We start from the raw sequence: 60948 nt of genomic DNA, 5'->3' as shown, positions 1-60948 counted from the left end.
TCCAACTGGATATCCATCTAAATAATACAGTGGCCATCACCTAATTCTACAGGAAGAAGAAAATTATGTCCCTGGTTCATTTTAGTTTTGTGTTTTTTCTTTCTTTTTTAATATATGTATCTATATAACAAGTAGATCTAAATAGTCAAAGTTTTAGATTGGCCTCAGACAAACCTTTGCACGCATGAGGAGAGATTTCTGCTTTATACTATTTCAAGCCAACTTTAGATGCAATCATTTTTTAGATGACACTGAGTGTGAGCCTCAAAAACCTATCACCATGGACTCTGGCAAATATATGTCCGTACAAAACAGAATGCAACTGATTAAACAATAACACTTGTAACTTATTTTAATGGACCAAAAAGATACAAATACTATTTCAAAAGTTAAGATGTTGAAGGTTTTTTTCTTTAAAAAAAATAAATCAGGAATTGATAATCACTGGCAAAAGTTTGTTGAAAATATTTTACTTCACATAAACGAGCAAAACTTATCAGCCTGTCTAGGGTGAGAGTTAGGTCTGCTGACGAAGCAATTCCAACACAAAACACCTGATCCAGAAGCACAGCTGCAACCATTAAAACAGGGAACAAGCGGCTTTTGCAAGCTTTTCAGTCTCATCTCACCCCAATCTCAAGTAACAAGAATAAACTGCCTTCTCTTAGAACTGGGGAAGAACATAACATAAGATAAACAACACAGAAATAATTCCTGGGTAAAACTATCAGTGTCAAGAGAATGGGAAGAGGGATGCACTAGTTAAGGGGTTGTCTCAAAGCCAGCACTATCAGAAGTATTAAACCAAGAGACAAAGAAATGCAAACAATGTTAATTCTGTACTTCAGTTATATAATAATTTTTGAGAAACACTTTTTGTGGCTGAACACAGAGGGTAAGGACTCTTTCTCAAACACTAACACTCAAATCACAGTTCTTTCCCAAGCTTCACATCTTTCTCTTTGGTGAAACAATGTACGTTTAACATTTTCTGTATTTATTTTTCTTATTACATTAAACCACATACACATAAAACCAGTAATCTCCTTCAGAAGTCCTCCACAACACAGCAGGTCTAAAAATTCTATTGCAAGAAATAAACACATGTATCAAATAGAAGAAAACAGATTTAGGCCTTACCCTAAGTTCCTGGCCTTCTCCAGCGATGTAGGCAGCCATTTGAAGGCACAATGAAAGCGCTTGGGGATCAAGTCTGAGCTGAGAAGATAAAGACCTTTTTCATACAGTCCTGACACTACTTCTGGTGCATGCTGCTTCCAGAAGCAAAGCCAAACCATAAGCACAACTCAGCTTCTAGCAGTTACCTGGTGTACTTGTCTCCAGCACCCAAATTATACTACCCCTCCCTCCCCCCTGTTCAGAGCAGGCTCCATCCCCTTCCACAGGTGAGGCACATAAATCCTCAGGGGCAGCCTGCTGGGTCACATCCACCAGGCCAGGAAGGGAGGCCTTAGTCACACCGGGCTTTATTCTTAAGCATATCACAAGAAAATTTCAAATGCCAGAGGCAAATATGCAGTCTTGTTGGGCAAATGGCGGGGGGGGGGCCGGGGGGGCACACGACGACGACCAGATGGGGACACGGCTGAAGGAGACTGACACGGCTGAGGAAGGCTCCCTGCACTCTCCCACCACTCCTCTGCCTCCCCCAGCCCTACAGCCAACCCCCAACCCGGCAAAAGCCGCCTTCTCTTCTAATTTCATTTCGGTGACCGTCGAGAATGAGCCGGGCACTGTGGGGCTTCACAGGGCCCGCCCTGAGCAGAGGACAAGGGGAGCACGGCCGGGGCAGGCCCCAGGAAGGCCCCGGGCACAGCAGCGCTGCTACTGAGGGGTGAAGGAGCCTGAGGCCTCAGAGGGGATACAAAGTTTGTTAGCATTTTTATTTTAAAGGCTGGATAAAGGTACATTTTATTCAAATGTGCTCTTGTTAATTCTTTTGTTGCTTTTTGCTACACGACCAACAAAGCTCAGAATAACTCCAGGGTGGGGCTGCTGTCAGGCCCCTCATGAGGGTGTCTGCTGGCACTGGCCCGGCACTCATTGTAGCTTATAGAAATAAAAAACGTATAAAATATTTTCTTAAACTTATACCACTCCAATCCCCCATGTTAAATTTTATGCATACACACAGCCACAACGCATGAAACAGCTGAGTTCAATTTTGATAACCAGTTTCCAGCATCTCCTTCTAAACAGGGATTAAAACAACAGCATTAACTAAGCCTCCTTTTTTATTATTTAATTATTATTTTTAATAATTTTTACTATAAAAAAAAAAAAGCTCCATACAGCCTTTAGGGCTGTAACCTCTGTTCAGGTAAACATAGGACTGCAGACTTGCAGATTTTGCAGCCTGCCAAGGAAGGAGGAAAGCATGTATAAACAACAGTGGAAGGAGCTATTAAAAAAAAAAAAAATGAAGTTTTTAAGTAGATTAAGCATCATTTTAGCTAACAGACAACCACAAGTCCTATACAGGCTGTTATAAGAAAAATAAGACTCTTCAACTCAACACAAAGCCATAAGCAAGATATCGTCAACTGGATGATGGCAGAACATAACGGTGTAAAAAAAATGGACTGGTAGGTCCATCTGTATTTCTCAAAATAGGGCCTCCCAAAATTTTTAGAAGGGAGAACTGAGAACTATTCTCCACAAAGGCACAAGGACTGCACCATTATAATTAACATTCTCCTGTCTAGTGTGCAGGTTACTTTAACAGTAAGATTTATTTTTGTAGACTTAAGACAAATCTTGGAAACAGATTAATGCATTCCCACTTTAAAATACCAAAATAAAATATCGTAGTCCCAGCCAACTGCAGTAACACTTTAAGCAGGAGATTTTAGCGATGAAATGGCATCTGACATGGGATGGTTCTGACTAGAAACAAACCCAATTATCTTAGTCAGATATCCCCCTTCATTTTTGCTACAGAAAGGTTATCTGGCTCTGCCATGACAGAAATGTAGCATTTTGGGTTGTGCACAGAAAAGAGAATGATCCATTTAGTCAATGAAATTCTAAAGTGAACACAATTTCAAGTTCAATACTCATTTTCCTCTGGCACCAGAATGAGAGAGCTAAGCATGTAACAGCTGCATTGCTCTGCCTGAAGTGTTCCACTGCAAGGGAAATATTTATCATGTACATTTCTTTCTTGCCAGAACATACAAAAAGAAAAAAGAAAAAGCATACCATCTCACAAGACATATATGCCCATCTAAGTCTATGGGGAGGAAAAAAATAGGTAAAACGTTACTTCGCAGAAAATAATGGCTCATGAAATTACATTAAAAGTATAAGTTGCTCTCAAAAGCCAATACACATCGTAAGCATCTCTTTTATTTGTCGTAATATAAAGAAGCATACATCATTCAGTTCTTTTAAGTACAACTCAAATTGTACACTAACAAAAAAGATCAATCCAGACATCCATGAACATGTCACAACAGGATTCATTACATTTTGCTCTGCTGGTATTGCACTTGGAATAGTTTTGAAGTAAGGCACAGTAAAAACAAAGTCATTTAGTGCTTCTACAGCAGATGTCTTTTTTTAAACACATGCTACATGACGTAAAAGTACTTCTAGCTTATGTATATACACACAGGGAAAAAGAAAGAAGCATGCACTAGAGGATTTAGATTTCAACATATCTTGTTGTTTCATAATATACAAATAAAGTAGTTTAAAGATGTAAACAAATTGCATGCACATAAACTAGAGCAAAATCTTTAATACAGTATCTGAAAGCTATTATGCTTAAATAAAAAAATATAACTTATTAGTACTCCGGTTTATGTGCCATTTTTGTCCTGTAGAGATTAAAAATTTGGGGTGGGGTCAGGGAGTTATGGTTGGGAAGAGAGCATTTTTCTGGTTTTGTTTTTATATTGTTTTTATTTTTTTGCTTTACACATTGGCAGCTGTACACTGGTAGGAAAGACAAATATGGCTTTTGCAAAACAACATATAATGAAAACATGAGAAAGCACAATTGCATTTGGGGTCCAGTATCCTGGTATTTTCCAGTCCAGAACAACAACAAAAAAAATCAATTGGATCTATGCTTTGAATTGGGAATGCTACACATTCCAAAAGCCCTCTCTAAAGACATTTAAACTCTACAAAAACCAGACACTTTGCCAAGTGTAAACTCTTAAAAACTAAACACAGAAGAATCTGAATGACTCGAGCTTCGCTTTCCACTTCAAATGCTACTAAACAGGCAATAGGTTTCTCCCATGGCTGTGATAGCTGAAGTGCTATTAGATTGTCTTCAGAATTAACTACATGCCAAGAGGGGGGTTGCCTATTTTCAAACAAGTACATTAGAGATTAAGTAAATTAACTGCATAATTTTTCTTTTCACTTTTTTCTTTGGCATACAATACACCATTTTTCTAATTAAATACAGGACATGTACCACTCTACATTCCAACATATCATGCTGAAAAGGCACATTTGCTGCTGCGTGGGTGGCAAGGGAAGACTCCTTATTTTGTAAAGGGCACAGTGTTCAGTGCGACATTCTTTCCCCATCCCCCAGAGAGTGTTTGGTTAGACCAGGTATAGTTCTACACAGTGGCCTCCCAGGAGCTGTCCGTTTTTCTCAGCCACTGCTTTCTTAGCTAGATCCAGGCTTGGAAAAGTCACCAATGCCTCTCCGCTGGGCTGGCCGCTAAAGTTGTAAAGCACGAGGATGGAATCTGCGTGGAGCTGCAAGGGTACAAGAAGACAAAAAGAAATAAACTATTAAGACCGAAGATGACACCTAGAAATGCAGTTTTTAAATGCTGTGCATCAGGTTCACTCCGATCCTGTGTTTGTGGAAAGAGATTCTGGAAGCAAGAACAGAAAAGATGGACCAAAGATCAACAGAATCAGCAACTCTTATTCTGCTGGAACAGAACGATGTAGACATAATTCCATGCAGAGATTTTGCTAGGCAAGTAACTGAGCTTAGAGGTTGACCAGAAAGAACTTAGTTGTTAATGAAGGGTAAATTGAGCAAGAAAGACCAGGCATTCAGTGAATAATTCTTGTACTATGGGGACTACAGGCAAGTGACAAAGGCTATGAATGCATGCGGATACTCGCATGTAAAGTTTAAAAAAATGGATAGAGATGTATTAGAGTTCTGTGTTGGGTGGATTAGCTGAACTTAAACACAGATATACAGAGCAAGAAAGATTGCTCAGTGAAAGTCGAAGCACTGCACCAGGTCTTACTGAATCAAAGAAGTGTTTATTATAATTTAAAGGGGAATAAGAAAGACAAGATAGAAAATGAGATTATTTAGTCATTGGAGTTGATTTACTGTGAAGTGCATTTGCCCTCCTAAATTCTTAAAAGACAGTTTCAAAATAGTGAGTTTAAAGCTGATGTGTCTGTATTCCCTATGGAGCCCCAGCCATTTCTTACAACACACTGGAAGTCCTTCCAGGCTAAGTTTAGAAGTCCCATTTGTATGTTGGGTAGAAATGAATCTGCATGAAATTTCAAAATCAAAAGGTTGAAGGATCAAAAAAGCTCAGCATACAAGATCAGTCTGTCACAGAGATCAGTGCCAGACAAAACATAAAATCTGTGCTGGAAAACCAACCATTTTATGAGTAGCAGCCTGATTCAAGTTAAGTTCGTGTGACATATGTCCTCATGAGTTTGAGGAGTTAAAATATTTAGGATTTTTTTTTTAAATAGAATTTGTGCATGCCTAGTATACCACAATACTAGACTTCTCAGTTATTATCAGTAGTAGTTTCTGATCAGTTTTGCATTCAAATATACAAAAATAAAGCAATACATGCCAGAGCTTCACCCACCCAAACACTTAGCATGCAGTACAGGTATTCTTAAGATATAAGCAACAGTACACTTTAGAAACTAAAAGAATGTATAGAGACATTTAGCACTGGCTTCACACAGAATTAAAGTTAATCAAGAAATAACATGCAGAAAGAAATTCAAAGACAAATAATATGTCACGTCTGAAGCCCAGTTCAGGTTTAGAAATAAATTTAGTTTATTTCAGAAAAATGTTATGCTCAAAGAGAAAGTTGTATGCAGTTTGGTTTGGGCCACAATCTGAGCTAAAAGACAGCCTGCTCTAAAATAGCTCTTTAATGTTAATCTTTATATCAGTCACTTAGCATCAGTCATGAATGTAAGTTCAATATTGAAGTTCAAAGTTGAAAACACACACGAAGCACAGTCAGCCTGCTAAGCACATATGACCGCTCTAAAAAGTAGTTTAAAAAGCAGCATTAGTATAACACTAGTGCTAGGACCCAGAAATTAATTTTATTTTAGTAAATTAGAGTTGTATAGAAAGTTAACAGAGAAGACTACATATTCCACAAGCAACGTAAGCATTAAACAAAAAAACCCCTCATGTTCTTTAAGACCTATGTAACAGCTTTACATTCTGATTTACATGGAGAGAAATGTGATTTCTTTATGTACCTATATTAAAAAAAATAGATTCAAATCTGTACAAATCCTTTTTTTTTTCCTGAATGGTTTGCTATCAGAAGAGTGGTATCTATAATGCTACTTTGGACTGCATAGAATTGAGCTACTCCATGAATTATTTTCTAGCCAAAGCCTGTTTCCAACTAATACATTGTAGAACCCTGTAGCTGACCTGGATTTCCAGATAATCTGAGTAAAATAAGAGACAAACAGATTGTCCAACGCCATATAAACACAAAAATGCCCAGAGTAATGCCAGGTATTATTCTGTGCATCACCAGGCCATGCAGCCTCTACACTATATTCTCCTTAGCAGATCTAATAGTGACATGAGAACCCAACTAATTTGAAAACAACTGAGTAGACGGTGATTTTGTGAAAGTAGTCTATGCTATCTATGAAGATACTGCTATTAACATGTATTATTTATCTTTATTTATTTATTTTTTGAAAAAAGTTTCAGTACAAAAAAAGGTAAAAAACACAGTAATTAATCACTAGCATTTTGAGTGGAATACAATAGTATCTGGAAGTGATGAACTCCACCTAGGTCACAATGATATGCCTTTAAGAAGTATATGGTAGTGCTAAAAATGCTTGGGGAACTTTACCATCAGAAATTTTAGTTAGTTGTATTAGAAAGCCACTATACCAAAGAAACCTCTCCTAAAAAAGAAAGTATGTAGTTCACATTTTATTAGTGAGATCAAGAAACAGAAAAAATTAACCTCTAGACAGCTATACAGTATAGAAAAAAAAGCCAGAAGTCTGTTGTTTGTTTTGTGCACACATTTTGTAGCCATAGCAAGCAAAATACATCTTCTACTGACATGTTAAAAGTAAAATGCTGAACTGAAAGCTTCACAAGAAAATAAACACTAATCAGCTCTTCTGGAAGTCTAGCACACCATCTGAGCAAAACCAGGCAATTGCACTACCTCCACCACCACTATCCCAACAACTACAGATCACAATTAACCTATTTACTTAGGTTAGTTGATTTTTTAATAGGACAAAAGCAGAAAGATTTAAGCAAGGATCCCAATGCAAGCTAAGAAGGGGGGAAAAAAAAAACACAAGAAAGCTCTGCATCAACAAGCCCTTCTTTCCCTTCCCATTTACCACTGGAGGTCCAGTTTCTGCCAGTCGCATCTTACCTTCTTTGGAAGTTACAAAGAGTTACAAACAGACCCACTCTTTCGGTGCTTGTAACACACTCCTTGCTTGATCGCTCAGCTGAATAAGGCCATTGTAGTCATCGGGTGCATACTACAGTACAAGTGTGATACATGATAAATCAACAAGAGAAGGAATAGTTCTGGTACAGCAAGCCACACAGACTATCATTTGCAACCATAATTAAGAGCATCAGCTACAACAACTGGCAGGAGACAGTGAATTTGACAGACACCATTTTTAAGCAAGATGAAAAAAAATACATCAACTGAATTACTGGTTGTAGAAATAGATTTACAGTAAAGGCACGTGGGGAATATTCTGAACTGTATATTTGAGCAGCTCCTAATTAAGGAGGGAAACAGTTTAGACCATGAAGTATTCCTTTTTTTCTTGTACTTATGAGACTTAAGTATCAGCTAACAAAACTCTTAAGTTTGCATAATCATGCTTCCAGTAATGACTCATTGGGACAGCTGACCATCTTCCAGCATGCATACTGAAGTGGGGGATTAGAAGAAGTGTACAGATCTCATTCAGATTTTTTTTTTGCAGTCATGGAAATAAACTGCATCTTCTCTAGCATAGAGTGATTTGCATTTCAGCTGCATACAATACTTGCACTATATAGACTTTACCAATATAGTTAAAGAAAAACAATGTCCCAGCATGAATGCACTTAAAAGATTTTTTTTAAAAGCATTTATACTAATATAGTTTATTTCCATACCGAAAAGAAAAAGGAATAAACTATACAGTATAACTGCATCATGACAGGTTTGTAGAAGAATATTTCAAATAAAAACAGTGACTGCACAGTACAGTTGCACCAATAAAACAAAACAAAACCCCCCTCACTTGTGGGTCAGATCTAACAAAAATTTGAGATCCTGTCTGAACAGTAATTATGTATACTATTGGAGGGCCTGGTACAAATATGAAAGCTATACTCAGAAATAGATCGTGAGGAATACAAAACATTGTTTTGTATCTATATCTCATCTCTCCAAAATGACATATCCCAGAAAAGGGCTGAGCATGTTCACACATGCTACAAACACTACTGCAGCAGTTCCTATAATCCAGAAGACAAAATGTCTGGTATGACTAAAGCTATAGAATATCCTTTCAGTTCTCCCATCTCCCCAAAATGGCTGTTTTGCATTAACATTTTAGAGGATTGCCAGAAGCATACAATGTACACATACTATGCTGACTTCTTTGATATTCCTATAGTACAAAAAGTCTCCTGCCAGCTTGGGGAAGAAATTATATTATATTTGGGTGTACAGGACACATTGTATCCATCCAAAGTGAAGTTGAAAAGGAGAAAAAAAAGAAAAACCACAACAAAACCACCATCACAGTATACACACCTTTCACAGAGAACAACCAAGAGCCCAGAGAACATAAAAGAAAAGAACCTCCCAGAATTTTTACTACTGGATTCTAGCCACCTTAGCCACCTTCACATCTAGACCCATGCCATTAAGTAAAAGACAAATATAAGAAGTATTTTCTAGATAGCCTCTGCCAGGGCAACCAGACCGTGCAAATATTAGATTTATCAGTTCCCAGACCTGCCCTTGAAACAAGTCTACGAAACGTAAGTTTACTCATTGGAAGGAATGTCTCAAGATAGTACATACTTTAGATTATCAATAGATGTACAGTATATAAAGATCTATAGTCTCTAGTGAGGGAGAGTGTTCAAACACATAAGCAATGAGGAAAACATGAAAGTGGGAAAATTACCCTGCACAGAAATGTCAAAGTTGTCGGACCTTAGGCCTAGGCCTAAAAAAGAAACAGAAAAAGGAATAATAATAATAAAAACTAGAACTAAGTTCCAATCACAAGAAAAAAAAAAGGTAAGAGACAAAATGTAATTAAAACAGAAGTTGCAGGATAGTAAATTCTTCAAACTTACGGATTACGAAGAGTAGTACTGCATACCGAGATAGGAAATAAAAGTGGGGGAATTCTTATTCCCTGTGAATGAAATAGGAACTACCCTACCATGCCTGAGGAAGTACACCATCATGAATACTTCCAGTTGCCTGCTTTTTAGAAATCCATATAAACAAAACCAAATCAAATGACCCAGGATAAACAGTGTAAAGTCAAGGGTGATTCTACAATCCCATTGCCCAGAATGGAGATCCTGTTCTGCTCGTGGGCCCAATTCTATTTCCATTTAGATATGAAAAACGCCACCTAGTGATTTAACCCCCCATATGACTAGTTACAAGTTCACTGAGCTAGATTCTGGCTGTTTCTGGTATAAATGTTACTGAGACCTGAGACAACACACAGCTTCATACTCTACTTCAGAATTCCACCCTTAACAGACAAGTAACTGGTAAGAAGTTACCATCCACTGCAATAGTTCCCCCTTTAATTTAATTCAAATAAAATTAAAAGTAGACCTCACTGTTCCTACCTCCACTACCCTCATCATCACCTTATTCCCGTCTTCCTTGCTTCTCTGAGCTGAAACACAGCCTCTTTCCTCAGACCTGCTGCTTTCTCACCTCCCCTCCTTCTGAGCTCACAGCTCTTGGAGGGCTGGACAAAGAGGTCCCTTTGAGCCTAAAAGATTCTGTGATTCAGAAGCTTCCACTCATACATCTGTTTACTGTCTTTGTCAGTGACAAAGACAGTGGAATTGAGTGCACCCTCAGCAAGTTTGTCAGTGACACCGAGCTGTGTGGTGCCATTGACACAGCAGAGGGAAGGGGTGCCACCCTGACATCTGGACAGGCCTCAGAGGTGGGCCTGTGTGAAACCTCATGAAGCTCAACAAGGCCAAGTCCTACACCTGGGTTGGGGCAATCCCAAGCATAAATACAGGGTGGGCAGAAAACGGATTGAGAGCAGCCCTGAGGAGAAGGACCTGGGGGTGTTGGCTGATGAGAAGCTCAACATGAGCCAGCAAGGTACACCTGCAGCGCAGAAAACCACCCGTACTCTGGGCTATACCAACAGCAGTGTGGGCAGCAGGGTGAGGGAGGGGATTGTCCCCCTCTGCTCTGTCTGCTCTTGTGAGTCCTCACCTGGAACCCTGCTATGAGCTCTGGGGCCCCCAGCACCAGAAGGACAGGGACCTATTGGAATGAATCCAGAGGAAGCCACAGAGATGATCAAGGGGCTGGGGCACCTCTCCTATGAGGACAGGCTGAGGGAGTTGGCTTTGTTCAGCCTGGAGAAGAGAAGGCCCTGGGGAGACCTTATAGAGACCCTAAAGGGGACCTGCAGGAAAGCTGGGGGGGCAGTGATAGGACAAGGAAAATGGCTTTAAGCTAGAAGAGGGTAGATTTAGATCAGATATTAGAAAAATTCTTTACTCTGAGCGTGGTGAGGCACTGGCACAGGCTGCCTAAAGAAGCTGTGGATGACCCATCCCTGGAGGTGTTCAGGGCCAGGCTGGATGGGGCTTGGAGCAGCCTGGACTGGTGGGAGGTGTCCCTGCCCATGGCACGGGGTTGGAACTGGATGGGCTTTAAGGTCCCTTCCAACTCAAACTGTTCTGTGATTCTGTCAAATGCAGTGTTAAATCTAGTGGTCTACTGGAATGATGCAATAGCAAATCTAGGTTGTTAAGCCATTACTTTATCTATGAAATACATGTCTACCAAAGTTTTTCTTCATCATACCCTAATAAACTGAATATTCTCACATGTTCACGGAAGACAAACAGGAGTGACCTATTTCCTAGAATTAGGTAAGGAAAACACAGAAACAAATTGAGACAAATCAATTTTCTTCCCCCCCCCCCCATTTTTTTTGCTTAGTCTAGTAAGGAAGAATACACAGAATACCACTGTTAAACAAAGAGCTCCATTACAAAGGTCAACTTCAGATGCTAAGGACACTCACACTCAACACTGAGTTACAAGACTGTGCCCTGGTGCTATACTGACCCCTTCCAGTGTTTTTTTTAGAGATGTGAGCTAAGATAAAGAAAGATGAAAACTACATATGGAAACCAGATGTGGGAAACTAACCTAGAAGGAAACAAAACAAAACCTTTGTAAGCGGTTACCAAATAAGGTCCTGGGGTCAATAATTAGTTCTACAGCAAGATGCAAGATGGCAGAAGGAATATGCATACATAACAACCAAAAAAAGTGCAGCAGACTAGGAGAGAGAGATGCTGCTGAATAGTGAAGACTGGTGTTTCCCCATTTCCTACATTTTTCCCTTGTCAGTTCCCCTGTGGCAGTAGGGACTTTGATAGCTTAAGACATACAGTTACAAGACCATTGTTGACAGACATACAGTGTCATGACTAAAGCAAAATAATTTTTCCTGAAGGACGTGGTGCTTCTTCATAGAGCCAGTGGTTTACTTTACAAGTGTATTTAAGTCTTTACTTGCAGGGTGGTAAGGCACTAGAACAGGTTGACAAAAAGGTTGTGAATGCCCCATTCCTGGAGGCGTTCAAGACCAGGTTGGATGGGGTCCTGGGCAACCTGATCTAGTGGGAGACATCCCTAGCCATGGCAGGAAGGTTGGAAATAGATGATCTTTGAGGTCCCTCCCAACCTGAGCCATTCTCTGATTCTATATCTACCCTTCTAGGTATTAACATTTGAAATCGCAGAGACTTTACAACTCATGTATATTAAATAACACCATTATTTTAATATTAAATAGCATATATTACAACAGACTAAAATAATACTAAATGACAGATGTGTATTAAAAAACACTGACTCCTCTTTTCCTAGGAAGAGATGACGAACCAGTATCTCCAGTATGGTAGCACCTCCCAGAAAGACTATCTGCTATACTTTCTGTACTGCAAAGCTTTTTCAGATAAGAACCAAAGATATATTGGCTAACAAAGACATAGAATATTACCCTTTCTCCTTGCATACACTTTTTTTTTTTTTATTCCAGCCATTTTATTGCTCTTAAGGCTTTGGAAAAAAAATAAATCTAGATACAGTAAGTCTGGAACATAAAGAATCCAATCTGATGACTAGGTGTTTGCAACCTTTGGCAAAAGAGTTGGCAGATGTAGCAAGAAATACCAGGCAGAAAAACTATAACTGCTAATTTACTAGTCCTGTTCTCACAAATGTTTTCTTCATACAGACAGTATTTCCAGATGGAAGACAATTTTAGGAACAAAGTAAAACAAATAACACTCTATATTCCAGCTGCATTGGAGTGAGCATAACACATCTGTGTTGTCAGCTGACTTAAAGAATTCCCACTTACTATTATTTTATCACATCCTCTTTCTTTTCCCTTCCCTAGACAGAAGGTGCTACAACAAGAATTGGCACAGGGACGAAGGGGTATCCCTCTCAGACTGTGAAGTGTCAGATTTCAAAAGGAACCCACTGGAAAGAGAACACCTCTTTGTTCAAGCATGCATTTCATAGGGGGAAAAAAAAAAAAAAAAAACTAATCCTTAAAGAAGTCCATAACAATGAAGCCTGCTATCCTAATACAAGGGAGAAAGGTTAATGCTCTTGGAACTTAGCCATCTATCCTTTCCCCTACACCTCCTTATTCCTGTTTTAAGCACAACTCCCCACCCCAGCAAGCCTTGAATTTGGGGTCTCCGAAGACTTGGAGGATAAATATACTGCAAAATATTTTTTTTTAGTTGAAGATAAAAGGCACTTAGGTCCACTACAGGTCTAAAGAATATTGACTTTAAGCCTGTTCTACACAAAAACACTTTCACAAAGGAGTACCTACGTTTCCAGCCTAGCCTGTTTTTCAGCAAATTCAGAAGGCTTTAAATAACGTTCAGATGGTGATCAGCTTTGTTCTGATACATAACTTCACATAAAACCATCACCCAACACTTAGTTCCTTCCTTAGGTGCTTGATTTCTCTCGCTGCACTTACTGATGTGCAGAGTGATGGCCAAAAATAACACTGACAAGTCTGTTGCTTGTTATTACTATTCTGCCCCACGCTTTCCTCAAGCTTTTCCCAATAGGGTCTGAAAGACAGATTATTTTTTCTCAACTTTAAAAGAGTCTTTACACAATTAAAGTCTTTGAACCATAAAGGAAGTTTCTGGTAAACATCCATAAATCCCTTATTTCAAAATAATGACCAAAGACCTGCAAACCTGCTGAGAAGCTGGTGTTTTAGGACTTGTCAGGGCAACAGCTACTGTCATGTCCTATTTCAATTCTAAGGGTTGCGTGGGGTTTTTTTGTCCCCCACTCCGCCCTTGAGTATCCTTTAGCTATGCAATCAGTCAAATAATTGACCCAGTTACATTACAATATAACTAAAAAGCAGTTTAACATGGAAAAATTACTAAATGAGAAAGTATTAATATTAGCAATTTTGAATGTTACAGTGCACTACAACATTATGAAAGGTGATGGGGAAAATAACCATCTCCAAGATTTACTATTAAAACTCTGCACGGGTTTTTCAAGATTGTTTAATGCTACATACATTAAACACATACAAACTGGAAGGAATTTTTAACAATAAAAATAAGAAAGCATAACTTCAAGAAGAAAACAAGCTGCTGGATCACTAAACAAGAGCCTAGTGCTGATGAAAATAAATGAAAATTAAAATAAGAGATAAAATGCTGATCTGCAGATTCTTACATAATTTATTATTAGAAGCATGTACTGATATTGAGACCAGCTTGTTGAAGCCCATAATAAGCAAAGTCTATCTCTTAAGAGGCAGGTCTGGTATGAAAGGTGTTTTCACTTAAATAACAAATGTGAATACATGCAATATATGGAGCCCATGAAGACTGAAGGAAGAAAACAGAAGAGCATAAAGCAGGAACTAAAACTTAAAACTTGCTCCTTTCAGACAAGGACATACAAAGACAAAAAAAAAATCACCCTTCAATCTCAGCTTTTCCGATCTGTTTCCCAAGCCCATTGAATACGAACATCAATTAGTTATGCAGAGATTAAAACCATGCCCAAAACCACTAACGATTATTAAGGGCTCACTTTATAAATGACCAGAAGCATCGTGCAATGTATCCTTTGGCAGCAGCAGAAAATGAAAAAATAATATGAGGAGAGAGGGAAGGGGGGGGGGAAAAAGAAAAAAAGATTAGTTATTCCTCCGGAGACATAATATTGTCCCAGTACAGTAAGTCACCACCTCTGTTTTCCCCTAAAGGAATGAGGGAGTATAAAACTAGTATTACCACATGCGGGATTCCAAGAACAATTCAAAATAATTCCTTGGCTCCTTTATAAGATATTGAACCCGATCTCATTTGGACAACATCTTCTAAAGAAATCAAAGAGGTGACCAATTTAATAACAATAACTAATGATGTCAAGAGGTTGCAGCAGCAGAATATGAATAGCTTTCACACTGTGGCAAAATTTCCATTAATTTGAAACATTTCATTGCATAACACAAAGGCTAGAAACTACTCTTTAAATTCAGAAAGTAAGTAAAAGCTCAAATTCAACACCAGACCCAGAGTCCCGCTTCACTAAATTGAAGATCTAGTGGACGACAGGGCTGCTAGATGTTGGAAGTCACTGACCTGCTCCGTGCATAGACAGGCTCCTGTCATTTTTCAACAGCACACTTACACTTAACAGCCGAATTTCAGTTTAGGAAGCAAGCTATCCCCACACTTAAGGTTTTAATACAACCACCATCCATACATCCATCCACCAAAAAAAAGTCAGTTGAAAAAAGGTAAACTATGAATGGTTAAGAAACAGATTATTACTGCTGCAACGTTTGGGGGAAAAAAATATTGCTTCTTTGCATTAAAAAAAAAAATCCACATCTCAGCCTTCAGCAATACCACTATTAACCAACTTAAAGAAGTTTGAAGGACAAACTCATGTAAAAATTGCCTTCTTTTCATGCATACCACTTGAAGAATGGTTTGAGACCCACCAAGAAATTCTAAATAAGGGCTTCTGAGTAGTACTAGAAGGACAGATTTGGTATTCATGTAAATGCTGCTATCCAAAGAGGTTAAATACTCACCAGAACACACCATACTCAATTATCTTTCCTTTTAGCAAATATGTGATAGCAAAACATGGATATAGATACAATATCCTCTGAGATGAAAGGAAGAAGACATGGAAAGACCCATTCCATGAATTCAAATATGTGCTGCTGAAAAAAAGTTTGCACATGGTGCTTTTATTTCTTTAAATGTTCCTCTAGAAGATAAGTTTCTATGTGTTTGCCCACTGATAGAGTATCAAATCAGTATATACTGACCAAAGTTATCTATAAGCACTTAACATACTTGCTATCAGTATCCCACGGATTGGAGAATACATTTTTTTCTTTAGGTTACAGCGTAATGCAGTTGTAATGCAAAATGTTCCTGCCTGTAACCAAAATAAGTAGTCCATGCAAGAGTGTCTGACACCAGCATCTCTCTCCCCTTTTGTAACGTAGGTGTGGCGAGTTGCACTGCAGCCTATTGTACTAGAACTTTGCTCTCAGCAGTCTTTAACACGTCTTACATCCGAGCATTAGATCACTGCTTTCAAATTTAGACATGTTTATTATATAAGTAATAAGGCAAATGTTAATTCTATACTGCAGTCTGCTGTGAATATAAAGACTGCAGTGAAAATAAAGAACATTGAGATTGCATACTTGTTTATCATTTTCCAAGAGCACAGGCTTGTTCAGTTTGATCCCTGCTGATCATTACGCGAAAATTCAAATAAAACATCAGGGAGAGAGACTGCATACTAACCTGGTATCCCTGGAAGAAACTGAGAATCTCCTTCATTCCTGTGTTATATGGCAAGCCCTGCATACGGACTAACGCTCCAGGCTGGGGCAGAATTGGAGTGTGGGTGGCAGTGGCAGCAGCAGCTACAGCTCCTGGAGGAGCTGCGATATACCCCACTGTGGTAGGGGATACTGGAGGACTGAAAGAGAAAAAGGGGCAAAATTGTTATGAAAACCAGTAACTGACTTTAGTAGCTGGAACGGGCAAAGATGAAACTGAAAAATTTGAGAATAAGAAAAAAAGGCACGCACACACACACACAAAACACACACAAGAAAACAGCCCTGATATGGACTGCTCTGCTGACTTCCCTTATTTCTCTTCAGCATTTGACAATTTTTGGAGAAGAGATATAGAGGAAAATAGCTAGCATTTGAGTCGAAGAGGTTAAGAGTGGTACTTGTTATTTCATTGTGGAGGAGAAAACTAGAAGCTACAGATGACTTGTTCTAAGATCATTAATAAAACCATACAGACAGGAGGCAGGAGGAAATCATAGTAAGAGAAGCAGGCAAGGGCCCAAATCTGGTGCTTTTAGGCCACAAAAGAAGTTGGTAAAGTAATATCACCAGTCGAGACCTGTCTAGCAATTTACTATGTAGTCAGGTTAGTGTCACAAGCCTAGGAAATATCAATGAACAAACTCTTTCTCCACAGACTTGAGCACCAGACTTCAGTGAGCCATGTTGATAATATCAGTGGGAAGGGAAAAGGTGGAGAAACCTGCTTTGCTTATACATGTTTAAGAGTTCTTTGGTCTCACTGATACAAGAAATCTAACAGACTTACCAGAGGTACTAAGTGTAGTATTAGTATAGGAACAGTACTGTAAGTACAAGATTGAGCCCAGACGAGGACAGAGGCATGTATTTACACAGCTTCTCATTTGGCCAAGAAATAGAATTGCCTTGATGATATCACCCCAATGCCAAAGATGCTTTTAAACAATAGACCAACATTATCACGAGATGCAACCAAATCCTATGGAAAAGCTGAACTTCATTATAAGGCAACAGAAAAGTAGTCAAAATGGCTCCTATCCCTGCTTATTAACATCAACAAATTCCTAAGATTGTCTACACCTTAAGTACAAATTTAAGAGCAAATGCACAGCTGCTTACTCCACTGAGATGAAATGGCAAGAGAAGCAGTTAAGTCTAGAGGGTACCTGGGATAGTAAGCTGTATAATTCATATAAAGCTGAGCTGCCTGAGCTGGGTAGTAGGTAACAGTTGGAGGAGCAGCAGCCGATGCCTGGGGAGTCCTGGCGGCTGGCAAGAGGGCTTGTGGCTGGTAGAGTGCTGCTTCTGCTGGGATCACTGTTGCTGTTTGGAAAGCAGCATAAGCTGGTGGAGAAAGACCTAAAAAACAAACAAGGACACAAGAACAACAACATAAAAACAATCAGAATGGAGATCTCTGCAGTAGGAAAGGAACTGTTCATCCCAATGTGACTGACTGCTCTCTAGCCCCTCTCCAGGAGACCCCTGCGCGTTACCATGAACAACAACTGGTGCATTTGAAATGAGCAGTTCCTAAGAGTTCACAACTCCTAGAGCTGAGCAGCCGTGTCCATATGTACATGGAAAGCAGGGAACTTCAGAGTTATTCAAAGAAAGCATAAAGCCATACGCATAGAGAAAGCAGGCGTGCACACCAACACACCCCTTTTTTCTTTCTAACAGAAGTTGTACTCTGTGGGACAAAAGAACCATAACGTTAGGTACATATGGGCATTTACAACTGCTGACCACAAGTTTTCATTGTAAGCCTCCTGCAGCTTCAAAAAGTATTCTTAGGATATAGCAAAAGTTTTTAAAAAGCACAACAGGGAAAAAACACTAAATCACTAGTCTGATGCATTCTGACACACAAACACCTGACTTGCATAAGAACACGAAGCTTAGTGTGTAGTCAAATGGTTTTTAAATAGTATATTTGGCTGCTTTTTACCATTTTGCAAATACACATTGCTATCTGCTTTGTGATTTGGTAGTGAGACTAATTAGAATGGTACAGTGAAGTTCCATTATAGTTCCGCAATAAAGTTCACTGCAATTTAATAAAAAGAAAAATAGAAAAACTAAAAATCCTTCCAACTATCATATCATTCCAGTGGGCGTTTTCCTTAAACCCAAAGAGTACCTTCTCAATGCTTTAAGGCAAGATAGCAGGAGCACTCATTGGCAGCTAGAATATAAAATTTCTCCCCCTTTTAAAAATGCCTCTAATTCCAAGTAGGTTTCGCTACAAGTGAGTCTACTGCAGAGCTCAGCAGAACAGTACACCCATAAAAAGCAGTGTGCAACAATTTCACTGGCAAGGCCTTGCTGCCCTCTATTCACCACCGAAAATACAATAAAAATGGCTCCAATCAGTCCCATTATTGCCCAAAGGGAACAATTCCAATCTCAGCAAATATACAGATGAATGATTATTGATCATGGCAAAACCCAAGTCAAAAGGTGAAAGGCCACAAAGCTTCAGCACCTACCACATATCAGCCTTTAGCAGCAGAGAGCAGAAGAATTGCAGACTTACATGGTAACTTACATGGCGGTGGGGATAAGCCACTACGATTTAAAGTGCCACCCATTAAAACAAAGTTCATCTCCTCTCCTGAACACTGGAATACTTCCACATAACGGTCCTTCATCATTTTTTTGTGACATTTTTGAGCCACCATAAAGGCTTTGTCAGCAGATTTCATTTGGATAAAAGCATCACCTGATGGTCGTCCCTATGGAAAAGAAAAATCTTAAATCAAAAGTGTTATTAGAACAACCAGAGCACAAGAAATGCAGAAAGTATTAAGATTTTGTTCTTAGAGAAGAAAACTATTGTTCTTCCTCATAAGTCAACAATTATTTTTAGAAGCAGAAAGGCAAGACTCACGTAGCGAGCTCCCATTTAACTTAATACTACTTCCTTTTTTCAGAAGGAAATGTAGAATAATTTGGTATGGAAACAGAATTTGGAGGCCTCTAATCAAACCAAAGCAGAGCTAGCTAACACATTCAGGTTACATCAGGCCACTCGTGGTCTTCTCCATTTGAATTTTGAGCATCTCCAGAGGGTAGAGATGTCGTAGATCTCCCTCATTTTTTTCCTTTAAGGATAATACCTCAATGTTTCTGTGACCAATAGTTTATTTTTAGCTCAGGATGACAAGAACAAAAGAAATCCTCATGATTGCATCATTAAAATATATCCAAAATGTAACTTTAATTATCAGCTTCCTTTAAACCCTGAGAAGTCTCTAATCAAGTTAGAAAAAATGATTTTTCCACAAATGGGCTTATAGAACACAACTGTGATTGAGCACAAACCCTGAAAAGGGCAGATAGGCCATCTTACATGAGCCATTTCTATCTTGTGTATTTCCAGAATTTGACTGAAACACAAGGGAATATTTAAGGCAGCCTCAAGGACAAAGCTATTATTAAAAGAAAACATGCCACGAGCTTCATCCTCCTCCATTTTAGGCACACACATGATATAGAAAGAAAAGCAAGCGTTTATGGGGAAGGTAGGGAGAACTGTTGGGGAAGAAAGGAAAAAGACAAGCAGAAGACAGTATTTTGTCAAGGTTACGGAAGACCTAAAGCATAGCAAATAAGTTACCATGACTTCTAATTTTGTTCAATAACTGGAAAGTTAGCTCTCCTGTGCAAAGTGCTGTTACCTGTTGGTTAAGGACCATGTGAACTCCATGGGGCTTGATATCAGCTGTGGCATCTCCCATAAATTCCAGGATGTCGTCAATGCCAGCAGTGTAAGGAAGGCCTCTGAGCCGGACACAGTCACGTATGCTACCTGTGGCAATTGTATATGGCGGGGGTATGACAGGAATGATGGGAGTTGGGAGGGTGGGAATAAGAGGCGTTGACATGTATCGATTGAGTACCTGTAGGCAATAAAAAAGACACTGATAGATTTACACATCATCTGGTTGAGCAAAAATCAGTTCTCACAATACTATTTCATACGTTTAAATAAATCAATTTCCAACATCAGAGAAAACGCCTTCTTGAACCAAATTACTGTGGACAGTTTCCTGTTGGGCATTTGGAAGTTTCAAACTCTGAAGGAAAAATGTCTGATAAATTTAATTCGCTAGACATTAATAACAGACCTTTCTAAACTTATTATAATGGAGTTAAAAGCAGATTACAGTTCATTTTAGCACATCCCAAAAAGGAACATCTGAAAACAACGTTCACACTAATACACCAGTCTTGTCACTTACACTTCTTACTTAAATTAGGGTAAATTAAAAACATCTAGTTTAAAAGAACTGAGATCTGAAATAAGTAATAAGTAAAAACACTAACTAATTCTTTCATAGACCTGATAGGTTAAAAAACAAACACCTTCATTTAATCAAAACAACCATGCTGAAGTACAGGGCTTCTGAAAAAAAAACTGAAAGCTACAGGAGACCTTGGTCTCAACATTTTATTTTCTCTTGACTCATCCCCTTGTGACAAAGGGAACATAACTTGCTGTTGGGGTTTATTGCTGAAAGACATATTTAGCAGTGACTATCAGAAATAAACACATTCCACTGAAAGAGGCACCAATGCAAAGATAATAAAGCTTTAGTATTGTCAATAACGATCGAGCCTATCAAGTTTGTCTCGATAGAAGCTTTTTTGCAAGAATCTATTCTTGTAGCACATTTCAGGCCAGAAATCTCCCCTCATTGTGTATAGAACATTGCAATCATTTTGTGTTAATTTAAGTAGATGAAAGCTGTCTTTACATCTTGTAATTACACAAAAAAAGTTGCCTTTAATTCCCTAAGAATCATCTCTTGCTCAAGCAGTAAAAAACTAGGGTGTCACCTTAGAAAACTGACCTAGAGGAAGAAGTAATGACATATTGAAGGAGCATGGGTTTTATCCAGGTCTCCCTAACAAAAACAAGAACAAAGATCTGGTCACTGTGAACACAGTGGCTTTGTTCCTTTGAGGACTTTGCCTCATTTTCTCAGCAAAGCGGAATTGAGGAGAAAATAAGTTTCACCATGGCATTTTGCTTAGTCTTCATAATATTCATTATCAGATTCTTGACTGTTGTAATCTCCATGCAACAGTACCACAGGTAAATGGCAGGTCTGCAAGTGTGGATATTTTTTCCCGTGCCCCATCACTTTTATGGAAAAAGCTTCTCATTCCACATAGTGATGAACAGTAACTGTATGCAAGCTTTATAGACAATGCAAAAGCCAGATGAAATCTCATAATGGTTCCCCCCACTTTGGCATTAACAGTATAGAAATATTCCGTCAGGAAGAAAAATTTAGTATGTGATGTTTTACAAGGGTTCAAGTTGCGGGTGCCAAAACAAAACGGTGGTTTACCAGTTTAAGAAGATAATCATGATTAAGAACTGGTGAAGAAAAGGAGAAAAAAGTGAAATACGTTATTTTAGGAAGAGAGAAATATCTCACTTCCCTTCACCAAAAATCAGATACATCCTGGTAATTCTTAGTGTTCAACAAAAGAACTGTAGGAAAAGCTCTTTTGATGTAGCCAGATTTGAATTTCATGTTAAATTCTGTGCATGGGAAACAGACTTTAAAGACAATACTGCAGACTTGGAATCAGTATTACTACAATACTATTAATCTAGTACATTTTTAGAATTATTTTCAAGATTTCAGTCAATCTTTAAGTGGAAGAAAATTATCCAATGGTTTTTACTTCATGATCTGGGGGATGTTAAAAAAAAGTGGTAGTGAATGCAAAAAAAAACAAAACAATGTTGTACCCTTTCCCATGCCAATCAGTAAGCACATGTTGCCCTGTCTAGAGCTTGACATCTTTAATATAGACAACTTCCATGGTTGTCTACAATGTGTGTGTGTGATAATTTAAATAAATATTTAACTGTTAAGTTTTGAGTTTCACAGCCAATAGTTACAACCTGCTGGACTTCTGCTGCTGTGCTCCGGAAGAGTTCTATGTAACGTTTTCCAAGGATTTCTTTGTGCTTTTTAAGTGCATTCTGTGCATATTCTTCACAGGAAAACAACACAAATGCATCTCCCGTGGGCCTGCCATCTGGGTACTTGACAAAGAGAAGTCCCTCTTTCCCTCCTGTGACCGGGCACTCTGGCCCCAGGAACCCCAAGACATCCTCCTGAGTAGCAGTGAATGGAAGACCTCTCATCCGGATGATAACTTGATTCTCTTTAGATAAAAACTGGGCAACTTCATTGGAGGTACCTGGTAGGAAGATATTAACATACGGTCAGCCAATTCCATAGGACAGGGGAACAGAAAAGCATTAAGGAGCAACACAGGAGGTAAGTAGCTAGCAACAAACACACACAAGACCTGAGACAATATTAACTCGCAGTAATTTATTTTGAAGTGAGACCCCCTTACCCTTAAAGTCTTACATATTTTAACGAAATTGGAACAAAGAAGAGATTAGTGAGGTACACAGATATTTCTGCTGCAAAGGTTCCCCTTCCTCACAAACACCAAGCCCAGCCTACAAACATCACAGCTCAAATGCAACCACATGAAACCAAAACTTCACAGGGTCAAGGATTCTTAGAAAGCAAAACAGGAAAAGCTGCTTCATTAATTGTGTCCTCAGCCAAGAGAGGTATCAGAACTAGAACGTGCCTATGAACTTGAATAATTATACTGAACTCCAGCATCACTTACCTCCTGCAATTTTTAAGAATTCTTCCCCAGTTGCTTTGTAAACCTTAAAGAAAAAAATCCATACAAGAAAATTACAACATTCAATTATTTCATGTATGAGTGTGTATTTTTCTTATTTAGAGCAACATAGGAGCATGCATAGTTCTCATTTAAAACCGTACTCTTTGCTCTCCAAAGATTTGCTTCAAATCATTACTTTTTACCTCAATGTATCTGCTACCCATGTGATGCTTATGTCTTTCCAGTGCCAAATCTCTCTGTTCAGAATTGACAAACCGAACTAATGCTTCACCATTTCTTCTTCCTTGAGCATTCAGACAAAGGGCCACACCACCTCTGGAATGTAAAGCCGATAAAATAAAAAGTGAGATGTTGGATCTCATGCTGTTTGTCACTTTCCCAACTTCCATGCAGGTGTATTTCTGTAACCCCTTCCTATGGTCTCAGATTCAGGTTTGAATTTCCTCATACACCTACAAGAATAAATCAATCATATGTACTCTGCATTGAATACCTGGAATATATATTGACAGGTATGTTACATTAGAATCACTCCACATGCACACACCCACACAAAACAATCATATGAAAATTTCTTCCAAAGAGCACTTGGAAGTTTCTGAATCTGGCCTGCTTAGGAGTAATACTAGGACACTGATACGTTAGCACAAAACTAAAGCTTCTGTTATGCCTTGGAGTCTTCCTTGACTGATGCAGTAGGAGTTTCTCCCTGTAGTTACTAGCAATAAATGAATGTATCCTGGTTTTCAAACGACGTCTCCTTTCTTTTTCACATACTTCAAAAACATTTATTTGGCTTTTAAGTCTCACAAGTAGGCAACAAGATTACTCTAGAAAATTTTCATATAAAAAAAACTTAGGTTTCTGAAACCCTTACAGGCCTTGGTGTACTCATTTGTAAATCAAAAAATCATCTTCTACCCTCTCTGACACAGAAATTTCACAGAGAAATCAATTTTTAGCTGAGGTTTTAAGAATCAAAAGAGCTGATATCATCCTAAAATGCAATGTTAGCAAGCTAGAAATAACATACAATAGAAACACAGGAACATCTTTTTCCTCAACTGGCAGGTTTGAATTGGGAGGTGGGGTGGGGGTGCGTAATAGAGGTCTTTTTGTACAGTTGTCATTGTACTTATGATAGAGCATTATCTAAATAGTAAGATATTTTGCATGCACATCTTTCTAAAAGTAACATGGGACAGATAACAGTCTAAAAGCTTGAATCATCTTTTAACATGGTAATATCTGACTGATTGGTTCTAACATGAATTTATTTATTTTTTAAATAAGCTAAGGCTATCACATCTCCGGCCTTAGTTTACCCAGCAACTGTGATTTGCACAGCTAAGAGCCTGAGAGCCTTTGTTCTCAATTCTTTCTTGCACAGTTAAGCTGGTAAACCTATTCAGTTATCATGAACGTGGGGTGGGAAGGTGCTGGAGGTGGGAAAGATATAAGAAAGCACTTTTGTGCATGCATGCGAGAGAGAATGCACACGCTAAATATTAAACACACTTGATGTTAAAAACCAAGTGATAAAGGCAAGACAAATTCTTATTCTCTTACTTAGCAATATTGAGTCCTTTGAAAAATCGGGCAATATCTTGGTCTGAAGACTGCCATGGCAAACCTCTGGCACGTATTACCGTCTCATTGTCCACTGTTTCAGATTTACTACTGCACAGAAAGAAAAAAAGAAGCAAAATTAAGCTTTAATCTAGGTTTTCCATTATCTTTCCAAGTTTCCATTTATAACTCATTTAACTTGAAAAACCAGAGCACATTTGTAGTTGAGACTCTTCTAATTCTGCTACTCATTTCAGTAAAGAAAAGATAGATAACTGGGGTAATTCCTTTATATACACAATGCCTAAGATGCAGTGTATTGTCATCACATAGCAGTTCCTTAAGAAAAATAAGAAGGTTGTTTCAAAGTGAAGTAATAAGGAACTTCCAAATTTTATCTAATCTAATGTAGATGATTACAAGGAAGTCTTAAATATGAATATACATTACTTATGCTTAAGATGTGTAATTCTCCAGTTCCTGAAACGTATTTGAAAAGAAAGAACTATTCTGTTTCTTGTCTCCCAAAATCCAAAGTCAATTTAGATTAGAAGAAAAAAAAAAAAAAAACATGGAAAAGCTGAGCTTATCTCTGTAAAATATGAGAAATCTACTTCATATAAGGAATAGTTTCCATCTGTCTAAAAACCAAGTTCTCAGCAAGAAATCTGTGTAAAATCAAAGTGTCTCCTAAATTGTAATGCAGATCAAGATAGGGTAGAGACAAGCCCATTTTAATGAGCACACTAAAAAGACGAAACACCTGCAGTTGGGTAAGGAACATGTCTGCTAATCAACAGCTTCCATTTTGTCACTTGAACAAGACAGAAACCTAGGAATCTGTTTAAAAAGATGTCCAAGTACACTTTGTCTAGACAGCAAATAATTAACATCAAGGCTTTGACAGAAGCATAAGGGATCCACTTCTGTAATACAAAAATACCCTTTAAGCAGGATCTCGAAACAATTTTTTTTAATAAAAAATTAATTTGCTTCAACCACAGCCTTGTAAGACAGTCTGCAATACAGACTATTAGACAACTCTTCAAAAGCACCATGTAATGTAGTTCAGCTCCATATAGGGTGTGCCAGCCACTACCCCTGTTGACTTAGGGAAAGTTCACAAATATTTCTTCACCATTGGGTAAGATAAGTCAGCCTCACTGCCATTCAAAACAATAGCTAGTGAACAAAGAGCATTTTACTTGCAGTGACTTTTAAGACAGACTAACGTACAGCATTCAATATACCAGCTATGGTCTGTCTGCGCTAGACTACCGAATATGCTGTAATTGTTCTCAGGAATCAACCTAGTTTCACAAAGATGGGAGGAAGTATTTGCAATCTTTCCTTGCCGTAGACAAGGCTCAGCTTTGGTTGTAATGAACTGTAACAACAGCACTTACCATGGACCTGTTTCGTATTTGTATTTCACAGTTTCAGGCTCAGTAAATACATGATCTGCAACAAAACAGAACATTGAAATATAACCAGGGTCAGAGATTACTTAAGAATGACAGTACCACTGTCAATTCATACAGTAAGGATAATTTCAACATTCTGTATAAACAGGTCACTTACTACAACTTTCAGAGAGCATGCTGAAAATGATAGCCACCATTGTTTTCACTTGCCACACACCGAAGTCCTCCTCCGTTTCATCTGTCCCTAAGCCTAGATCTAAATAGGTGATTATAGAAAATAACAGACTTGCACAATCATTTGTAAACAAGCCATAAGGCTTCCCTGTTATTAACATGGAATTGGTAATCAAATTGCACTGGTCTTAGCAGGGACACATGACCATTAGGCATTTGTAACTCTGCTCATAAACTGGTTAATATTCACTTTAACAGTCAACATTCTGAAAACTATTGATAGCTTACATCATTTCAGCTTTAACAGTTCAAAAAAACAGAATAAGTTCGTTCCTATCACTTCAAACATAACTGAACTTTAACCACATTCTTCTGGGCCACAGCAATACTCCTAGAATTTAGATGTAGAGGTAGGTTTTGTTTAGATCAGAGAACAATTGTCTGCAAACAGTGGAAGCTTGCAGGCTACTTGGTCCTGAAGAAGCTCACTGATAGCCAAGCCTTCCCTTTAAGGATCAAATATAAATAAAAATGCTGTTTGGTTTTTTTTGTCGCTTGTTTTGTAATGGATTTATTACATATGGTTTAGGTCTCATTATTAGAGTCAAAACTGAAAAATATTACAAGCAGACCCCCCCCCCTCCCCACACAGTCACTTCAGCAAACATTTGTTCGATTTCACCTAGGAGATTTTTTAAATTCACATCATAGTTCAGTAGAATAAAACCCCTAACAATCACAGGGGTAAAACCTGAATAAACATAATTGCTTCGGTGGCAAAAGCTGCAGCAAAAGGATACATTCTGCCATGGTCTTGATAGTCTGATCCTTCACGGCGGCTGAACTAGGGTAGCATGTGTGAAATTCTTTGCGCAGATCATAAAAGGAATAGAAGCAGTCTGACAGCAGGAAGTTCTACAAGGAAGGCAAAAAGGTTTTGTATACATTTCTTTAAAATTCTGATTAATGTTTTTGGACTGAATGAGGCTATCTCAAGAAATACATAGTTGCATGTCATCATCATCTGTCTACCATAGACCAGTTTTGCTCCTTTTTAACAGCTCAAATTCCATAGTCTTCCTAAGTTACTGCTTTCATAGTATTATAGGGTTGCTCTATTTTGTTTGTTTCAGTCCATTTTTTCAAGTGGGAAGGACAAAGAGTTACCCACAATCCATATTGCAGGATGGCATGTGGCATGATTTAAAAACAAAACAAAATAAAAAATAGTACTATCACATTTGAATGCTAAACACCATTGTTTCCTTTCTTGCTTCACCCCTACATAAGTATGTGCTTTTATGAAAACTCACAGTGCTAAGTTTTAACACAACCCAAATGCCAGATGAATATTTGAAGAAACTCAGCATGACTACTACCCTTATATAGAGAAGAAAAAAAAAATACAGTTGATCAGTCAACTCCTTAAATGTCAGCAGCTCCCATTCCTGCAGGGTTCCTCCAGACCCTGCCAAGCAGGCTAGCTCGGGAGCCACCACCCTGCACAAAGGCAAGATTCTTCTCCCTGTGCAAGACAGGCTTGAAAGGAAATTGCTGCTTCATATGGGAGTAGCAAATAAGCTGTAGTACTGCTTCCTGTTGAATAAATGCAGATGGAAAACAACTGCCATTCTCCAGGGCAAGTCACTGCATGTTTACTCTCTACAGGACATTGACACGTGGCTCCTACCAATTTTAGGTTTTGGCACAAACCCATAGCTCTGCACAGACCCAATGATTTAAGTTAAGCCTAAACAAAGCAGCACTTCTCTACCACCTCTGCTGAGGTTAGACCTTTTCCCTATGACACTGAATTCAAACAACTTGTATTGTTCTCTATCCTGCCTTTCCTTATTTTCCTCATTATGCTTATCTGGGGGTCCTCAAGTACTGTAGCTGACTTCCAAGAGCAATCGCCAGGGACTATTTCTGATGATGCCTTCCCTTTCACACCCCTGAGAAACACAGAGGTATTCTTGGAGCACTACAGTTGCCAAGGTTGAATTGTGTTGCTCATCTCAAACTCAGGTAAACCATTTTCCTTCTGCATCAGTTCTGATCTCATACCTTCTTAGATGTTTCTGGGTGGAGGACTTGTCGAATGAGTAACTGGCCATCACTGCAGAGCGTGTAAGAACTCCTTCCAAGTACTTTCAAATCACTGGATACCAGCTGAATAAACTGGAGAAGAAAAAAACATTTTACTGACTAATACACATACGCCATAAAATGAACATTTACCATTACTAAAATCTTATTTTTTTTTTTTTAAGAGAAAAAAATTGACACTTCATAACAGATGTGGGCTTCTGATAAAAGGCAGGCATAGAAACAGTATGCTTTTGCAGAATAAAATAAGATGACTAGCAGTATGGCAAAAAGAACTAGGACAGAATGGCAGAATTATGAGTTCATATGAAAGGCAATGGTATTGTAATAGTAAGGTTCAAAATCTGAAGTAATTACTAAAAAATGCTGTGAAATATTTTAAATAAAAAACACACAACATTTCAAGATAAACCACAGTACTGATTGTGCAATAGGCTTTCTTCACCTATGCCACGTTTGACTTTAGTTTTGTCCTTAATATTTCATTTTGATTTGTACTTCTAAAAGAAAAAAAAAAACACCTACCCATTTGGATTTACTAATGTTTTGGAAGTTGTATGTCAAGAAAAGCCAAACAAATTGTGGTCTGACAACTTCAACAGTGAAATTATAATGAAGTCGGATCTAGGACAACGAAAATTTTTCCAGAGATACAGCATTACTAACATTAGCTAAAACAAAGTTATTCCCTGCCTGTAGGATAGATAATCCCCAACAGGTTAATTCTCAAGAGAAAAGGGCTCCATCTGTGTCTTGCTCAAAGTTGTTTTCCATCCTTGGACAACAGTTCCTAGTCTTTTATTAGCCCATAGCAGTTGACTATTATAAGCAGGGAATTTAACACTAATGCAGTATAGTAGCTACACTTATCAAATCAATAAATAGCAACTTGTTAGCTAACTTTCAAGGGGACAAATATAATTATTCTAAGCTTCTCTCTTGATGCTACTCCCTCCCAGGAAAACATCTGATCACAAACAAAGCAACAATTAACAACGTGATGCAGTAGACATCCACTGAAAAATAACCTCCCTTCGTCTCCCCCGAACAAATTAGAACAAATCTGCAATTCCAAAGATATATTTCTACTATCTTTTAACCTGTGTATGAGGAAAAATAGAGTTGGTTTGTTTCATTATCAACACATGCAACATGTTACGTTCTCTGCTTAGAGAGACAACATCCTAATGACCTGCTCCCACAGCTACACAGTGTTAACTCTGAACGACTGTTGTAGCATTTATGTCCCAAAGGTAAGGCTCACAAGGGAGCAATCTTGTATTGGACATGAATTAGCAGAGACAAGACTACCCAGGGTTTAATTCAAAGTAACTGCTCAAATCCAATTCTGGCCCTTGTCTAGGCTAACAGCGTTCCACTGCCACTTGGGGTAATGCTGTAGTAGTGGCTCCTAAATCCCCCTAGACAGAGAACTGATGGGGCAACACTGAGTAGGGAGAGGCACTTCATCAGCATCTTGTGCGAGTTGCTTCATTTGCACACATATGACATTAAACTATATTAAAATTCATTTTATATAGAAACAGAAGGTATTTGATACTTTTAAAGGGGTGAAATATTCCCCCTGTTCCTTTTTAATGCAGTTCTATCACAGCACACTATCAAAAAACACATGAATCCACCAAAATAAATAATTATATACATATATTTATATTTTCTCATTCTTGCAGATTCAGAAAGCCAGTTTCCTCCCAGTTGCTACTTCAGGTTCCTACCACAAGCTGAAGACTTGGAGAACCTGAGGCCATAAAGCAAGTCACTGTTTAGGAATAATTTAAAAATCAGAAAATTGAGATCTGAGAGTGCTCCAAATACCTCAGCTGATGTGTAAACACCACAAAAAGAACAAAATTCCACATGAACCACTTCAGAAAAGCGGTTACAGGGCCTGCCACAGTCACAGGCCAGCAACAAATATTCTCACCATAACAGACAGGAGAACTGTCTTTTTACTAAATGCAACACCTTCATGCTTTAACTTCTGAGCACAATAAAAAAGCAAGTATTTGTAAGAAGGGATTGGAAATGGGAATAGGTATTAATTAGCCTCCCGAAGGTGTACAGGGATTCTTGCCAAAAGGAAGCAGAGCCTTACTGATGAGCAATAATAAAACACTCCTCAAACCTTCAACTTTGTACCCTGTGCTTCTGAAGATGTGCAAGAGCCCACATAACAAAAGTGCAATTAGAGAGCTGTTTTAATAAGATGCAAGAAGAAATCCCCCATACACATTTTGAGAGAAGCAGGAAATGCATGCAGCCTCATTTGATTTGTAAAGCATAACAACTGTAGTTCGAAAAGCCTTCAAATTAGAAAACAAAAGTAGAAAAAATGTTTGGACAAGAGAGGGAGTGCTCAGGCCAAATGGCATCAGATAAACTGGCAAGAAAAAAAAAATCAAGACTGCTGCACTGGAATATTCACATTATTTTCTTCAGATCATTTCCCATACAACGTACAGCTGAAAAGTCAGATATACAGCACAACTATTTTCAGAAGCCCCTGGTGAGAAGACATCAAGTGTAACATTACACAAGTACACAGATAAACCAAATACTCAAAGTCTACTAAGTTTTAAAAAAGACACAAGGCAGCATTTGTTTTTATTTTTAACTGAGACAGATTATTTGTACTGCATATGCAATAAGTGTTAGTGATAAATTTCAACACTGTTTTCACAAGTAGATTGTCCCATATTAGGGGTTTGAAATCATCTACTCTTACTAGTAGATGTTAACATTTTAGAGTGCCCCAGATAAAATGCCGTAGGACTGACAGGCCTTGCTGAATGCTTATTTAGAAATTTCTATTTTGAAAACAATCTTTTCCAAACTTTGGGGTGTGCTCCCCAAAATAGGTCAAAAGGAGTGTGGGAAGAATAGTTAGGAGTCACGAACAACCCTTCCCATCCAAACCAGCCTCGCTATCACATGGGTTAACCACATAGAGGAACGAGGCAAAGCATTGTGAAAGGGAAGATTCACCTAGAAAAAAAGCACGAGGCAAAATAGCAGGCATAACTCTGCCACAGAGGAACGTCAGATTTTTCAGATTAGTCTGAACTGGCTTCTTTCATCTACATGAGATGTCTTAAATTCTGAAAAGGTTAAGTATAAAAGCATAGCTGGAGACCAGCTATTGTTCCTGTAGGTTACATCAGACCTGTAAGGCTTTCAGGCAGCAGATACAGCCTATCACATATGTTCAGAAGGAGTTAAAGCAACCAGTGCACATGCATTCATAAAGCTGTGTTAAAATGTAAATTCAGTGATTACAAGTTCCTGCTGAAAAGCCATCTTCAGCCTTTTTTTTTTTTTTTTTTTCACCATAAATACAAGGCAGCACCTCAAAAGGCAACCCAGAACAGTCATACACCAACATATAGCAAGCTCAGGACAAGTTAAGACCAGTGCCAGATTTACATTAGAGTTTTCTGTCTCACATATTCAGCAACCTGTCCACAAGTCTGTCATTTTATAAATTCCATCCACGTCTCCTTAACTCCACTAATAAAACCCATCTCAGCTATTTACCTCCCATCATTCACCTTCATGCTGCTCTCCATAGAGCTGCCCCACTTTAGCATGCAAAGCTGCCCCACCTTAAGGCTTCCTCCACCAAGCTCACACACCCTATGGCTCCTGTTAATCTAGTCATTTCATATGAACTGAGTTATACAGCGTTAATTACCACTCTTTGCATCTTGCAGCCAGCCCTCATTTAGCCTGCAAAAGCCACAGTGCAGAGGCATCACCCTGTGCTGCTTATTCCACCAGGTCAGCCTCTGCTAGGGCTCTGATGAATCATTCCACATTTAAAGGGACACGTTCAATAGTTCACCACACAGATTAAAAACTGAACAAAGAAGAAAGAATCGAGCAGGCTGCCCTGTACGTTTACCTCCCTGAAACCTAAAACAGTTCGTAGGGAAAAGGTGGTGAGAGGGAAGGAGAGAGGTGGAACACCCGTCTGAAAAACTGGCTCTACAGGATCCGGGGCTTGTAGCTGAGAGTACAAAGAGAGCAAAGAGACATGTTTCGCCAGCAGCAAAGCTGGACGAAAGCCAGCACAAGCTGCTGTGTTTTCTGCAAATGAATCCCCAGTGGCTGAAACGACACAGCCCCCTTCTCCATGTAGCCTTAACTGAACAAAGCTGGGGATCACAGGGAAACTTTAAGATTCCTCAGTAAGCTCTTTCAATAGCTATGATGCACGAAGCACTAAAATAAACTACTGGCTATTTGGATATTCCCATTTCCCTAACTAAAAATAGCTCTCATCCTTGAGAAAGGCCGCTGTCTCTGCACTGTGGCTGGCATGGCAATGAAGCAGGGAGCAGGCAGCTGCAGAACCCAGCCATGCTGTCAGCTAAGCTGTATCTGAACCCAAGATACCCTGTGGGGTTCTCTCCTTCGTTCACCTCTGAGAAATAACAGAAAATTTGGCTGCTTCTTACTCATCTGACCTGCTCCTAGTGCTTCTTCAGAACTGGATCCTTTCTGTTAATAAGGCACAAAAGTTTCTCTGTTTTGCTTCTGTTAGCCCTGCTAACCTGTCACAGCTAACAGCACCAGTCTAGACATAAAATCGTTCACAAAGCCTCAGAATTAAAGGCATCTTTGCAATTTAACTCTGGACAGAATCATCTTCCAGAAAGTAGCTTAGCTTTTGTGCCATGCTCAGGCTAGACATGCCTCTATATCCCCATGTAGGTATTACATGGCACTCGCTGTGTGAGGACATGGTTTCAGATCAGTGATATCAACAGCATGCTAGTGAATTACCCAGAGGTTACATTTTGATTACACATGGATACACGATCAAGTTTCTGCCAAATTGACTTCTTAAGAAGTACTCATTTTGACATCTTTTGGCTGTGAGAAGACAAGTCACACCTGGTCTAGGCAAAAATTAAGACAGAGACCAACAGGTCATTTGTGATTCTGTATAAAGCCTGTCAAAAAAACTGTAACCGTGTCTTCTAGATCAGTCCTTTGCAAAACAGGTGTGGAGCCCCATTTTTATACACACATGCATGCATACACACATACATCCTACTGTCAGGGCTTTCTATTTGTAGAGGAGATTAACTGCTGCTTTGCTAAAAAAAACGTATACAGGAGTGACATCTTTTGGTCATTATTAAAAGGAACGCTTTCAGAAATTACTTAGAAGAAAAGTTATTTTGGCTCACCTAAGTTCATATATTCCAACGTACTCCCTTGAGCTTAAGAAATTCACATGACTAGTATACAATGGTCCTAGAGAAACAGCAAAGATATAATCCACATATTTTTAAGATACACAGTTTGAAATAAGAAGTTCTATCTTAGGCGCACACATTTGAGCTGTTCCCTTTTGCTAAAACCTGGAAAGTTTGCTAAGCATGTTATACCCCCCATTTATTTGAAGAAATGAAGAATAAGTTTCCACTCTGATAAGCATGCATCTCTATGCAAAGCTTAAGCCGGAGAACTCCTTTAGATCTCTTTCACAAAGAAATTATTTTACCTACATAGGAGACCTTCTCCAGCAATGAATTACTAGAAAGTATAGGACAGCAAGGACTCCATCATAGACAGGTGACTCCTATATACAGATGTATGCACCTGCATGTGGTTGTGTATAGAATTATGCAGAGTGACACAAATTATAAAAATCAGATCAGCTGAACTTTTGTGTTTGCATGTCTAATAATTCAGGCAGTCTAAATTTATGAAGTTATAATGTTTCTAAATTTTAGTTCACAATACCTCTCAAGGCTTCGCTTTAGGTCCTGAAAATTGTTGCATTTTCATTTTATTAGTATAATGAAGTTTCAGAACTACAGTTCAGTCTATCAGACGGATTCTCAAATGGAATTTATCTACCAAAACATGCCATTAACACTAAAATCCACAGACACACACACATATAGCATTTTTGTAGAAACAACTTCAGTAGCGACAACACAAAGCATTTTTCTCAATCCAGAAGCACAAGTCCACTTCCATGCATACCCTCCCTACTTTGCCATAGATGAATTGTCAATTGAAGAAGGTATTCAAGTTGCTTCCTAATTGTAGCTCTCCTAGCAAAGAAACCACATGCTTTGCATATTAAGACTTCATACCAGCACTTTGCAATAAGCATCCCAAATGCCTCAACTAAAGCCATACTATTTACCACCATGTTTGATATCCAAATTCATTTATGTCCAAAAAATATCATTACTTATTACACATTACTGTAAGTCACTACATTAGAGCTTTAGACTGTCTTTTAGGCCTTTGCCATGGATTGTTCTTTGCTTGCAGCACGGACCATATAATAATGAACTGTCTTCCTGCTGGTAAGAGAAGCATAAAACACCAATGGTAACCCAAAACGCCACCTCTCTGAAGATGCTCTACTACACCTTCTGCTTCAACAGGCAAAGATATTCCAAGTCTTGCCTCAGAGCCTGATTTTACAGAGAGCCCTCTACAATTTATTGCTAGAGAACAGCTAAAACCAAACATATAGTTGCAGGGGTGCTGTTCCTGAAAAAAGGGATTGAAAGTGTCTGAAAACTGAAACAGGCTGCCCAGAGAAGTTGCAGAGTCTCCATCTCTGGAGATATACAAGACCCAACTGGACTTGGCCCTGGGCAACCTGCTCTAGCTGCCTCTGCTTTAAGGGGTTGCACTAGAAACCATCTATAGGTACCTTCCAACTGCAGCCATTCTGTGATTCTCACATCTCTTTGCACTCTTTGTATTGCCCATTCCACAGCTACACTAAGGCTACCATAGTGTAGTATACATGGAGGTTTGTGTGTGTCTTGAGGGCAGGGGTGAGATGCAACCAAATTTGGTGAAAAGAAATTTTCTGCCACCAAACAAAAACAAGATTGGAGCACCACTGAAAAACAAATGTCCAGCAGCCCTGAAGCCTCCCTTAAACTTACAGGCATGAGAAATCTCAAGAGTAACTAATCATTGGTTTGGTATACAAAGCTTGGACACACACACAACATACCCCGACAACGGCAACTTTGGAAAATAATTTCACCTCGACATTGTGCCTCAGATCCTACACCTTCAAGGGTTTCACATTTATTTACAATACTCTCCATGGGCAGTTTTCTGCTCCTTCCCTCTTCAAGTCCTGGTGATAATGCCAGCCTTACCCATGCAATGGTGGAATTTAAAGCATGTCAATACTACTGGGGAAGTGTGTAGACTGCATTTCAGCAGTATTTACAAGTATGATAACCCTTTATTGTTCTAGGTAACTTTTTAAACAGAGAATCCTATAGTAAGCCCTTGCCTTTGTTGACCTGTTAGCTGCTATTCCACATGGCTGATAATGGATACATGGTGACCTTGTACTGAAACTGCTGGAAGAAAAAAAGAAGCGTAAGCCAACAAGCTCCAGGCAAGTTTTTTCTTTTTTTTTTTTTCTCCTCCCCTAGCAGCATAGGAAAAGGTACTGTATTTAGGTACTATTCACGAAAAAGAAGTTGCCCCTTGGCTTTATCTCTCTGCAGAGGAAACTAGCACAAGTGACACAGGCAGCTCAGGCCCACTCACTAAAAATTCTAGGAAACTATATTGCCAGTTTGATTTCTTCTATTAAAAGAAAAGCAATTTTTTGCTCTGCTGAACACTAATGCCTGAGATTACTTAGTGAGTGAAAACTACCCTGGACAAAGGCATGGGTTTCATTTCCAGCATGCCAAAGACAGCATAACAGTGCTCAGTATGATCAGTCAAGTCACCCATCACCGACAGTATAAAGGTGCTCAAACTGCATTTAATAATGGAGTAATCAATCAGAATGGCCACAATAAGTGTACCTGAGATAGTCCAGTATATTTACATGTGAGCAATCCAGCAGAGTTTCCATCCACCTTTGGAATTTGAAAGTGTAAGAACAGATTTGTTCACCTTGATCTCAAGGAGCTGCAGGATACGGCACTTCTCACTACCTACTATCTTGTCATTTTATATCCTTTCCTGCAGAAAGCTTCAAGAGCAAGCCAGGCACCACATATCCTGCTGCTTCTGATGTTCTTTCAAAACAGCTTCATCTACATTAGGTGGCTGCATAGACACAAACTCTTATCCTACAAAAAAACTAGTTAACCACAAATGGCACAAGCTTGGTAGCAACAAAGATAGCCGAGTTGGTCTCAAACATCATCTGATTGTGGAGTTCTGCCATAAAATTTCAAACATTACAAATCTTCAAAACAGCCAGAAGAGAAAAAGACAGGATATATATTTTTAAAGCTATTTGAAAATATCCATTTTTTATCTTTGGCTTTGGTGCTGGGAAGTTGAAATTTCAGGAAATAACTGTCCTCCTCATTGCCATCACACTGGTCACCACAGAGTGGTGAGGGAGATGCACAGCCCATATATAGTTCTTATAATGACAGTTAAGGTTTGAGGGAGAAAACCAGAAGGTATTCAAGTTTATTATATCCTTCCCATTCAACAAGTACTTTAAAATAGGCCATATTTTTTTCCACAGATACATGAAGGGGCTGTAAGTTCAGCTTAGATGAGGCTAACCTACCATTAACATTCTACATGAAAGCTTTTTTTTTTTCTAAGCATGGTTCAGCAACAGGTAGAATATGAAAAACATAAATGAAGCAATGGTTGTCATGCTTTGTCCGTTGCCAGCCTGTAGAGCATAGAAAACACTGTTGTTACTCAAAACTATAATAAAGTGTGTGAAGTGGCTACATTATTTCTTTGGGTCATTTTAATTGGGTGCGGGTCTCTCTGCTACAACAGAAAAAACAGCTGCTTAAAAGTTTTAGTTTTTCCTTGGAAAGAATGCAAAAACCTAACCTTCTGTCAAGACAAAGATCTGTCCAAGCCATGCCACTTGAGCATTTTATGACCATTTCTGATTAATTATTTCTGACATAGAAGTTTGCAATACCAGATTATTTGCATGCTTTCCAGCTATCATATCTACAGCATCTCATTCAGGTAATGCATTAAGCATAAAAAGTAAGACCATGGTTCAGGCCACCTAAATGTCACAGCAATCAGGTCACAGCTTTTATCTTCAAAAACACAATCTGTTTTAATAAGAGAGAGTGCTGAAATGTGCATGGAACTCTACAAACAAGCTACTAGAAGTTAGCCTTGTTTGAGACAAAAGAAGCCCATTCCTGCAGTGTAGGAAATGCACAGTTTCTACACTTGCTTTAGTGCTGCATTATGTGTCAGGTAACTGAACAACAAGGAAACACTGAGAAAAAGTAAGCAGTTTTCAAGTTTAAATTAACCTATAAGAAAGAGGCCATTAGGCAGCAAAAACAAACAACATGCAAAAAAGATGCATATCTTACAGATCACCTAGGCATTTGTTTGTGTAGGTTATTCACAAGTCTATCTTTAAACAAAAGATAGCTCTTACAGGAAACTTTGAATATTTGCAAAAAAAATCCATATTCTGTCAACCTTTTACCTATATTTCAAGTAGGACTACAGCGGTGCCTCACACTCCTCATTGGCTGTTTGCTATCAGTTCAACTCACAGAGCAAGTCATTGCAGCCTGAAAGAAAAGGTTGAACAGACTTTCCAAACTCTAGGTTTTAATTCATATACTGTGACTGTAATATTTCCTAAAATCTTAGTTTAAGCATGAGTTCTCTCTGCGTTCTATACCTCCCCCACTCCCTCTTACTTCTGTTTCAAGGACAAACTTTCATTAGCAATGTGATCTTTAGCACCGGCTCTATTGACTGTAATGCATGGTACCGCTCTATTTACTCAACACTACCTCATTGTTTGTAGTGTAAGCTTAACCAGTTGTAGGAGAATTGCCAATGCCTTAAAAATTAAAACTTCTTCCCCCACCCCCCCCCTTTTTTTTTGTTTGGTTTTGTTTTTCAGGTTGTTTTTGCAGTAATGTCCAAGGAAATGGGAATTATAAGAAGATGGTATACATATTATCCACATTTTTGTTTCCTTTGAATGAGATTCTCTCTCATTCCTTTAACCAAATACAGTAGAATACCATAAGCATGGACTGCCCTGAATGGACTTGAGATCCAGGAAGCATCTTATCTTGTAATGGAATCCAAGTGATCCTTGCTCATACCCTTATAAATATCAGCAGAAAAGTCAAGCTTTCACAAAACTGCTGAGTTTTCCCTTTCTTGTTCAACGTGCTTTCATGAAAATAAAAAGAAGTAGATCCCTAGGCCAACTTGCCTTTAAACTCTGAAATTTTGAAGTCACAGATTAGAGCAGCAACCCCACACATCAAGAACTGATTATGTTTGAGAAAGGGAAAAATGAAAATAAGTGAAATGATTATCTCTAATAATTGTAGTAGTCTACTACTGAGTAAGATCAGAACTTCCATTTGGCCTTCCAAGGGATTCAGACCCCCCCAATAAAGAACTAGAACAGTAACAGGGGCATTATTTAGATGTTGCTTCCTCTTAAAGAACTGCGTTCTCTTTTCCATGTAGTGTCTTGTTTTCAAAGCATTATCACTGACAAAGCATCATGTGAGCTGCATAGAATATGAAGTGAAGCAAATCACACAGCTCCTTGTGATCAATTCTTTGTGTCTGAGATTTGAAGGGAGGAGTGGAAGGTGATTTATAGTTTTTGTTTCTTTAAGTATACCACAGGAGCAACAGTTCTCTTCTGCCTTGCACATTTACCTGGTGTCTTTTCACAAGCTTTACAATAAGCAAAAGTTCATCCTGTCACAGTTTGTGCTGTAAGGAATGACAGTGGCTAGTACACTAAAAGCAAGGAAACTCCCAAACTCTTTCATTGTTGCAGTCATTCTTGCAACTATAACATATTTTCCAGTTCTCAAACTTGTGCATCTTCCCCCAGTCTGACAGTTACTTGATTCAAGATATTTGATGTATTATACACTGTTTTGTGACTCTCTTCACCCCAAATGACTCCTAAACTAACTTTTAGGTATTTGGGAACACAGTTACAACAACATCTACTTACAAAGGAAAACCTCCACAATGGTTTTTGCACTTTTATTTTCCTGTTTGCATAATTTAGCTCTACTTTACTTTTAGTGGAATTCACTGCAACAGAATTACTTATCAGGGACATAATTGTGTCTTAATTTATGTAAACACATTTGATTTCACACACTGCAAACATCTATACAATTCATTTAAATGATAAAGAACATGCTTAAATTTCTCTAGAATTAGAAACAGAACAAAAACACCACTAATTAGCTTTGGTTTCAACTCAGTCAGAATGATAATACAGACAGTCCATAGGCCGCCCTAGAGCTCTAGTGACATAACTTTTTTCTTTTAAGCTAAACGGTGTCCAACATCACCACAGGAGCCTAGTTCTTTAAAAAAGAGAATAAAATAGTTCCATCTATATACAATGTTTCCACTGTAGCCTGCTGGTTGAGTACCCCAGAAAGACTGAAGGATAGAAAAACCAATCATGTTCATAAACTTTAGATGCCACAGATACCAATGTAGGGAAGAGAGACATTATTATATTTCTAACTGAAAGATACAGGAGTTCCAATTTTAACCACAGGAAGCATAAAATGAAACAGGGCTGACATTATTTAAGTTGTTACTTACAAATAAATCAAATTCCAATCAGCATTTTTATAGCTTTGGCCACAACACTGCTTTGCTGGCAATATCAGTTCCTGTCAGCATCCGTGTGTCACTCTTAAACCTGGATGTTCAGCAAAGAAGTGCTGCAACACGTTGACAGAGGTGTTGTCCTCATTGGGCAGCACTTACATATGCAAGACCTTCTGCATATAACTTAAGGGTGTTTTGTTTTTCTTGTTTGTTTTTTGTTTTTGTTTTTAAAGCTCTGAGCAAACCAACACACTGATGCAAGAACTGTGCAGCCCTCTCAAAAGCTGTGACAAGAATCAGATTAATTCTTACCTAAGGAAGAGAGAAACAGTGAAGGTTTGCAGACAACACAGCGTCCACACCAAACTTTGTAAACTGCTTCCCTGCTAACGTGTAAGAACTGGTGGAGACATCGCATACGTTTTTATTATTAAAATGGTAGAATCCAAATCCTTCATTCCTCATAATTATTATAATTCCTCATTATTGCTCAGCCACTTTTGAAACCCCAAAACCAGTTCATTAACACGTTTCCAGGGACTTTTTCCAGTAGCTATTTACAGCAAGTCATAAGAAAGAAGTTCAAAAACTTTGAGGATCATGTATTCACCAGCTGCAATCTTTGTATTAAAAGGCTTCTACCCTTTGTTTTACCATCTTCCAATGACTTATATAAAAAAGTTGCAAGTACAATTTCAAGAGAAATTAAAGTATTCAGGTATAATATCATAGTAGTGAGAATACTGCAGTGTGCCAGTGACACAGCTTTAAACATTGCACAACCTCACATTGTGTGAAGACAGGTATTTCAAGCTTTCGAGCTATTCTGAACATGTCATAGGAACGTTTATTTTTCTATATATGCTAGTCCATCCAGACATAGTAAGAGACTTAATGCTAATGTTTTAACTTCACCAGAAGAAGCAGCAGCATCCACTACCATAAAAAGTCTGCTCCAGCTAATCCTCAAACCACTGCGCCAAATTATTCACTTCTAATGAATATGGTACTTCCCTTAAAATTAAGAGGAGAAAGAAGTAGCACAGCTAACTGGAAATACCACATTTTTATGCTTTCAGAGAAAGTAATATGCAGCTTTAGACAAATGCCTTTAATTCTCTGGTGAATCTAAAGTGAAATGTACCTAAATACAGGAACAAAGCAAGGTTTAAATAAATACTCAAGGAGTTCTGATGAAAGCATTGCAGCCTTCAGAGAAAATAGTTATATTGTTTTTCCATAAAAGCTAACAGAACATAAATGCTGCCAATAAAAAATGCATTCATTATATAATATATATATTATACTCATACATAAGTAGGTATATAACAGAGGGACTGTTTCTGGTATTAACTCTATAGTTTTTGGGAGAACAGGTGTGTGTTATAATCATAACACAGGGGAACTGAGTAGCACAGAGGATTTGTAATGGCAAAAAAAAATCCTACACTATCACCAACAGAACTACAACTAGGGCTCTTTAATGAGAGTTTGCCGTCCATTTTCATTGCTAAACAGAAATTCCATATTGCAACAGCCTGCAGTTACAGGAGGCATTACCGCACCTTTGCTTCCCTACCATAAAGACTGACAGTTATCCAATATTAGGTATCAAACATTTTAACTAATGTTAAGCTAGGTTTATTAATGGAAATTGGAAGTTATTAGATGCTTATAATAAGAACCCTGCATAAGACTGCTCACAGCCCTCTCAGCCCTTCTGTAAGAGGTGTTTGTGTCTCACCTGCCCTGACAACCTGAAGGCCACCTTGTGTGTGCCGGGGCATCCTCATCACTTACTGCTGGTGCCAAACCAAGGCCACAGTTTCACAGTACAAGCTGTTTGGTAGCCAGGCTGCCTTAAAACATTTCTCTCATTTCAAACACAGTATGTCCACACCTTGGTGCCACGGCTGCCCTCAGCAGCTAACCACCTAATCTGCCTCGCTGCACATCAAACAGAACTGCTCCAGACCAGAGCTGTTTTTGAACTCAGCACTGGGCCTTGCTCCAGTTTAATGTGCAGCCCCCAAGACCTTTGTATTGGCACAAAGCAGGAGAGGGAGGTCCATGTAAGTACCACCTTAGTGAAAGGTGCTACTGAAAAATTTTTGTGCAACTGCAGCTCGAGAGCATGATGTGGGGGCAGAAGTACTTTAAGCTGGTATCACCAAACATGTTGGATCATGAAAACACAACCAAAGGGTGTAGTTTCATGGGATGTGAGCTTGGACAGCAAAGCAGCTTACAAGTTCCCACCCTACCTGCTCATTTCAGCGATCCTGTTTACAGCACGGCCTCATAAAGAACTTTACTGACACAACAGAAAGGATGGCAAAGCATGGTGCAGGGGCAAGAAGCTGGCTTTGCTGCTGAAGCCAAATCTTGTGAAACTACACCCTAAATATTTGCTGTGGAAAGAACAGCCTGCTCAGTAACACTTGCCAAAGGTTTGCCAAACACCTGCTCCAAAACTTCAGAACTCAGACCCAGCAAACACTTCAAAACTCCAAGCAGACTCTGCCAAAAGTTATATCGGGCCAATATAGTCACCAAACAATCTCAAATTGGAAGACCCACCACTGTCCCAATAAATAAATAAAATTCAGGTTGTGATCAGTTTCAAGAAATGTCTTTGACCGAAAATAATTTACGTGCTGTTTAGTTCCCTCGAATTAGCTAAACTTCAGCCAGTAACAGAACAGTAACAGAACAGTAAGAATTAGCTTTCTGCTCCAGGAAAACAGCCCAGTATTACCACTAATATACATTTGAACATCCTTTTTCCTATTCTACATTTTTGGGGGGTTGCATTTATTTGTCTTTTGATTAACAGCTGAAGACAACAAAAAAAAAATCAGCGTGCATTTTTAGGCTTTTTTCCTCCAGTCTGAAGATTCAGAAGTACATTTAAAAAAATATTTCAGAAGTCATTTACCCAAAATGAAGGTGTGACAGCTGGAAAGAGAGCCAAGAAAACTTTCTGCTAGCACTTTGTGAAGAGGAGGCTGCAGAACAAGTTTCTCTTTAAAAAAAAAAAAAAAGGTTGCAACCGGTTTATCAGGTTAGAGGAATTCACTGGTTCTTCCACCTCTTCCCTGCCCGCCCCCCTTTCTTTCCAAATGCTCATCTAATCAGCTTGTTTCTTGCTGAATTTGTTGATACCTGAGAAAATAAACTGCTCTTGCAGCTCACATAAACAATCAATAGGCATTTGAACATGCTTTAGAGAAGTGGTAATTTGCTATCACCTGAAGAAGTGGCAACCTCTCAGTATTTTCAATTTGAGCATGGTATAGCTGAGAAGGGAAAACATGCCCAGGTTAGCCTTTCTATGATGAAGAATATGAATTAAATTTATCACTAATGTATTGCATCCAATGTAAAGTTTGATGAAAGACCAGCAAGACTAGGACAGTCTTACAAACAAGTTTTTCATACATATATGTCACTCCACAGACAAAATTTGGGTGCTTTCAATAGGTCCAAAAGCAGACCTCTCCCTTTTCATGTATATCGTTCAAAGAAGGATGGTAATTACAGCTAAACACTGCAGACACCTCTCCAAAATTATTAGCTCTTCTTAGACTCCATCTTTTGTCAGGGAGACATGCAAATATTGCCTTGCAAAAGGAAAGCAACATGTCTTAAGGCAAATCATACTGATTTAGCCAGGTTTTCTGTATGGGAAGGATTAAGAAATCCACAACACTTTCAACTTAGCATTGGATCTTTAGCTTAAGAATCCCTATGGCTATAATCAAAGAAGCACATGAAGATGTCAGCTTTTTAATGACAGTGTAATGGGGATGAAAGAAAGGTGAAGTTCATTCTGGTTTTGCTCTTTTAAAACAAGCTTCCATTCCTGCAAGGTTTCAGATAGCAACTTGAAAACGTTTTTTCCCTTAAAAGTTTGGAAACTGGGAAACCATAAAGCTCTAAAAAGAAAAAGAAACTCTAGAAAAGAAAACTCTAATTCACATGCTAAATAAGGCAGCCCCATGATTTGAGGATCTGACCAAAGAAACCTAGCAAGGATGTCCTAGTGCTACAGGAAGAAATGCAGGACGCTGTTCCCTTTAGTAAGTATTACAGGTAATGCATGCTTAGAGGCTTACATCACAGGTTCAAAACAGTTCCAAACATACACTTGAACTTGAGATTTCCTGCTTGCTTTGTTTAAAAAAAAAAAAAGCCCTCACATGTTTTCTACTCAGTAGCATTCTTCAATTACAACACCACATCTCAGTCAGCAGTTTTATGTTCACCATTAATGGCCCTACAACAGACAAGTTATTACTGCCATTTTGAACTAAATACATCAAGCAAACTGCTTCCAAAAGGCATACACTTTATGACTTGTGGCAGTTATTTCCCTAGTATTTGTACATGTACAGGATCTTTCCTCCCCACCCAAAACATAGCTACCAAAACATTGCACATCAGCTACGAGAAAATACAGCCGGATCCCATAAATGAACTAGCGTATGTGGAATCAAATGCTTGTTAGCCTAGACAAATACAGTATGAAAAACCTTGTAGAAAAATGTACAGAACATACACTACAACAAAATAAGCTTGATTATTTAGGGGACACTGTGCTTCAGAACCTCTCTTTGTAAAATTACATCGGGGAAAACAGAAGTGTTTTAGAATACTTGAGACAAACCCAAGCAATGAGTTGTCTGAGGTGCAATGCTGTGAGAATATGAAGTAAAACTGAAATGATGCAACATTGGTTAAGTGCTTTGTTACAAGCATAGTAAAGATTTAACCACAGACTATAGGTTTTTGGTAGACTATCATTCATGGAAAGTGAACTAAAAAGTAACAGGAGGTTTTCTGCTGTCAGTGGGAAAACTCCAGGCCCACAGAAGCTGATCTACCATTTATCAGTTATGAATTGCCAAATCAAAAATTAAAAAATGGTCGAGGTTGGAAGAGACCTCTGAAGCACAGGTAAAAGTTACAATGGCTTTATGGCTGGGGATTCTTACTTCCCTCTCTACGTGTAGAGACTGAGAACCCAAGGCAAAAGCCAGAAGCGGGTACTGAAACTTTCATTTATAAGATTAAGATGAGTGCTAAAGTGAGCAATTTTCAGCTGCATCATCAGATTCTCTACCACAATCCAAGCAGGGTGTGGAAAACTAATTTCACATACTCTACAACATTATCTCAAATCAAGGTACATGTCTACTTCCTTTTCAAATAACCACTTCACTCACCAGTACTTTTGCTAATCAAAATACTTTACTGAGGGAAAAAAATCCGTATGTGTCAATAAGTACCTGACACCCTTAAAATATACGATGCAGTTAAATCATTTAATGGATTTACCTTTAAAAATGCAGAAAAAGAGTCTACTGTAAAAGAATACAGAATTCTACCTTTTGCTGACATTGCAAGTGAGAGGATGAATTAATTCTCCCCAACTCCCATGGAATCAGAAAGCATTGAGGTGCAGGGAGCCAATCTTAGGTAAAGGGTGTTCCAGCACATCTATGACAGAATTGGCCACGTCACATCTGGCATCCAACAATTAACAGCAAAATCATTATTTGGTTGCATAGATATGCCAAACAAAAAGGGCAAAATTGTTGTTTTTCAAGAGTCTACCACACCTACACACAAAGGTAGTATTTCCTTTTATTTGCTAAATCAGACCCACCTACATTGCAATTTACAGCAATAAGATACAATCTCTCATAAAGTATTGAGTGTAATTAAAGTGTGTCTGTTATAAAGGTAAACAGAGTGTACTAGGCTAAGCTGTTCCAGATGTCTTTAGTGCAAGATCTGGGACAAGATCAAACCTGCAGCTGCACATTTTCTCAGGGGTTATTCTGAAGCATTAAAAAAAAATAAAAAAAGCCTCTTGGTTTTAGAGTCTAGCAAAACTTGTGCAAGTAGAATAAATGCCATCCACAACTGATGTTGAGAGATTTAAGAACAGAAATATGTAACTTGTGTTTTAAAAGGTACCCACTCCAGAGTAAAATGTTAACCATTCAGTATCAAAGAGGGTTAGGACCTAGTCTGCCAAGTTATCTCTGTGTCACCAGAAGTTACAGCAACATGAACCTGTTCTACTGCCTAAGCAAGTTTCTTGCTGAAACACACCTACAAGTGATTCAGGCAAGGTGTGGAAAGCCAGTTTTATATGTTCCACAAAAACACACTATTGTATTTTTCCACTCAAGCACATTTTGCATGCATAAAAGGGAAAGAAAGCAAAATTTCATGAACTGAGTACATACAAAGTACTGGCATTAGAAGTTTTAAAGTAATTCATGGCATGTTGAAGTGCAAGGATCATATAAATTTACAGGTTTACTGTTAGTGTGATACTAAATTAGTCGAAGAGTAGAATACAGAAATTGTAGAAACAATCAATCACTTCATTATCCACTAAACCTACTAAACTAATTAAGCTCATTTGGAAGAATGACATATGACAAACACAGCTGATGTTTTATGTAAGCATAGTTTTGAAGAATTCAACTAATTTCAAGAAAAACAACCAAGAAAAGGTTAATATTTTAATACACATCATAGCAGAGAACCTGTAGATTAAAACATGACACCTACATTTTGAAAGTTTGATCAGTACTGCATTTATCATGTTTATCATACTATTTATTTATGTATATTTAAGTCTTGCATAAGAGACACTTGGAATAAAAGGAGGCCTACCAACATAATCAGAAGCCAAAACTTCCAAGAACCAGAGCATGAGCTCAAATACTCTGGTGCTGTACATAACTTTCAGAATCACAGGGCTCCCAATTCAAATGCTTCAGGTCTTTTTTTGGTTAGCTTTAAACACAAAACTTGCAAGTGATTTCACAGTGAAAGACAAAACGAAAGTATATTTCTTTTACAGGACAGTTGAGTCTTGCCCCCAGATTCCCCCTGCATTGCCCCTGTTGCAAAGAGCAGTGCCTCACCTGTTGAAGAACCCGGTCCAGAGGCTCTGCTTTGCCCAGTCCCTCTGGTGTTAAACCACTTACTTCACGACATTGATCACTTAACTCCAAATTGTCTGCTTTCACCAGGGATTTGTGCAGTGTCCCTACCTAAAAACATTGAAGAAACGATGGACAGAAGTGAGGAGCAATCAAACAAGCCCTGTTTAACACGTTTACAATGCAGAAAAATCAGAAAGGTGCAGTATCACTGCCCCAATGACTATCATGATGAGCAAAAAAAGGCATTTTTTGGTAAAGGTTTCAGAAATGGAGACCCTTGGCCTAGGTTTCCTTCCCTCCCACCCAGGAGAGCCGTGCTCTCTGCTGAGGGCCACAGGAGCAGCTTCAGGCCTCGCCGCTTGGGCTTGGAGCTGAGTTTTGGGGGAATTTTTCGTTGTAAAGGGAAGACCACCAAAAGTTAAGGCGCTTTCCCTAATCTGTTCACGAAATTGATAGCCACATTTGTTTTATTACAGCCCTTCATCTCTGAGGGATTATTATTCACGAGAGGGCTTTGGGAGGGAGGTTTAAAAAAAAAAAAAAAAAACTTTTTTTCAGATTAGCCTCAAAATTAGAGGAATTTAAGATTCTCTGAAAAGTTATCCAAACAGGGGGCTATTTTTCTGTATAAAAGAAGAATAAAAGTGCCCAGCGGGTGCCATGAGGCGGCTGAGGAGGGGTGCCCAGCCCCAGTCTGCCCCTGGCACCTCCAGAAACCCCGAGGAGCCCTCAGGTTTGGGGCCACCAATGGTCCAAGGGGGCCGGGGAGGTGAAGGGGGTGGGAAGAGGCCTGGCTTTCTTTCAAAGTTGCTTCTTCCCTTCAAACGGAAGGAAAATAGCTTAAAAAAAAAAAAAAAAAAAAAAAAAAAAGGCTGCGCCCGGGGAACGCGCCCTCGGACCGGGTGTCGAAGCCATACCTTCTTGCCGGGGAGATCCACAACTTGCCACACCAAGAGAATTAGTTCCCTCTCATCCGAACCCAGTTTAGCCCCATATGCACCAGCTGTTGCCCCAAACAACACCACCAAAGAGTCACTGCGCGAAGCCGTCATGACCACAGGGGGGAAACAACTACAATCAAAAGCAGAGGTCAAAAAAAAAGAGGAAGAAAAAAAGACACACAAACAGACAAAAAAAAAAAAAGGAACAAAAAAAATCCCGCAAAGGTTCACCCCCTACCTCCAAGTGATCAAAGGGGAAAGGAGAGAACGAGGAGTCAAAATATTAAAAGGAGAAGAAAGAGCTACTTAGGAGGTAGGGTTTCTGAGACAAAAAATAAATAAATAAAATGGAGAAAACTTGCATCTCTACCTGTTCCCGGTGATCTCCTTCTTCCCGGGGCTGATTGGGAGGTAAAATTAGCAAGCTGTGGGGTTCTTTCCCTCTGACATCATGGCAGAAGCCCAGCCTGAGCTTGGCCTTTTTTTTTTTTTTTTCCTTTTTTTTTTTTTTTTCTCCCCTTCCCCTTCTCCTCTCCTGAGTTACCTGCCCTTGGTGCAGCTCATGTGACTCTAGTCAATCTCCCGGAGGGACGAGGCCATTGGGTCTCTGGGAAAGGTGTAGGAGGGACGGAGGAAGCCTCAACGCCTGGCTGATCCGGCCTGATTGGTTTTTGAGGGAGATGAGAGGCAAACTCCCTTTCTCTCCCTTTCTCCAACCCGCAGGAAGTGTCCCTCTACCTGCTTTCGGTTCGGCGGGGGTGCTGGGGGCTTTAACCAGCCCCCTGCTCGCACCGGCTTTTTGGGTTTGGGGTTTTTTTTTTGCTTTTTAAATCTGAAGAGTGTGCACGTGCGGTTAGGAAAACAGAGCCTTGGCTCTGAAAGGCACAAAACGAAAGCCTTCACCTGCTCCGAATTAATGGCATCTGCCGAGGTCGCCGTGCACGGACCGAGCCGGCGGTGCCAGAGCTCACCTGTAAGAGGAGGGCGGTGTAACCTGCGGGATAGCTTGTAGTTTTAGGCCCTGTTCTCCACGAGGTTTCAAAGGTGAAATAACTTGTGAAATAACTTTCGGTTTTGAGAAATAGTGTATCTAGGACGTTTTCCAAAGCAGACATGTGAAGCCCTGCATTTTCTGTCCTGTACGTACTCAGTAAGGAACTATTGCCCCGGCATTAACTACCGTGCAGACGAGCAGTTTTTCTCTGTACCTCCTCGCTTTTCTGTCTCACAGGTGAGACCGCACTGGTAAAATGCCGTCTAGTTTATAAAAACCCTCCTCTAAGCGTTTCTGCTGGATGGCAGCAGTAGGGAAATCTGTAACATTGTGGCTCCAGACACTTTTAGAGGTGCTGTCAAACTCAAATCTATTTTCAAGCAGAAGTAACAATAAAAAAGCTAAAAACATGATTTGAACGCCTCACTATTTTTTCCTGTTATCACAATTAATAAGTTACTCCTGATTTTTAAAGGGCAAATATTGTAAATTAGATCGATCATACATATATTTGTTTTATTAGTTCTTAAACTTGTAATTCAATATCAGTCCTGAGTTTAAATAGTTTTCACTGACCGAAAAAGGGTGCTACTATTTAGCTGCTGATGCCTACCGTGGGGAAACTGCAGAGGTGGAAATTTAACTGTGAATATCTGAAGGGTTTAAACATTAACATCCCATTTTCTTTTCTTCTTTTAACATGCTAATTTTTTTAATTGGTTATTTTTTTTATGCTCTTTTAAAAGTCTTATGAAGCAGCAGTTATTAAGGACCTAGTTCAGCAAACACCAATTCACATGCTAACAGCATCACCAAAACTATTTCTATTTATTTCAATGAAAGTAACCTACGGTTCAAGGATGCTATCTCATAGGAATAATCTTAGAGTTCACAGATTGCAAGTATTTACCTGGCAGGGACTGCAGAGAAGTCACAGTACACAGTTGTGTAGCTCACTGAACGTTACAAGATAGCTGTTAAATGCCTTTCAGCTGTCATCTCTGCTGCTCACGTGTGCAGCTGCCCGAGAAGTAGTCCTGAAGGTACATCATTGTTATAGAAAGGGCAAATTCCTAAACACTTGGAGATGACAGCTTTAATCTGTAACACATATATATTTACATATTCAAAATGTTTTCAGCAGTATATTTTCTGGCACTGCTGAATTTACATGACAGCTATATTTTCCTCTATCAATGCATATTTAGAAGGCCTTGGTAGAATAAGAGCCCATTTATATTTCTTTTGGTTGGACAGAGAGGTAATGAAGTGGGTTCACAGCCTCTTAATTGTGTATGGGATGATTCTTACCACTTATAGTAATACGAATTATAAAAATATATGGACTTCAAGTGTGAGAAAAAATGCTTCTCTTATCCCAACCTATTCCTCCCCTCCCAAATGCATGTGTATCACAGGGGTTGGGGGGAGGTAGCATCTGAACAGATGAATGCAAACACAATTTTTTTCTGTAGCCACATTCACAGAAAAAAAGGACCCTTCTGCCACTATATAGCTCCCTTCATGAGGATACCATTTCATAGCCCTAATATGTACCTATTACATATAAAATTCTGATTATAATTATCAGATTTGTATAAGGGACCATACACTTGATATATTCTTGGCCAGCTTGACAGATATGCTCACAGGCCTTTGTGAACTGTCACAAAGAATGCCAATACCCCTGCACCTGTCTCTTAGGATCTAATAGGAAATAATGAAGTATTACTAATTACTTATAACAACATGCCAAGTTAATGAAATCCTACTCATGTCAATGCCAAAGACCCTTGACACATTTTCAGGTTTTGTAATTGTCTTCCTATTCCCCTTCTACCCACAAACCTTCATCTCTCTGCATGCAATCCTTAATTACACCAGTCCCTGCAATGTTATGGATTTAAAAAATGCAAAGGAATGACATCGCATGTCTCCAGAGAACAGCAACAGGATCCACTTCCTGAAACACTGTGTGGGATAAGCCCTTGTACACTGAGCATTAGCAAAGTTAATTTGTAACCAAGATCTTGCTGAAATAAAGACTTTATTGCTCACCTTTAGCTTTAATCCTGGCAGTCATGTTTATAGAGGTTCTTGTTTGTTTGTAGGCTCCATACAATAATAATGTCTTGCAAATTTAACTGGATGGAGAATAGAAGTTCTAAAGACGAACATTAATTGTTATCCAAGTTTAGTATTGTGATTATCTTGTTCGCTTCTTTTTTTAATCAAACAAAACTGGAAAATAAAACTGTCTTGTAGTTAGATCACATGAGAATGCTGAAGAAGCTCATTACATGCATTGTGCTTAAAATGGATAGATCTGTGGTGCCAATTTAATTTTTACTATACATACTCCACAGACCAATAAATCAAGACACACTAAGATAAAACAAAAACAAAACTCCCTTTTACTACAATATTATTAAAAACACCATTGACTGAATGTCCTGATCACAGAAGTCCTTTTGAAATAGCCAATAAAAGGAGTGTGAAACATGGGGACACAAGATCCAGAGTGATGTCCTTGCCACATTCAGAGCTACAGCAAAACTTTGATTATCTTTCAGAGAAACTAAAAGATTATTCGCTGTTCCAAACTTGTAGGATACCAAAAAGTTTTTTGTCCTCCTTATTGGTACTTTAATCATCAGTTAGAAGGAAGACAATGATCTTGTAAAACAGTTTGAAATACCCTGAGCAACGTGAACTAACTTTGAAGTTGGGTCTAACTTCAAAATTGGCCATGCTGGTGTGTGGAAAGGACAAAATGACCTCCAGCAGTCTGTTCTAGCCAAAATCATTCTGTTTCTGAGAAACAGAGATGCTAAATTAAATAAGTACAGAACCTTGTTGTTTACCTGCACAATACAGATAGAAGCATTTTTTCTGTATGCCTCAGCCTCTCCAAAATGAATTGGCACAGGAAACAATGTGATCTATAAGTAAATGTGAAAAGACACTTAGGTTTCATACCCATTCAGTCCTTGGCTCCTGGATGGGACTATAAGCAACTGTGGCAATGCCTTCTGAAGGAGGAGCTTACTGTAACTACTGAAACATAAATCCATATGTAAAGAATTTTCTGGCATCCTTTCTTTAACAGCAAATGAGTGGGAAAGGGCATGGGAACAACTGCTTAGCAGTGTTCTTTGATTGCTGTCCAGATGTTTTCAGAGATCTGATTTTTTGGTCTCCATGGTAGGTCTTGTCATGATTACAATGCAGTGTAGAGGCCTCAAAATAATTTCCTTTGGGATATTCACAAAAGCTTGGCAATATGCAAAGTTGCTTCAGAAAGGTGGTTTCTGATGGATTGTTGCCCTGCAGATACTAGCCCCACCAAGCCCTAGGGAAAGCATTCACTCAGAATCCTGTACCAGCTGGAATTCCAGTTCTACTGACTCAAAGGTAAACTAAAACATAAAACTGGTGACTAGGCTAAATAAATAAAAATGAAATTGCTTTCACTATTACATTACATAGCTTCTCTCCTTTATGGGATGGCAATCAATCTGGTGCTTTAATCCTACAAAAGTTTTATACATGCTCAGCTCCTCCTGAATCCCAATGAATAGATGCATGTTGTTTAGTAGAAGTTCTCCAGATAACAGGTATCAGGCTTCTGAAGATAAGACTTTATTTTTCTATGAAATTTATGGACAGATCAAATGTGTATGCACAGTAGTGTCCTTCATTAATATTCTAGATTTACACTAACGTTAGCAATTTAAGCAAATATGCTGTGAATTTAGATTTTTGGATATCATGCTCTTCTTCAAATAAATCTCTAAACAGTTTTTTGGAATTAGAATCATTGAAATGCTAGCTGGTGGGCAGCTCTGTAAGTCCTCTTGTCCAACACCATGGTCAGAGATGGACTACTGCCAACACCAGACTGAGCCTGCCAGTGCTTTGTTTTGGTGAGACTTTAAAACCTCCAAGGACAGCGATTCCAAACCTCCATGGATAACCTGCTCCAATGCTGCACTACATTGCTGATGAGAAACATTTTCCTAGGAAACTTCTTCCTAGTGGCCAATCTGATCTCTCTGCTAAGCTTTCAAATAATTCACTGAAACTAGTCGAGACAGGATCTTTAAGCTGTGGTAAACTAGACAAGCCATGTGATATGATTTCTGTTACCTAATGAGATGAATATGCAAGTACTTCCTGAACCTTTCAATCTACCTTGCCTGTGACTGAAAATTCACTTTCTGTAGAGCTTTATTGCCCCTAAAATCTGCCAAATAAATTCTCATTGCAATTGGTAACATTTTTGATAGTCTCAAGTACAATATGCAAATGGAAATTCAACAGGAAATATTATTTCTGTGGCAGTTCTTTAGCAAATTGATGGTTGGTCTTAGATTAAAACACACTGATAATCCATTCTCTCTTTGTCCACTGAAAGTATATAGCATTTTACAAGCCTGTCAGTGTGACAACGTAACTAACAGTAAAAAAACCCTGCTTTATAATGATTAAATTTAGTATAATGAGTCATTTGTTACTTCAGCTATAATGCCAAGAAATACGCTAACACCTTCCTTGCTACCATCACCACCACATTTTAGTGAAAAGAATAAGTACATACACTGATAACTCATTGTAATGGCTAAAAGCCATAAAATTTGCTTTCATTCATTACTGTGTAAATACAATGCAACAGAATCATCCTATTATCTTTATAAACAATAAAATATTTAACGAATTCACGTGTTTGAAGTTCAACAGGACAAACTTTATATCCTGTTGCAAAAAGATCAAGTGGTTAGCTCCTTTTAACAGAAAATGAGAATGACCTGATGTCTCCATTAAACATTTAGCATGGGGGTATTTTATGCTTTATTTTTCATGGATCAGCTCAGAGACTTCCAGCCATAGGAAAAGCAAAACAGGAAATCCAGTAGCTCTCTAACTTTTTGCAAGAAATTTTTCATAGTCACTCCTTCAATGAATTGATCTTCCACCCACCATATGCCTTATGTAAATACATTCACACTGTAGGTCTAGAAAGTTCTCAGAAGTTCATTGAAAAATGAAATCACTGATGTTTCAAAGTGAGACAGCTAAAGCCATCTGGAACTTTGTATATCCAACTCTAAGTACCTTGCATGCAAAGGTACATAAAAAAATATTTAGACAACATATGAAATGTAAATGTTACTACCTACATCAAAACATCTGCATGCTATACACTACTCTCACATACTGGGAGCTGCTTATCAATTCTGCAAGGCAGCAGTGATGAAAGAATTGATCATCAACTGAATACAAAAGACTGTATACTGGAAGTCCAAATTGCTTAATGAAAAACTGACCGAATTACACAACTAACAATGACTTCATGCAAGTTACACTTTCTGAAGCTTTACTGACTGATACCAGCCTTACGAAAGTATCTTGGCAGAGATTAGTAAGGTGTATAGCTTTGGCTTTTTATTCAGATTATACCACAAGAACTCAGTTGACTTAAGAACCCTGATAAAAACAAGGGTGTGTCCCTATAATGTTTCATTCCCATTTGATTTAGCTGCTCTGATACTTAACTTGTTTCTTCATTATAATTTAATTAAAATTATTCCACAAAAAGATATGCTAATACACACCTTTTTCTCACCATAGTATAAATAGAAGTAAAATATAAATGCAAAACTTAGGCAAAGCTTAACCAGGTGTTGAAGCACTTAAGCTTTAAAAACATTTCATCAATGAATTCTGTATAATAAAATGATGAATGCAATTATGTGCATCCAAAGTAAACATGATAGGAGACTTATCATTCAATAATTTCTTGATCTTTCATCCTCATTATGTTTACTGTATTTCATTCAACTGCACCACCAATTATTACATATTCAGGAAGTGACATTGGGATTTCAGACATGCTCCATGCCTTATTATACCCAATTACAAGGATAAAAAAATTTCCCCAGAGAAATAGGTCTCTGAAACAACTTTTGCATTTTGGTTTTGACTGTCTTTGTGTTGAGCATGGGTGAGCAGATACCTTTGCTCCTTTGGCTTGATCATGGATTTTATATCCTGTAGAATATACAGTGGAAGTAAGATAGTAGTGTCCTTACTGATACATCTGGTTGATATTAGAGTAATGTGAATTTCTGAGAAGAAACATTGTGAGTGAAACATATTGCACAGTCAGTAAGTGTATTCAAGTAAAAAGCAACAGTAACAAAAGAGTATGTATGTATATAGACACACATATATGAAGGATAGCTCTAAATAGACTCTTCCCTTTGGCACACCGCAGAAATTTTAAATTTAAGATGACACCTGATGCAATTCAGTCCATTTTATCACTTAATAACCACAGAATTGCTTTATAAACATAGATAATATGTAAGTACACGACAAGCAGGTGCTATGAGTTCTGCCCTTTCCCTTCCCAATACGTTGGAGTTGTGATAAAGTACTATGACAGAGCTGTTTTATAAGTGCCAATACTACCACACCTCCTTTCCAATGTCTGTTAATGTGGCACACCCTTGTTTGACAGGAAATATCACCTTATGTTCAGTTGTTCTTTGGTTTTCTCGAGTAACTATTTCAATCAGTGTGACATAGTTACCATACATTAAGATTTTGTCCTTTTTACACAGAACTATACTGAGGTGAGGAAAAGGGAAAGAGCCCTAGGACACACACAAGAGAAAGTTGCCTGGCACAACCTGGGAGTGGCTACGCGGTGAGTAGAGTCAATGTGCTGATAATGCTCTGGGTGAAGTAGTAACATTTACTTACCACCATTCAACTGCTGTTTTCTGTGGTCTATTGCTTTGCTTTGTGTGAACAGGGAGGCAGAGGAGGCTGACCTCCTCCTTCATTATTTTTTCAGATAGATTAAATCCTAATATGTACTATAAACAAACATGCCCTCACTGAAGAAGCGGGAATAGTTAGGAGCTGGTTGGTCTGCCATAATATATGACAAACTGTACTCTTAAGCTGTGGGTTTTATAATAAAAGATGTTTGATATAAATACCAGTTTCAGGCAGACTTTACTCATCCAGTCTCAGCTCTTCATTCTCAGGCTGCCTTTGGCTTGTTGTCCTCTCTGACCCTTCAGCACTACTATTTGTGAGGCTACACTCTGAATCAGCTTTGAAATATTGATCCTGATTTAAAAAGTCAGATCTGATTCAGTTAAAACCAAACAGAATGCCACAAAACCTCAATTTTGCAGTGTATTCCTTAAGATTAATCCATTCCTTCATTTTGTTCAGAGGTTGGTCCCACACACAGTTATCCTGGCAAAAACAGTGACTCATGGGAATAGGAAAACAACATGGATACTGACGTCTTATAGTATCATGAATCCATAGCCTTAAGGCACATCAAGCGTTTTTGTGGCCAGTTGCTACTGAACACCTGCAGCTGTCACTAAAGGTGGCCAGACTGGCTATCACTGTTACAGATGAGTCACAGGTTGGGTAGCATTTTACACCTACTTTGCACAGACATAAATTGGAAGGCTCTGAAGATCAGATCTTCTTGTCTCTTCAGATCTCTGAATTACTTTCTATCTATGCAGGAATCCAAGCATGAGAATGTATCTACAGTAGGCAAAAGTGTATTTTTGCTGTGCAGATTTCTGTAGAAGGGAACATCGCAAAGAAAATGTTTGCCAGCAACATGCCTCACCTTTAAGATTTAAGCTTATGCTGATCAGCTCCTGGTAAGAACACACCTTTTCTCCTGGGGAGCAAGGCAAAAAGACTCAATAAAAAAGGGTGTAGATCTTGTTTAGTACACAGGGTTCTGCTCTGTACCGCTGTCAGATGAGCCATTCTGTACAGGATGAGATTTTTAGTAAATGATATAGGGCTTTTCCCTTCATTTAACCGTATTTTTGTGATTTATAAATTTAACCTCTTTTTCCTCACAATATATCTTACAAAAATGACTTTAAAAAACTTTCCTTTGCATTAGTATTGAAAGTGCAAGACTTGATGCATCTAACCCCTGTGAACCTTCTGGGTGCAGGGAAACAAGGTGGAGCCCACCGCCTACAATCAAAGATTAGCTGCTTTAATCAAAGAGACAGCTTGCATTCTCAGCTTTTGATTTCCACAAAGCCTGTTTGTTTTACTTAAGGCTAGTTTACTACGCCCCTGTTACCATGGAATTGCTAGGGAGCTAAGCCACACCTTTATGAACATACTCAGCACTTCCTGCACAGGGCAGCCTTAAGAGCAGTCTCCTATACACCAAAGAGATAAATGGAAGCAAGAGAGCATAAACAGCTAGATCTTAAGATCTTGGCTGGCTGGCTAAGCCACTGCATGTCGCCTGTGTGCTCTTGTTAAATAGTTCACATAAGGTTTTGGGGAAGTGTTTACCAAGAGATGTATTTTTCAAAAGGAATCCATGCCTATTTTTCAAAAGGAATCCATGCTCACTGATAATATGTTTCCTACCCTTTCATCAGTTCAAATCCAGCTCTTCCATTGGTGGCTGCTTTGTGACTAGAAGAAAATGAATGGTGGGTTCCTCTCAAATCCCTCTGGGCTGATATATATTCTGTATTAGAGTAATGGTAGACTGACTGGCAGTTCCAAACGACAGGATGAGGGTTCATTATATATAAACAACCCTCCTTCTCTGTCCTTTGAGGCAGCATGGTGTAATTGCTAGATCGCTTACATCCTCCTTTTTCTGGTTCACCTGTAATTTAAATATCAAAATATTTGTCAGTCCTGACTGATGCTTAGTATTTATATGAATCTCAGGATTCTTTATTACATAGAATACTAGAGAAACAATTTTTAAACACTTGTTCAGTATGATAAAAATCAAAGCACTGAACTTGCTGCTGAAACTTATGCTGCCTGAAAGTTGCCTAAAGCACACTGAACATTCATACTAGAAACCTCTTCTTACTGATGAATCAGTTTCACTGATTCTTCCTTCCCCCCCCCCCTTCTGATTCAGGATATAAAACCATTTTCTTTTTTATTATTATTATATATATATATATATATTCATATTTATTTATTTTTATTTCCACTCTGTACTGCAAATGGGCTAGCAGTAGAGTTTGTGTGACAGTAAAGAAAAAAATAACACCATATAAAAGACCAAGATGTCAGGTTACCATTATGCTTTTCTTAAAGTTCTTGTGACACGCTACAAATTACAGTAGCTTCTAATGCTTGGGTGGATAGCATGATGATTAATAAGATAGTTACTAGCACAGCAGTAAAGTGGAATTGGTGTGAGTAATTGTATTCTGTGGGAACTTGATCAACATCCTCCAGCTCATGGGCATTAAAGTATTTTGTAATCACAACAGCTAAAAGAACTAACAGAAAATCAACAGTATTTTAATGCAAGATTCCTTCAGGATTTCTTAAAACTTAAAATATTTACAGGTGGACAACTACAGAAAATTAAGAGTTGGGGATCAGTTGCTTTGCTATTTTAAGGATGAAACTTGCAGTATACGTTACCATGATACAGGATAAAATGTAATGGGAAAAGATTCATACTTTAACAGTCACAATTATGTTGTGCAGGCCTAAAAGCATACAATGCATCTTGGGATGCATCTTCATTGCCTCAAAGCAACAGCACATATAGTCACAATATGCTACGGAGAAGTGGCAAGGGAAGGGATTGTGAGCATATACATACTGGAATTAGACTAGTAGGTGTAAAATATCAGCCAGTTTCATTTATTTGTACAGTTTATCTGTAGCAGCACAACCAAAGCCCTGTATGCAAACAGCCTTGGCAGTTGGGGGTGGAGTTATGTACTCTGCAAAGACTTCATATGAAGCAATACCCTTTTACTGGGATTAGTTGCCTTTCTCAAGACTAGGCTCAAAGGGATTTATAAAACCACTATATACACACAGTCATAGAGCAACTTCTTCATTGTTGTATGGACAATATGCTGCGTAAGGTTGAAAGTTTTTTGTTGTTGTACTTGTTTTTTTTCACTCAGGTAGAATATAAAACATCCCTTTCTTAGAAGAATTCTATGGGACTGGTAACACACAGATTAAGCAGGCAAGATTAAACAGTCTCAGTTAAATCATATGACCACTAACAAAAAAGTTAAGTGTGTTTCAGGAAAAGGGATAATAAAGTCGACAGTTCTGCAAGTCAGGCCCACAGGTTCCTAGTTCTTGGGCAACAAATATTCATTGCCAAGTGCTGTTATTGAATATCAGATTTGCTTTTCAGTCTTCTTGTCTTTCCACAATGCAATCAAGGCTAGATTACAAACTTGTCACATTTAAACAGTGACCTTTGCTTAGCATTGGGTGTGGTGGTTTACACAATGTAGGAGAAATACTGAGGCAAAGGATATGTAGTGAAAAGTTCTCAAACTTATAAAGCCTCAGTTGGTGCCCTCATTTATTTAAGGCGAAACAACTCTTAGAAGGTATCAAGAAAAAGTAGTATGGGGATGAAATATTGAGCAGTTTATTGAGACAAAAAAACAGTAATTTTAAGAGCATATTTCATATATGCAAGAAAAAAATCAGAACGTGGGGATGTGTATCTTCTATAGAGCTAAAAGGATAAAAAAAGACATACAAAGCTAGCTAATTTTTGTTTCAAACACTTCAATAGCTTCAACACCGAATTTCAGAAAGACAAAATATAGCAATAGTTCAGTTTTCTAACCTATTTCCTAGATCAAGAAAACATTATTTCAAGCAATGTAATGTTAACATTTGGATAACAAGCTCACCAAAATACACAATCCTGTATTATATACAAACATGTATGTATATCTACATGCGCATATACATGGAGTCTTTGTTATATATTTGTTTACATTCCTCACCTTTGCGCTCCCTCAGAGTCTGAGGGAGAGGCAGACACTTGATCTGTCTCCTTTTAGCCTTTCTGGCTTCCTAAGATCTTCCTTTAGTTTATATTTCTCTATACTTCCTCTCAAGCATCTGAAAATGCTAAATATAAGCTAAGTGTAAGGAAACACAAAGATTAAATGTACAGAGCACAACTTTCCCACACTAGTAATACAAGTATAATTACAAGTATAAATTGAATACATATTCAATACATTGTTTAGGACATATAGTCAGTACTGCCTGTCCCTCCCCTCCAATGAAGGGAAATGACACTTCAAAGAAAAACTGTTTTAATGGGGTAAAATTCACACCTGCTACAATGCCACTATATACTCAATATTTTTACATTTGATTTGAACATGGCTTTTCTACCAGCAGTGCATAGAACCTTATTTATTTATTTAGAATGATTGCCTAGAAGAGAAACACTCCTTCCACGCAAAATGCTTCTTTAGGGTACATTTCCTCCTTTCCTTCCAGCAATACCTTCATCTTTAAGCAGTATCACTCCAAAGTTGTTATTTCTATGCAACAGTTGCTCCTCATGTAGCCCTTAATAATTGCTTTGCTTTTAGATTGGGCTATTGTCATGTACTCAACACAAAGCTGTTGTGTTCAACTCAACCTTAAATCCTAAAAATAAATAAATAAATAAATAAAATCAGAACTACTTAATTTACATTAGTGAATTTTAGAATTAAGTAAAACTTTTTTTTTTTGACATGTTATGACCTATAAAATTCTATGTAGAATGGGTATATACTCTCATTGTTTTTCTTTTTCTCCTGTTACTCCTCCCTGTGTGTGTGTACATGCCCAACACTGCCACAGTCATAGTCAGTATGCCTCACTTTGGTATCCTTGCTATAACAAAAGGAGTGACTAGCAGAATTCCATCTGTGAGGACTACTTCTGTTTTTGGACCACTCTACTGACTAACGCCTTCAGATTAGCAAAGTCAACCTTAAATGACTCGACATAAAAACTTTCTTGTTTTCATTTGGAAGAAAACCCTGCTCAACAGTTGTGTGCACAGTTTAGCCTTCTGTTTCTCATGCTTCCCTCATCTTAATTCTAGCAATTTTCCTTAATGTCTTGGGAAGATGACAATTGAATACCTCCCAATGATCAGACTTTTCCCCCCAGGTTTATATAGTCTCTGGCTTTGATTT

General features: G+C 38.5%; 1 protein-coding gene across 1 annotated transcript; it reads right to left on the bottom strand.

Moving 5' to 3' along the window:
• Positions 1-3665: 3665 nt before the first annotated feature.
• ESRP2 (epithelial splicing regulatory protein 2) lies at positions 3666-48039 on the bottom strand. Its single transcript, XM_035543374.1, has 15 exons — positions 47905-48039; positions 46967-47095; positions 28362-28475; positions 27095-27209; positions 26278-26376; positions 26103-26157; positions 24697-24807; positions 23310-23442; positions 23107-23149; positions 22355-22656; positions 20109-20330; positions 18965-19163; positions 17592-17784; positions 16385-16562; positions 3666-4746 (listed from the first exon to the last, which is right to left on the bottom strand). Exons 1-15 carry the CDS (start codon positions 48037-48039, stop codon positions 4588-4590), a joined length of 2187 nt encoding a protein of 728 aa, XP_035399267.1. The 3' UTR covers positions 3666-4587.
• Positions 48040-60948: the final 12909 nt, after the last annotated feature.

The sequence above is a fragment of the Cygnus atratus genome, chromosome 12 (genome assembly GCF_013377495.2).
Source record: "Cygnus atratus isolate AKBS03 ecotype Queensland, Australia chromosome 12, CAtr_DNAZoo_HiC_assembly, whole genome shotgun sequence".
NCBI classification, from domain to species: Eukaryota; Metazoa; Chordata; class Aves; order Anseriformes; family Anatidae; genus Cygnus; species Cygnus atratus.
The sequence above is the reverse complement of the archived record's forward strand: the minus strand, read 5'-3'. Positions and strand labels throughout refer to the sequence as shown.

Coding starts and splice junctions, on each gene's coding strand:
- ESRP2 (XM_035543374.1), bottom strand. CDS start 48,039: ATGACGGCTTCGCGCAGTGACTCTTTGGTGGTGTTGTTTGGGGCAACA. Junction 22,657..23,106: donor ATTCTTAAAAATTGCAGGAG/GTAAGTGATGCT, acceptor TCTTCCTACCAG/GTACCTCCAATGAAGTTGCC. Junction 16,563..17,591: donor TATACAGCTTACTATCCCAG/GTACCCTCTAGA, acceptor TTTCTCTTTCAG/TCCTCCAGTATCCCCTACCA.